At 45.6% G+C, this 72,089-nt stretch overlaps 1 protein-coding gene across 3 annotated transcripts; it reads right to left on the bottom strand.

The window, feature by feature from the left end:
- Positions 1–27,183: 27,183 nt before the first annotated feature.
- On the bottom strand, positions 27,184–62,764 carry LOC126542600 (arylsulfatase B-like). 3 transcript variants are annotated; one of them, XM_055077127.2, is made up of 11 exons: positions 62,693–62,764; positions 61,831–62,007; positions 52,706–52,865; positions 51,118–51,230; positions 46,852–46,962; positions 46,084–46,206; positions 42,942–43,068; positions 38,130–38,423; positions 36,898–37,147; positions 34,924–35,110; positions 27,184–27,677 (listed from the first exon to the last, which is right to left on the bottom strand). In XM_055077127.2, exons 2-11 carry the CDS (start codon positions 61,978–61,980, stop codon positions 27,549–27,551), a joined length of 1,644 nt encoding a protein of 547 aa, XP_054933102.1. In that variant the 5' UTR covers positions 61,981–62,007; positions 62,693–62,764; the 3' UTR covers positions 27,184–27,548. The 3 variants fall into 3 exon arrangements, with proteins under 3 accessions (XP_054933102.1, XP_054933103.1, XP_054933101.1); XM_055077128.2 differs by lacking the exon at positions 62,693–62,764 and having other exon boundaries at positions 51,136–51,230; positions 61,831–62,571; XM_055077126.2 differs by lacking the exon at positions 62,693–62,764 and having other exon boundaries at positions 61,831–62,570.
- Positions 62,765–72,089: the final 9,325 nt, after the last annotated feature.

Below are 72,089 nucleotides of genomic sequence, written 5' to 3'. Positions count from 1 at the left end.
GCGCTGCCGTCCTCTTTCTAAGAAGGCGAACGTCCGTCGTCCGCCCATGCCTAAGGACTTTCCCCCTTGACGGCAGAAAAAAAAAAGAGAAAAGGATAAGGGAGAGAGGGATCGACCAGTCGATTGTCCCCGCCCTTTGTTACGCCAGTAACAGGAGGGAGTGCTGCCGCAACGCGCCCTTTCGTTTGTCTCGTTAATGAGTAGGTAGTAGGAAGGAGATGAGCGGTTGACCTTAAGGGGTGCGCCCGACTTGGCGTCTAAATTGAGGAACAGAACTAGCGTAGGCTGCCGCGTTCGCGCCTTCCGCACGCACCTTGGCGTTGGCGAGTGTAACTAGGCGTTGCCAGCATCGTTAGTGAAACGTCCACTAGGCAAAGGTTGTGTAATGGGTGCGAACTCTGTATGCTGGTCGTCACGTTGTTCTCTTTTCACTCGCTAATATTTTATTGTAAATTATTGTGTGCACCAGATGAACATCCCTCAAATCGTTTCACGCAACTGCGCAAAGAACGAGCGAGCTTCACGCGATGCATGCAGGGTGTTTCACGTAGCTTGAACCGAGGATATTAAAGAAATGGTTAACCGCAGCCGAATGCAACCAATGATATATAGTTTGCCGTCCTCTGGCTCTCCGTAGAGTTATATTTTATTGCGATTAATTAGTTAATAAGATAATTATGCAAAAGTTTTAATATACACTTGTGCGTTTCATATCACGTGCGTTTTTGTTACGTTGTGGAGGGCATTCAGGAGCGACCGATAAATTTTTTTTGTGTGTGCAACGTGCTGCGCGGTGATTTTTTTTCGGCGTTTGAATAAAGACCGTAAGATATGGAATAAAACCACGTGACTACGCTCATGCTGTACCATATTGCAGCGCTCTCAACGGTGCTTCGAGCGAAAGAACTGTGCGCGCAGACCATGGTGAAGTGAACGGCCGCAGCTCTAGGCATCGGCTCCACAGTGCGTCAGCATTTCTGACGGTGGCACACGGAAAGGAAGTGCCGTAGTCCCCCCATAAGCGATAGACTCGAAGCACGGTTGAGAGCACTGCAACACGAGAGCGCTTGAGCGCAGTCACGTGATAATATTTCATACTTTACGAGTTTTCTGTAAAAGCCCCCCTCCCCCCCCCTTGCCCCCCCCCAAAAAAATATCACCACGCAGCATGTACGTTCCCCCCCCCCCCCCCCAAAAAAAAAATAAGATGAATCGGTCGTTTCTGAACGCCCTCTACAACGCAAGGAAACGCACTTGCCCTAAAGTGAAACTAATAATTTTAATGATTGATCTCAGTTAATTAACTAATTAAGATGAATATAAAATATATTTTGAGGAGTGCCACATGGCGGGAAACCATGTGTGGTTGGTCTCATCCAGCTGCGGCTAATCACTGTTTCTTTAAATCCTTGGTTCAAGTTACTTGAAACACCCTGTACAAATATATCGTCAGTCATTATGTACTTACAAAGACATGCATGTCAATGGGTAATCATCCGCAATTCTCAAGTATTGCTTAACTTTCCTAAAATAAAAGAAGAACAATGTCAGCTTGTTCTTGCGAATAATGCCCCTCTTAATGTACGGGATACAAAAAACCTACGCCATACCAAAAAGACGGGTTCATTATATGATGCTCTGGAGGGTCCCAAGTCGTTGTAGAATTTCCCGACTGATGTACATCGCTGGAGCCGGCCTGGATTTGCATATATAATTATGTATGCCGTTGTGGCAATCTTGCAAAAAGAAATTATGATGCCACAGCTAGCAGGACACATACAGAAAAAGAACAGAAAGAAAAAAAGGTTAGATGTCGTTCCCACTTCTTTCAAGAAAGACGCCCAACCTAAGTCTACTGCTATGCTAAGCAGTTCCACTGCAATTACTGATCACATTCATGAGCGCTAATGAGGCATATATACATACTTATAGATTAGGACTTGGTACAGCGTGCCGAAAGCGCTTTGTATACATATTAGCAAAAGCTAATCGCCCTGTTTGCTCCTATGAGAAATCCGCTGAATAGATAAGACATTTGATACTACACTGGAATAAATCTCTTGCCTTTCGCATCTGTGCAGGGTAGCAAACAGGATACTCCTATCTGGTTCATCTCCCTGTCTTTCTCTTCATTCTCTCATTCTTGCATTTCGCGAAAGCCTGGTGCGAAAGCTGGAGATACCTTAAAGAAGACTGTTGTCTTTGGTCATAAGCACAGGAAGTAGAAGCACTCATACAGTTTCTTAAACTAGAATACAGAAAAATTATTAGAGATTTATGAATAATTTTGACTATGTTGGTCTGGCTCTTCATTTCTTTCTAAAACTTGCTTTATCATGCGCATTTATGTATTGCTGCACTTATAATAAGCTCAACTAGCTCGTCGTCGCAGAGATCTCGTGCATGTTCATAGTGTGGTGCGTGCCATGTAAGGAGTGCCAATGTTCCTTTACATACATTTCATAACTATAATAATGAAGTACATATGCATTGAATGGTGACGTTAATCCCTCGCATACAGAAAAGGAAGGCTGAAGTAGTGTTTCTATCATTAAAGTCGATTGGGTATTTGGGCGTGTCCGCAGACGACGTGTAGTCGTGTGGGAATCCTCAATTTACCTTCCATATAAGAACGCTTCTCCAATGTCAAGTTTGCGAGTCCGATCAAAGTTGGAAAAGTGCGTGGCTTTGTAGCAATCATGTGGTAATCTTTCGAGCTTAACAAGGAATATGCAGTGCTCTGCACAGGTCCTCTTGATCTTGGCGGCTACGAAACAAAGTAATCTGTGAGTGGTTTCCAGTAATCGCTTTTTTTTGCAAGCATCATTTTGGTTAAATGCAGCACATGTGTGCGGCTAGCTCTATGGTATCTATGTTTTGTAAATGTAACCCAGAAAGTTTCAGTTTCAGTTTCAGTTGATGTCTTTGATAAGTGGATGCATGCTTACATAAGTATACAGAAGGAGGTCCCAGAGCATGTGGCTGAGAGGGGACCTCCTGTCAGAAAATATACATATTGGAGCAAATATACAGCATAAAACAGCAATATAGTAGTCACTAAGTGGAAGATTATACAAAGTAAATGTAGTATAAGCTGCAAATAATGTAAAGTCAATAACTAATCGTAGAATTAAAACAGCCGTTAAGGCATTCGCAACAGAACAAACTAAAAATATTTATATAGGCTGCAAATGAAAAAAAAAAAAACGAACAACAAATGAGCAGGAGTGAAATGAACAGCTTAGATATGTGGATTATCTTGTATATCTAGTAGAAAAGTGAAAAATGTTTTCTTGAAACCTAAAGACGAAGTTCAAATGTCTTTTAACATGAACAAAAATGAGAAGAACTTGTTCGGTTTTATTTCTGGCCATGAATAGTACATTGGCATAAGAATGAAAAAAATAATTAAATGTTCTCGAGTAAAAAAAATGTGTTACCATAATAAGTAATTGGTGAGCCACTGGTGAAGCACCCACAACTGAGAACTTGCACCAACATAAATCGTTGAAAAAAAAAAGTATAAAAAGCAAAGCTAGTATGGGATTTGTGTCAGCGCTTCAATCAAAGTGTGGAGATATCACGTTGACCGTATGAAAAATGATACGTTGGTCTATGGCGGGATAATCATGAACTCCTGAAAGCAATGCCTTTCCTTCGTTCTTAGTCAGGAAATACACTCAGACAAACGAGGTTGTGTAGCTTGCCCATGAAACGCTGAAATGGGCTTCTTTGTATGTGACGTATAGATGGAAAGTTGGCTGTGTCTGTCCTTCCACTCATGGCTAAACTTATCAGTGTTCCAAAATTTTTGCCGACAAGCATGTTTCTTGGAAAAAAATAGTAAGAAAGCGAGGCCGCTGTTATGTGACCTAAATTTGGTGAATCTCAATCACGTGTAGTATCTTTAGAAGGCAGGTGGAATTCAGTAGGAAACACATTAACGTTATCGGAGTCAGTGAGCACGCTAAATTAAGTCTCTCAATTTCCACCAGTACGCGCGTAGACGTGGTTTGGTGAGAGCACCGCCTCGTTTACCTTTCCTTCGCAACTGCATTCTCTTCCGAAAGGGCTTTCAGTTGGCGTGCAAAGGCTAGAAGTATACTAGTGTGACGAGTCTATACGGATAGGAACAGCGTGGAGTTGGCGTCCTTGCATAGTGCGGACATTTCGGCCTTGTCCTGGCGCGTGATCGCTAAGTTGCGTGCTATGCTTGGTCGTGCTCAAAATCAAAGTCGGCAGGAAAGTGTACGTACGCCCGAATCGCTTTCTCTGTGACAGGGAAGATAAAACAAGAGAAAAGCTTGGAGCGCGTGAGGCACTAATTGTGAACGAGGCTTCGTGATCGCTTAGCAGCATACGAAGGAATTGGCAATGCTAAACTTGTGAGCGGAAAATTTGTAGGTCTGGTAATTGGTTCTTTCGTGCGAGATTAAGCAGCTGCGACAGTTAAACTCGTACCAATTTAATATAGAGACGCCGAACTCCAAATTTTTCTCTTTCGATGACGTAGCGTTTGGTTCGTTACCACAAGATGAACGCGAGTGGATCTGATGGAATGTCATATACAGAATTCCGAGGCTGGGCAGCAACTCAGAATGGCGAGCAATGTAACGGTAACAGAAGAGCTCGAAGTTTTCTTTGCGAAAGAAACTACGTCACAGACCTCTTACCAAAGAATGCTTCAGTAACTTGGAACACACGAACGTTTCAAAGCAACCGGCTGCGCCACCTAGACTCTTCTCTCCGCCTTCGCATCGCAGCTCGACTCTGCCGACGCGAAGCTACCTTGCTTTGTCGAATATGGCTAGGAGTTGCCTTTACGAAGTCTTTCGCTTTCCGAATCGGATGGGCCGACGGCGCCTCGTGGGATGACTGTGGTAGCGAGGAGACATTTCCGCACCTTCTCTGTGACTGTGCTCGCTACAATTTACAGAGATGATCGCTCGCAATCGCGACAGCGCGTTTGGACCAAATACCTTTAACAGAGGAACCATTTTAGAATGCTGATATCACAAGCATTCGTAGTGGAGGGCGACGAGGGCTCTATTGCAGTTTTTAAGGACAACAGACATGGACAAGCGGCTGTAGCCTGAACTGATGTATACAGTGCTACAAGTGCTACTGTGCAGTGCGATAATTGTATGCCGGGACAGTGACACACTGTGATTGTGTATCTGTGCTCCCTTTCTTTCTCTATCTCTACGTTACTCTCACTTTAACTCCCCCACCCCTCTCTCACCGGTGTAGGGTAGCAAACCGAATTTTGCCCTCTGATTAATCTCCTGGTTTTCCCCCTTTCTTCTCTCTCTCTCTCTGTCCCTCTATGTTGGCTGCCGAGCAGTGTACTTAATATAAGAAAACATAAAAGCCAACCATATTCTGGCTCCTGTTTTCTAACAGTGAATGTTTTCTTGGCTTTGTAGAATACGGCTAAAGATTGACGCAATTTATCAGTTGGGAATTCAGATAAAACCATTGCGAAAGCATTGCACCTCCAAGTAGAACATGCCCTCATATATTTAGGAATGGCTCGGCTCCTTACGCTACCTTACCACTGACTCATCGATCCAGATTCGCTTTAACGAACCGAACACTCAAGTATGCACGCACGGACACAAACATGTAGACCGCGGGAGGGAGTTGTTCTGATAGCATTTCCACTACTACAAACCTTCGCTTGTTTGCGTATTGCTTACCGCATAAGTGGGACATCACCGTTAACGACTTCCAATGGACAGTGAGCCAGTTAACGGAGAAAAACGTGGCAGTGCACGTTTCTCTGTTCTTGACGAACCAATCAGAGCTTGCAAACATGGAGTACCACGCCATGAGTGTCGGCCGAGCGCGCAGCGTGTCTCGAGCACGCTCCATTTCTCATCGCAGCAGCGCCCCGCAGTGCTCGGCGGAAAGTGCAGCGACGATCGCACGATTCGATGGGCGCGCAAATTGTTTTCTCGGATGCCAAGGTCGCGATCGTATCCGACCCACCGTCGGCTTGCCGGGGAGAGATAACGCCCTCCTTCCAGCTAACTGCAGCGCGCTGCTTAACTGCGCCCGGCCACCTTGCCCCCGATCCGAATTTATTTCACTCGCCCGATTATAGCGTCAAGTCAGTGTTTCCCTCTTCTTAAAGTCTTAAAGAATAATCGGCTGCTGCTGCGGTCGTCGCTCAAAATCAACGCGTGTGACCTGTAAACTAACATTATCAGGCCATATTCCGTTCTATGTGTTGGTGTTGTTGGTTACATTCGACGTAAACAAAGATGCGAAACTTTCGCTTTCGTTGGTGTTATCCTTCAAAGCGTCTCTGTGAAGAATAAATCATACTCTGCGAGAATCTATAGCTAGTGTGTGAGCGTAAGTCCCTTCGTGTCACACAGTGTCATACGCCTGACTCCACTTTGAGAGACATTTTTAAAGACATTTGCATTTTAGAACAGTTGCCTTCACATAGCATATGGATACAACATTGCAACTGCTGTAGCATGGTTTTAAACGTAACTAGAAGGCTCGATGTGACGTGAATAAAGAGGTAGCGCTAACTGAAGTGACGATGCATGCAATATGCTGGGGTCAGCCATATCTGATAGTAGTCGGTTTCATTTGCCATTACTATTTTCTGATCGAATGCCGCGGGGAGTGACCGAGGCCAGTGTGAGCGGCGACGTGGGGGCGACCAAGTCAAGGACGAAGGGCGAAAACAAAGCAAAATGAGATGGATGGCCTGGACTGCGGCGTCTAAAGTCTATAAAGTGCATTCATCTGTGGGGAAGTAGACATTATTTGGCAGGGGTTATCTCGGAAAAGCGTTGTCGCGTTTTACCTGTATTTCAATAGGCCGCGTCGGAGTTGGGCTCAAGCTAAAGCTTCCTCTTAAAGGCCTGCAGTCTGTGTGTCCCAAAGCTGTCCGAAGGGCACTCCACTCATCTTAATATACGGGTGGTCATACAGGAGATGTTTGGTCATTTATTTGACACCACATGTTCAGCAATGGCACTGTCCGCCATTCCGATTAGGAATGGGTAGCCATTTGTGAATGAAGTGCCTATTCGTACTGCGCTACGGAGGGCGGAAAATTCACATCCGGTCGATTTTCTGACGTGACTGATCGTGAACTTGCAAACTGACGTTGACGGAATGACTACCGCACCAGTAAAAATGTTGTGAGCAGCCAATTTCACGTAGAATATATATATATATATATATAGTCATATTATAAGCCAACAGACACTGACACCAAGGACAACATAGGGGCAATTACTTGTGCTTAATAAATGAAATAAAGAACCGATAAGTTAATGGAAATGAAAGTGGATGAAAAAACTAGTTGCCGCAGGTGGGAAACGATCCCACAACCTTCGCGAAATGCGAAGGTTGTGGGATCTTCTTCTCCTTTCTTCCCCTTCTTCTTGTTCATTACATAACGAGGGTCTCGAATCCGGCATGTGTGGCTTTATTGACCGGTGATTTCCCCTATGTTATCCTTGGTGTCAGCGTCTGTTGGTTTCTTATGATATGACTAGTAAAAAATGCACGCACGCATTTATATATATAGCGATACTTCTAGATGCTTTTCCATAGCAAAAATATACGTAAGCGTTGTATTACCAATAGCGCGTGCGCTAACTCGATGTGTCTCGTTCGCGTAAAAGGACTTATCCGTGACCACACTCGCGATAAATGCCAGTGACTCCGCGGCCGATTTGTCCAGTGGTACACACAAAATATAATATTAAAAATTTCGAAGACTTTTTTTTTCCATTATTCTTAGTAGTGTACTAGCGGAAAGCTCGCTTTCGCATTTCAGCATTGGATTTGTCTGTGCGCGTTTGTTATTCGTGGCTACGCATTCAGCTGTGTAGGGTCTCTCGGCGATGCAGTGACGCAGTTACCAAGAAGTAAACGTCAAAAGTTGGAATGGGTTTAATTTATTCTAATGAAATGAAATCTACGTCCTGTTCTGTATGTTCAAGGCAAAACATGCATATATAGAGCATGTGGTGGACGGAACAATGGGGCACGGAATATTCAAGAAGTTTTCAGACGTCTAAATGATGCCTATTAAATGTGCAAACAAATCTTGTCATTGCAGAGTATTGGGAAAGTGTCAAATGCCCATTGCAAAGGAGGAGGAGGTAGAGAGAAGACGTGCATTGCAGATGGCGATATAACTCTACACTATAACTATACGCGTGGTCACTTTATTTCATCAGTAAACAGAAGTGGTTGGCCAGTTGCCAATGCTCAGTTCGTCGTCCATGTCACCAACCAATATATATAGGTTCTCCTACATAAAAAAGAAATAAAACCGTATGAGCAGACGACACAAGCTTATAGCTGCTGATGAAAGTGCTGCAGGAACACCTACACTGAAAAACAAAGCGCTGATACTAGTGAAACTCTTCAAGACTCGAGTTCCGAAGAAGATATTTGTTTCCATGGCTGAGTCCTAGAATTTCGTTGACGTTGTATGCCGGCTCTCTGTTGTGTTTTAAAGATTAACTTCCTCACGACTTACCTCCCATTAGCGGTAACAAGAATAGCTGCTTCTTGGTTGCGCGTAGTCTGTGTGGCCGAGAAGCAAACAAGTACAAGTGAAATAGCGAAATAAATTCGGGAAATAATGAATGCGATGAACCGCACTACAAGAGGCACGTACAGAAGAAAAAAAAAAACAATACCCATCACGTACAACTCAAGCCTCAGGTTCACTTCATAAGCTCGGCGTGTATGTATTCATGAGTCAGCGTCCTTGTTAACGAATGAAGGACAACGCCGATAGGAATGCGTTTTTCGAGGTCAGGTAGGTGGCGATCTCGTCTAGAGCTGGACTTACTGTTCCTGGCATCCTTTGGATATCTTGTCATAAGGTAAATTAGGGCACTGTGTTATGTCTGGTGGTCTGTGCTACAATATTTTTATTTCAGGCGAAAGTGGGGCAAACTAGCTGAAGAATGTCTTGGACTGTTTCGCGGGGAACTCCTGATTTAGATGCGCTGGTCATTTGCCAACGTGTTTATATTGCGGTAAAAGATTGCTACCCCAACATTAGCGCTGCCTTCAATTAATGTATTCCGGCCTACAAGCAAGGTTGCGATAATAGCTGGTTACATTTCCTTGATCTTTTTTTTTTCTTGGCCTTCGTAATCTTTCCATTTTTCTGTATCTGTGCATAGTAGGTTCGGTTCGGATGTGGAGGCGATCTGCGAGTGAATCAGCGGGCTATAAGCTCAATACTGTATACATGAGCAGAAAGAGTAATGCCGGTATTTTCTTGGACAATAGCGCGAGTGGCTATAAAGTCACCGCGGCGTTGCCTAGGGGAGACTGGACTATACAAAAAATTGTGAGTGTGCATCACTATGAACTGTGCGACGTTGTATTAGTCATATCTGACACTGGCGTGTACGACACTGTAAAAAACATATAGGACGCAGTTCGTGACAATGTAACGCCTTAATAGATTGTGTGACAGGCCCACACATTCTTCTATTGTTGGTCCGTACCTTCTGTACTTTCTGTAGCTCAGGTCGACCTCTCTGTCTTTCCTATCGATAAATTTTATTCATTCTCTTCTCTCATCTGTCATCTCCCCTTTTCCATTTCCCAGTACAGGGTAGCCGACAGGAGATGTCATCTGGAGATATAAACTGTCTGTCCCTTGTTTTTATCACTCGCTCTCCTCATGGTATTAACTTGATATAAAAAGGTATATTTATATTACTGATACGAAACCGAGTTTTGAAAATTTTTTAAAACACGAGATGCTGCTACACAGAAGGAATGCGGGTCGCGATTCGAGTGGCGCGGGAAGAAAAAGAAACCGTAACAGTATGGTATTTAGAGTTACCGCACGGCAATGTCATTGAAGTAATTGGCACATAAATATCCAAAGCTTTAGGTACTATTCCAACTCCTAAACTAAAGATTTAGAGACTTATTAGTAATATTTGATAACAATTTCAGCTCATTCTTCTATACATAAAACATACTACCACGGTAACTGATTGATAGGTTTCGACGTTGTAAATCTACATCACAACCAATGAAAACCCTCGATAACATATGACAAACTTGTTTCCTTTGCCAGCGCCAAATTCTCAACATAAAAATGAATCTTCATTCCTCTTCCATCGTAATGTTGCTTTCGACACGTGAAAGCAAATATTTTGACCAGTCGAAAGGCAGCCATAATAGCGATAGGTGGCTCTAGGTTTCAATTCAGTTTAAAATAGGAAAGAAGGAATCAGACAATCAGGGGTAGGCTGTTACGTTGGTGTGCTTTATAAAAAACGGCAACGATTGACCATTTCTTTAATGCATTAGCATTCTTTGGGTACTTCAGGCACTTTTCGTTGGTTATCTGTCTATGTTTCTTTGTATGTTTGCATTTAACCGTTTTCCCATCTGCCTGGGTCGTTAGGCAGCCAGTGATCGAATGGGTAACGCATTGCGTTGATGAGCTAACAGGGTTCGAAACCAATCACCGGACCAGCTTGGCTCACTGAGTTTGTGGCAATGTGAACATACGTGCCACTCTTCAACGAACCTCTTTCTGGTCGACATGCATGGGTCACTGCAGACGCGGGACTGGGTAAATGCTGCTGTTCGAAGAAGCTTTTTGACGCCGACATCGAGTAGTGGGTATGTGTCACTCGGTCTATGCTGGTCTCCAAAGAAGCCCTTTGATGCCGACTTTGGTCAATGGGTATGTGCCAGCAGGTGTGTGACGGTCTTCAATAAACGTCCTTACGCCCACTTGGGTGACTATATGTGCCACTGGGAATGTGCCGCTCCATAATGACGAAAGATATCCCTTAAATTTCTCCGATGCTGAGTGGAAACAAGCCGACGCCATAAGGGCTCCTCAGCGACAGCAACCCGACGCATTAGCAGGCGGCACCACAAATGCAATGGGCATGTGCCGCTTTCCAATGAACCTTTCGCTAATTTGGGTCGCTGAGTATGCGTCACTATATTCAAATGCCCCGTAGCTGGACGGTACCAAGGTAATGTTTGCCGTCGCTTGGAGATACTGAGATACCTTTTTTTTAATTCCACCTAACTATATTACAATTAGCCTTAATTAATTAATAATCTTTTCAAATATTATATTTAGATGAAAAGTGTCAATGAGAAAATTATAGAGCAACATAAAAAACTTCCGATACAGCTTTTTGTTGCTCAATACGCGCTACATAAAACTCTTTTTCCGAGCGTGAAAGAGCCCGCAAATACACGCCAAATTGGCGCACGACTGGCCGCTCGAGGCACTTTGCGTGTATTCGCGGGCTTCTTTCACGCAAGGAAAAACACTTTTATATAGCGCGTGTCGAGCAACCGAAAGCTGTATTGGAAGTTTTTCATGTTGCTCTACAATTTTCTCCTTAACACTTTTCATATAACTATAATTTTTGAGAAGTTGTATAATTAATTAAGATTATCTATGCAATTAGGCGTAATGAAAAAAATAGTCAGAGTGTCTCCAAGCGACGGCAAACAACATTACCTTGGTTCTGTCTAGCTACGTGGCATATGCATGTTTATAATGTTGGGCTCAAGTTACGTGGGACACCCTGTATATGGCATAAGACACTCCCGAACTTTAAATTGCAGGCGCTAGCGCTCAAGTCATGCTGTTTCGTATTTATCACACCTCTCTGTCTCTCCACTCGCTCTTCCAAGCGAACGCAGCAGATGAAATATTTCTATTTAGCTGTTCTACTTGCCATGTGTGCTCTTTCATCCATGACGCTATAATCGAGGGTGACAGAACTGTTTTTGAGCGTGCGCGTTGCCGTTTTCCCACTCGTATTAGGATGAAGCATGTTTCATAATTAGAGACTCAGGTCGCGCACGGTTCATATAGCTACACTGCGAGTTCAGCGAATTCCATAATTATTGCTTGTGGGACCACACACCGACCATATTTAGTCTGTTATTGAGGAAGGTGCCGCTTACAGATTGTTAATGTATTCGTATTCTTACTTTCTGTGCTTTCTACAGCGAAGCTGTTAGCCTCTCAGTGGTGGGCATTAGCCGCTGCGCCGCGGAGCTCAGCTTACTGCGCGCTAAGGCTAAGCGTGCTCCGGTCGCTATACGTGCGCTGCAGTTACGGCTGCGCGTCGACTTTCCTCAAGCCGCCATGGAATTACAAGTTGAAGGCACTGATATCTCACTCACCGAGATTTCCGAAGAAGCAGGTTGGTGCACCATTGGCTCTCGGGAACGACTTTCTCCTGGGGGCAAACACGCTAACCCTAACCTTGCATCAGCCTTCCAAGCCGGCATTGGAGGCACGAACAAGGCGCAGTGAGGCCCGCGCGCACAGAAGCAGCAAGTTTTGAGGGCAGGGAATTGATGCCCACGCTTCCGCGTGATCCCCACAAAGTTGTTATCAGGCCACGGGTTGGCTTGAACGCTGCAACAGTCGGGGTCGACCTCCTAGCTTCGGCCCTATATAGGGCCGCAAGCGTATGTCCACCGTATGCCACGAAAGACATTGTCTGCCTAAATATGCAGCAGAATATCATCGTTGGGAGTACCCCTCACTCTTATAATGCAGAACCATACCGCCGACTCGCCAGCTTTGAGCTCGACGGGTACCAGTTCGAGATTCGGGCTCATGAAACTGCGCCCTACTATACAGTCATTCCCCTCGAGGAAGACGCCAAGGCCATTCACCTAAATATTTTTAACAAGAGGAACCCGAACACTTTAGTGGCCAAAAGACCCAGCAAGACCACATCAATCATCATCACCTTCAATGGTGACCGGGTCCCAACTTGTGTGTGCTATGGAGGTGCAATGTTCAGGTGCACCTTGTACAGAAAGCAGATTGACAAGACCTGCGGACAAGACCTGCAAGGCTCAATTCAAGATCCCATGTCTCGTTAAGAAACGACGCTGCGACCGACATGGGGCATCAAAGGAGGCCGCCATCGAACTAGTGCAGCCCGACTAAGACGAACAGTTCCCACCTGCTCCTTGCTCCCGCTCTCGAGGCCGGGCGCGGTCTCGCTCGGCAGCGGGGCCTCGATCCCGCCAGCAGAGCCGGTCCCGGAGCCGCGCGCATAGCAGAACCCGCGGACCAAGTAGTGGCCGTTAGAGTTCGCGGCGTCCGAAGCCAGCCGGCCGCCAGGGCACGGACTACCTGATAATGTGAGCTGGGCAGAAGTGGTTAAGGGCTCGCTGAAACGCAGGGCTCAGGGATCTATCTATACTGCCTCAGAGCCTAGCAATAAGAGGAACCTAGAGAAAGAGAATTAGAAGCAGAATAGCGCGAAAACGCGCAGTTAAGCATGGTCGTGCAGCAGTTAACCTAAGAAATCTGCGGGTCGATGGCATAGCCATCTATACCTAAGCCTACTCCCGTCACGAACGGTAACGACAGTGTAGCGTCGCCCGCAACGAAACGCGTGACAGTCAGCTCCGAGTCTCAACAACTCGACAGGTTCAAACCCGCAGTAAGCACGTGATTGGCGCAAAGCACATGTCCCGATAAATGACTGCCAGAAAGCATAAGAAGAAACGAGGAAGTTGCTCTCTGAAATTCAAACCGCGATCCGCAATACCGGTGTTGTGGTGAATAACCTCACCGCTCGCACAGATAGGGTTAAAAGCCATATAGACAGAATCGAGACTCCCACAGGCCTTCATCCAGGCACGCCAATGATGGCGACTATGTGCCCTACAGTGACTGACAATAGCCCTACCTCAAGTAACGCATACGTACAGCGCCACGATGACCAGCCCCACTAACCAGCTCGTAGTATGGCGGTGGAACTGTCGGGGCTTCACTAACAAGCTGCAACAATGCGTCCTAGAAACGAAACCCAAGCCAGACGTCATAATGATACAGGAAACAGTATGCACTGTACCAAAAGCTTCCACGATACACTGCACACACCTCGTCGAGTCTCGTTGATCGTGGACTCGCAGTCTTAATTCAGAAAAGGATCGTAGTGCAAGAACACACTGTACGCGGCACACATGCGGAACACATCTTTGGAGAGCTCCTTCCCAATAGGCACGCAAGCAAGTGTATTTCTCCTCAACGTATATAGTAATCCGGCTCACTCGCGCCGTCGTTTCGTCTGTTTCGGGGGGCGCTTGCCTTGGCGGGTGCACAACCGTTCCTAGGGGGGGGGGGGGGGGGGGGGGGGACTTGAACGCCCCGAACGAGGCGTAGGGCTATGGCTACACTACAGCCAAAGGCCGACGCCTGTGGCAGGACCTGTGTGATGCAGAATTAACTCTTATTACTGATCCCACGGTGCCGACCCTCACGGGCATGTCAACGGCACGGGACACGAGGCCGAACCTGACGGTGGTTTGAAACATCTCTCAAGCAGCGTGGTGCAATACCTTTGAATATCTCAGTAGGGACCACATGATCACAGAAACATAAATACCTAAGGCGAGTACACCCCCCCCCCCCTCCCCTCCGGGTGTACTCGCCTGGATGGACTGGGACAAGTTCCGAAAGCAGAGAGTCGAACAGGCAAGTGAGGAGACAATCGAGGACATCGAGGCATCGATGGAGACGCGCAATGGCGACATGAACAGGGGGACCCGAAGTCCTGGTTAACAAGATTGACAGCCAACTAGCGCACCTCTGGGAAGCCAAGACGTACCAATGCGCAAGATGGAAGAAGCAACGGCACAACTGAAAGATTCGTAAGAAGATCGCACAGATCACTCGCCAGCTAGAAGAACATTGCCAGACCTTAAGCCGCCAACAGTTGTACGACATCTGCAACGCAGTCGACTGGCAGCTGCACAATGGCAGCACGTGGCGTCTGCTTAGTCACCTCTTGGGGGTGAACACAGAACAAGTCTGCTCAGCGTACCGACATGTAGCGCCTTTTGCACAAGTAACAGGCTACCACGAGCGATTAACAGAGCATGATACGCCTGCTAAACAAGTACTTCCCTCGACAATCCGATGTTCGACACGGTGATTACACCGGCGACGAAAATGCGACGCTCGATGAAGAATTTCATGAGTCAGAGATCCGCGCAGCTCTCCAAGACCTTAATGGCAAATCAGTACCTGGTCCCCACAAGGTTACGAAGAAGACTCTACAAAACCTCGATGGTGCCTCGATCAGCGCTCTTAGGCATACGTAAACGAATGGTTTCGGGCGAGTCGCATCCCAGAGGCGTGGAAACGCTCTAAGGCAGTTCTGATACCGAAGTCAGGCAAGCCGTCCAGCCTCGATCACTTGCGGCCCATTTCCCTTACATCCTGCTTTGGCAGGGTGATAGAGCGCGCGTTCCTCATCCTTAAACCGCCATCTCGAAGACACTGGAGCCTACCCACCCACTATGGTCGGCTTCCGACCACACCTATCCACTCAAGACGTCATGCTCCAGCTCTACCACGAGATTATAAACGACCCAACTAGCGGCAACCGGGCCATTCTCGGCCTAGATCTGGAAAAAGCATTCCACAATGTAGCAGATGCAGCAATTCTGAGCCGAATTAACAAGCTCAACATGGGCGAGAGAATCTACAACTACATCAGAGACTTCTTGTCTCGCCGCACAGTCACTCTCGCGGTCGGTAGCATATTCGACGAACATGCACTAGCAAGCGCCGGCACACCTCAAGGGTCAGTCATATCGACACTCCCTTTCAACCTCGTGATGCTGGGTCTCCCGGCGTACCTCGACGAGATTGACAGCCTCCATCAAGCCTTATATGCAGACGACATCACCCTGTCTGTGGGTCGACAAGGGCAGTCACGGTCAGATAAAAGACACCTTACAAGCAGCGGTCTCTGCAGTAGAAGCCTACCTCAAAGTCACGGGTCTCCGACTATCGTCACTCAAATCGGAGCTGCTCTTCTACGACCCGCGCCGCTGCCCCAAGCCTACCGGGGAATCCCGCCAATGTGAGGAAACACTCCTGTATACGCAAACCGGCTCCTGTACTCCCCGAGTCCCGAAGATACGCATCTTCGGGATGCATATAGCAGTCAACGGCTCAAACGAAGACGCTATCCGCACGATCTAAGGCAAGGTTACAGTGGCTACTCGCCTGATAAAACGCATTACAAACAAGAACACGGGCATAAAGGAGGACAGCGTCTTCGAGTTCCGACCTCCTGGTGCGAAACACGCGAGAACGCTTAGTGAGATACAACGACATCACCAAGCACTACTAGTCAGGTAGGGGGATATTGCCCCGACCTCACTCCAAACTGGAACGTCGCCAAGCAGTCGTCTGGCGGGAACTGCAGACACACACCTTCCCGAGTCCGGTGTGATGGCGGCTCACTTTTTGAGCGTAATCACTCGAGTGCTCTTTGCAAGTTATGTCAGGCAACTAGAGAGACGCTCTCGCGCATGTTGTGGGAGTGTACTGTTATAGCAGCTAAAGTGGCAGTAGCTCCGGAGGGTCATGCGTAGAAGTCGACCGCCACTCTGCGCAGCTCAAACCACAAAAGTGGGCACAAGAGTATACAGTCCAGCGGCCTCGAGAGCCGGCGACGAGGCAAGGCCTTGAAGTCCCCTCATGGGAGACGTGAGCCCGGGTCGTTAAACTTTGCCGGCTTCTCTATAAAGTTGTTTCCCTCCATCTATTCTTTGTGTCCGTCCCTTTATAAAAATTATCATCACCAGCAATGACTCATACCCTTCCTAATACAGATGCTACAAGCACTCAGCAAAGGGACGCGAACAGTGTATACATTCATTGGAATCACTCATGCAACGTAAAGAACAGCGTACGTTTCAATAAAGAACAAGCTCAAAACAAGCGTCTGTCATCAACAGCAATGGATCATATCCCCGTAAGCAAGCAAAAATGCAATAGCTCATACCCATGTAAACAAGCAAAAAATGTAATGGCTCATAGTCCCGTAAGGTAGAGGCTACAAGCGCTCAGCAAATTCAAGCAAACAGTGCATACTTTCGTTGAAGTAACCCATACAACACACAGAACAGCATGTGTTACAATAAAGAACAAGCTCAAAACAAGCGTCCAAACTACCAATAAAGCATTGCATACCCCCCTGAATATTTGTAGGGGTGGTTTTGCAACAGCTTCACTGGACATCAACTTTCGCAGGGCCGGGATGGCGAGCCAACTTCTCTTTTTTTTTTTTTCGGCAGTAAGCGATTTTTCTTCCTTGTTCTTGGAAGCGGACAAGCGGCGGGTTTGGCTCTGGCATAACATTTCTATGTAAGCACAATGAACCTAATAATATAGCATACCTGCAATGAGCCAATGTAGGGGCGTATTGTGTATGCAGTTTCCCTTGGAATAATTTTGCGCCCAGTAATGGATGGAATAGGCAACGTAAAGGAGAAAAAAAAAGAAAGGATAGAAAAGACAGAATCAGGAGCTGACAGCAAGATCGTGGTGCGGTAGCATTGCGTGATCGCGTGAGATTGCATACTGCAAAGAGGATTGACCTTGTCGCGCACAGGCGAACGTTGCGATCGCTACCGTGTTATCAAGCCTTTCGGATGGAAGTGAAGAACAGACAGGAGCCTACTAACGAAAACACAAAGAAAGAACGTAAGCAAGAAGTCGCTGCAAAGCTGGCCATGCATATAGTTGCAACAAACAACCGTACGAAGCACCACGCGTGCGCCAGCGGCAAGAGTGAGAAAAAGAAACACACACATTAAGCTTGGTGCTTTTTTACAATAGTCTTTGTTTTCCTTCACAGTCTCCTCTTTTCTTTAACACGACCGTATTTTTGTCAAGAAGGGAGCAGGCGTCGGGCGAGACGCACCCGTCTAAATATGCCAGGTGTTTTTCCAAGGCCGCAGTTGGTGATGCCTCGGTGCATCCGAGGTCGCGTTGAAAAAAGAATGGGGCCCGCTAAACAAAAATAACGGCAATGACTGAAACTTTAGCCATTGTGAAAACGTTCAGCAGGAATGGGCGGAAGGTTTTAGAAGTGCCAGGCCTAGCGGTTTCAGAACGAGCTCCGCATATAAAGAGGGGAAAATAATGTAAAAAAAGAGATTAGGGCAGATAGAAAAAGTGGCGATAGGTGTCTGAAAGACAGACTAATGAAAAAAAAAATGAAAAAAGGTGCGAGACTCGCGTGCATCATTAAAAGAACGAATTGATTCTTTCTGTGTGTCGTGGTTTGCTGAATTGTGAAAAAAAAAAGCTACGGGCACCTTGGTATCACGCATAGATAACTCTATGTAAAGCATAACCCATGAAAGTGGAAATATGGGGGTGCACTTTCTAAGAAGTTTAAAAACGCCGTGTTCATATCTTCCTAGTTCATTCGCTCTCTGCTTCTATCGTAGATCTTGAACGATGGTTACAGATGGATGCTCTCTGTTTACGAAGGAAGAACACGGTAAGCAAGCACCTATATCCCCCCCCCCCAAAAAAAAAAAAAAAAATTAAATTATGGGGTTTTACGTGCCAAAACCACTTTCTGATTATGAGGCACGCAGTAGTGGAGGACTCCGGAAATTTGGACCACCTGGGGTTCTTTAACGTGCACCTAAATCTAAGTACACGGATGTTTTCGCATTTCGCCCCCATCGAAATGCGGCCGCCGTGGCCGGGATTCGATCCCGCGACCCACCTATATCCCAGTAGAAGACCAAGTTGTAATGACATATTATAAGGGAAAAGAATATAACTACGACTTGAGAATTTATTCTTGCAATGTTAGCGGATCCACCTCGGGGTAGCTTAGGGGCTATGCCATTGCACTGTTGCACTCAAGGTCGCGGGCTCCATACATGCCGCGGCAGCACTCGTTAAAGAACCCCAGCTGATCAAAAATAATCCCGGATTTCTCACTGCGGCTTGCCTCATAAGCAGATTATGTAAAGAAACTATATATATATATATATATATATATATATATATATATATATATATATATATATATATATATATATATATATATATATATATATATATATATATATATATATATATATGGTCTGCTCTGGGCTATCGTCTCCTCCGTTCCAATTCGCTCCTCAAATTGGCAGGCCGTGTGTTGACTGAGTTCATGAGCCACATTTCGCAATGTTGCGAACGAGGTTTAGATCATGAATCCGGGAGCCCAGAGAGGCGCGACGTAATGCTAACGCATTTCTCTCCCATTTTACCGCTAAATCGTCACAGAATTTTCTTTTAAATATAGATGCGGACCTCTATACTATAGCTGACTGCCTTTATGAGCTCTACTTCAACCAATATTCTCTCCTTCTTCCTGGTTTCACTACCGTGAACGTTTATTTCGATGTGTCAATAATCTTTTAAAGCCCTAATAGGCCCTAACTTTCCCGTAGTATCGTAGGCATTGCGTTGTCTTTGTTTCGTTCTCTACACAAATCCGCACGGCTAGTTAACGTCGTACAGACCAAACGAAGCTTTAGACGGATCTCAACAAAGATAATGAAAGGCCAACGCGAGCGCTGTGTCCATGAGTGATCTATATTGCATCGAAAGAGAGGCATTCGTAATCCCAAGAACACGACTTTATAGGCAGCGTCCAAAGAGACCTCGCGCTATAGCTTCACGATAGCTCCAGCCCTCAAGCGTGTGCATTAAAAGAGTCTTAAATGCAACCTGCTGTGCGCGAAAGATTCAAAAAAAAAAGAAAGGAAAGGATGTGGTTCCGGCTGTTAACGACCTTGCTAAGCAACGGAGACCTAATTGCGTCCTTCGCTGAAGGCCATCGGGCTGACCAGCATCGTGGCGCGTTCGAAACTGAATGCGTGGAAAACGGCAACGGAGCGCAAGCGCAAGTGAAAGATTTAAGATTACTATTCAGCGAGGCGAAGCGTGCCGCTCGCTGGCAGTGACAACCGTGGCGGAAGTATGCACTGCACGGTCCACCGCATAGGAGGCTGTGCAGCACAGCTCGCTTCTATGTCGTTAGACGTATGCCGTAAGGATAAGTGCTATTTCGGCTGCTTAAAGATAAAGAGGCTACAAAGGATGATTAAGAAATGAGAGGAGGAAGAAGAAAGGAAGAAAAAGCAGACAGGTCAATCAGGACGTGGGTGCGGTTTGCTACCCTACACAGAGGGAAGGGGTTAAGGGATTGAATAAAAGGGAAGAGTGCAAGAAAAAAGTACTATCTGTGCAAACAAGTGCGGTTGACGGCGGCCCACCACGCCTGCAATCGCTCACTGACGCGAGTCGATTTCCTAAATTGGAGTAATGCCCGCTACGCTCTGTAAGCCTTGCGGCGCGTGGGGCCGTAATACAAAAATTTGTGCTTCTCATGATGGTCTATAATCTAGCCAGCTTAACGCTCTCCAAAAAAAACGTGGCGTTCGACATTCTAACAATTCCAGACACAACGCGTGTTCGACTGCCTCTTCAAGGATTCACTGTCAGAATCGGTGGCATCTGACATTCTAATTAGGAATGTCTATAGGCTTTCCTAAGAGCCATAATCAGAGGCGGCGGAGTAACGTTGCATCACTTGAAGACATGAGGAAAGAAAATACGCGAGCAAACGGGAACCCAATTAGCTGTCGTGCATACTTTACATTTCCCGGCCTTTTAAATTAACCGAACGCACTCCGAAGCGTAATTTGAATTCTCCGGCGTATCAGCCTCCATTATCTCGACAGCCACTCATGAATTCAATAACAACAGAAAGACACTGGATGTCCTTCATGGTAGCGGTTATTATAAACGAAGTGTCTAAAGTTGTGGACGTACACGCGTGAACAAACCAGCTTCTCGCCCTAAATGTATTTCATAATGGCGGATACATAAGAAGAACGCCATTCCGCAACCGCATCCCGCGATGCTTCCGACTACCTTAAGGATACCGTGCTTAAAATGCATACAGAGTTGCTTCTCATGCAGGCATACCTTCCCGTCATCCCACGTGATAGCTAGGAAACTTCACAAACAAGTGGAAGGAGTACATGTCGTATTGCATTTCGACAGCGATCAATGCTGGCGCTGTGGAGCGCTGGCTATTCTAACCAAGGAGGCGATTTGAAGCAGCTCTATAGGCGTTGAATGAGTTATAGGACAAGCGGTTAGAGTTTTGCGCTTTACCTACGTTTTGCTCTAACTTTTATTTTTTAAGGTACTTAACAGTAACAGCCACTGCATGTTCCGTTAGAAAAGCGAGCACTCAGCTGCGTTGACACTGATTACCATCGCACTGAGCGACCTTTGGTGTATTCTCGATCCAGTTTGTGCAGAGTCCCATTTATACAGCATTCAATACATTAAGTAGACGAAGAAGCATTAAAGTATAAGGGCGTTTATTCTTCTGACACGGTCGAAAATGCTTTTAAATGTATCCAGAACCACGACGTCTTATACGACGCGGTAACTCGCTGTACTAATTTTTGCTTTTATTAGTGGTCTGCCCAGCGGTATGATTAAAGCAGTCTGCCAAACGAGCGTCAAGAAAGAACTGCTTTGAGCGACAAAGCAAATGTGACAACAAGGTTTAATCACGCCTCTTCGCGAAAAAAACTGAAGGCGACATCAACAGCTGTCAGCTGAGATAACTGTACGGAGAAGGGTTGGGCTTCTCTGCCTTCGTTAGTAAACGATGCTGTCAATTTCCGTATCGCCCGTTCGACTTCGACAACTCCGTAATTGTGAAATGCTGCAACACGAACAGATTTTCATCAATCAGTGAATCGGTTGCGAAGCGTAGTTGCAGCGTTGCTCTATTTGCGATACGCGTAGCATCGCGTCGGGGCGCACCGAATGGAGTGCGTTTTTTTTTTTTTTTACTGTGAACGCACGACAGTTACAGCTATCAGGAGCACACCTACCAGGAGCACACCTACCAGGAGCACACCTATCAGGAGCACACCTACTGCGTCAAAACAGCCATGCTGTACCAAAACACACACAGAAAAAGCGCTGACGCGAGAGAAACATATATTTATCTGTCCAGCCGGCTTATGACCGACGTATCCAACTTGAAACATGGGAAAACTAGGAAGAAACATTGACGTGCTTCCACGGAAACACTCCCGGATCCGTCTAACGTATCTGCAAAGAAAGTTGGAGGGAGACGTCGGTTGTACCTTCAGCCGCAGCCTATTAAAAGTAGCTGGGTCTGCATTATATAGCAAAAGTATCGAGATAGCGGAAGAAACTTAAAGAATCCCCTCATTCAATGGCAGCTGACACTCATCGCATCAAATAACAATTCGACTATTCACTCGTCGTCTGCTGGTTAAAGTGAGGTTCGGTACCCTATTTAAATAGGGTACCGAACTATTTAAACCATCGTGCTCCATTGCTTTTCTTTAGGGAAGCAGCTATGTAACTGGCAATTATATATTGGCACCTGAATATCAGCCTCAGCGAAAGTACAATCACGCCTTTGGTGGGAGTCAACGCACTTGAAGATATAAGCAAACCAGCGATGTCTTCAACTTCGATGCTGTTTGACATCGTGAAGGTCGAAAGGCGAACCCGCGACTTTTGGTGGGAGTCGAACCCTCAATCTTGGGCGGGAGTCGAACCCATGACATTTGGTTTTAATTAAGGCGAAAAATGAATGTCTCGTGAGCACGTGGGCTTTTACATTTACATTTTACATCATCTACAAATTCGCAACTCCTGAAATAAATAATTCTATAGATATTACAGAGGGCCTATTGGTTTATATTCGTCTAACGCAGACAAAATTGGCATTAAATTATAGCACGGCGTTTTAGATTATACCGCTATCGGGTAGACAGGATTTTCATAGAACTAGCACTACGACAAAATAGTGCGCAATTTTCTTAAATGCTGCATTTTATCGGTTGCAATTTGCATAACTGGGAACTGTGTCGTTATTTTAATGCGATTAGACCTATTTGTAAACACCCAGTTTCTGGTCTGTCTGTCTGTCTGTCTGTCTGTCTGTCTGTCTGTCTGTCTGTCTGTCTGTCTGTCGGTCCGTCCGTCCTTCAGCACCTAACCTATTTCATGCCAACTTGTGTGAATGGATAGTCCATGGAAAAATGGGTAGAGCATCGAGGTGCTGAGGCAACGGTGTTCGAAATCAACCACGAGACCCACATGGGTTACTGGTATAGGGACACTCAGTACGTGCTGCTCTTGATTAACCTCTTTCATGCCAATTTGGGTCACTTGGTATGTCTGAATATATTGGGCATCGCCGCGGGCGCCCTTCGTGGCCGCGGCGCTAGATGGCGCAGCGTGTTCAGAGGGAAAACATTTAGAGCATACGGGTGGGAAAAAAAATTGATCTCCAAACTGCGCTGTGAAGGTGGTTGCACAGCGAAGTTGTAAACGACAATTAGAACTATTACCCATTGCGACGTAACTTGAAATTATTCACATACCAACATTCACGTGCACTTTACCTAATTATTCTCCTAAGACGTTTCAACTCCTTGTGACTTGGCTTGCGCCGCTACTTCGTGCGCCTATGAAGAGTGGACCAGAGAGAACAGAAAGGCACTTAACTCCACTTTCGCCGAGCTTCGTATACAGGCTGCTTTTCAGGAGTCCTCACTGCGCGTGGCCTTCCCATAGCACTGTCACAACACAAATAATTTGCTTGGCGGGTTCTTCTTTTACGCACGAATGTGTAGTTACGCCACTCCCTGCTTCATATGCTAAAGTTGCCGCTTCCCGGCAACTGCAGCTTATACAACCGTAACCTTTACCGGGAAACACTTGCGGCGACCGCTATGTGCGAAGGCTAGCTTTCTGGGTTTTTTCTTGCCCCCGCACGGCCGGCACCACCATTGCCGTGGATGGATGGATGGATGGATGGATGGATGGGTGGATGGGTGGATGGATGTTATGAGCGTCCCCTTTGGAACGGGGTGGTGGGTTGCGCCACCACGCTCTTGCTATTATGCTGCCTAATGTCCTACCTAGGTTAAACAATAAAAAAAGAAAATAAAAACACTATGAACTACCACACCCAAATTTTCTGATCCCCTATTGCGAACTGTGCTTTTGTACGTATCTGTCTTTTTTCGTTTCCCTACTTTTCTTCCACCAATCCTCCAATCGCCTCTTACTAATGCCTATTGCAGACATGTCTACTTTACCACTGCTCCCGCTGAACACAAGGGCTTCAAGGAGGCCAGTGGTGCCTAAATCGACCGCTGGGTAGACGTCTTCACATTCTAATAAAACATGTGTAACGAAGAAGAGTAGCCTGCCTGTGCCACAGCACCATCGCTACCGGCATGAGCTCGTGGTTGCTGTCTTTCGCCGAACGCTTGTGACGGCTACCCGTTCGCGCCCGTTGCTAATAAATCTCTTAGCACATGCTCCATGCTCCAAGCACATGCTTTACCGCAGCAAGCACATGCTTCTTCTTCCTTCTTATATCTCGCTTTATAGGTGCGTGTTCTAATAGGTGCGTGTTCGATCTCGCTTCGAAAAGTAATGAGCTTCCCTTTGAGTTAGCATAAATGGTTTCTTTCCTGATTTCGTTTTTTCCTCTTAAGTAGTTACTCATGCAGCTTTGTTTTCCATCGCCGCCAACCATGAGATTATTTCAGCCTCCCTGACTTTCCGCTTGACCTTCGTGGATTCGCGGAGGCAAACGCCATCTGGCGGTGCTGCAAGGAACCCAGTGGCGCACGCAGCGCGTCCCTCCCGACCTTTTTGCCTACGAACACGACATACCTGTTAGTAGGTGAAGCTATACAGCTTCACTGTAGAACAGGGAAGATATTGATACGACCGGATCCGTTTCAAGCACAGGTAGCATTGCAAGGTAGATAAATAAATTTTCTGTAAGATAAAAAAGATTAAGGAGATGTATGCGAGAATGCGACAATGAAAAGCATAAATAGCACACCCGATTAACTCAAGCATGCACGCTAGGTGACTATTTGTCACCGCCGGCCCGTTTCAACAGGAAACAAATAAATCATCATCATCATAACCGTCGAAGCGGACCTCGTGCCCATGGCCAGGACTGATGGAGTACTCCACCACTTATTCGTCCGCGGAGTCTTTGAAGTTCTGGAATACGCCACTTGCTTCTTTGTCCATTGCCCTCTCTTCTCCTCCATGACTAACGAACGAGAGACTCTACTGCGCGTGACAATGTCCTGCCTTCGACCAGTGCTGGTGGTAGTGGACCAATGGACACTTCCTCCTAAAGTGTATCTAGATGTGTATCCATGCTCCTCTGGTGCGGCGTTACAATATAAATGTTATGAATAGAGAAAATGAACACATCGAGCTGTTTAAAGTAACGCTCTGAACGTGGACGTGTCACAACTCGTTCTCTGTCTCATTGTATCATAATAATCATATATAGTCATCAGACCATATAAAACCTATCATACGCAATTACACAACCTTCATAGGAAAGATTGGTAATCGCATTAACATCCCCAATCATCTTAAAATGATGAAAGCACCACAATTATCTTGCACGTTAAAGAATTGTGAAATTGATGGTTCACAAAATTTTAGGACTTAACTAGAAAGTCACCTTCCAGTACTCGCAAGAATTCACATCAAAATGGATCGCTTTTGTTGGAGTTGGCTCACAGATTGCCTAATGAGAACGTTACGCACATCGCATGCATTTGGATACAAACGCTTAGAGCTTGAGTTGTTCTTGATGTCGCTTCGCTTGTGTGTCTTAACAGGCGTTCTTTTGAATTGTCAGAGCATGACCACTGAAACAGGGGTTACGAAATGACCATATTGTCAGTGCTAAACCCCTATGGCCAAAGTATCTCAGTTACTATTCCTGTTTTACCAATGTAGCTTAGATGCACTACAGGTAACAACACAATATATCACGCTTTAGTCGAGCAGAATACGACCGTGTGGCTTTTCTAAATGACGCCGTAACTATTCAGTCACAGAGTCGAGCTTAGTTTCCCTGTATTTTTCAGGTTATCTGATTTAATTTTTCTTGTACAAAACACGCTTTGCATGCGTATTTAAAAGAAACTCCTTCTGATGACGCAGTATGACAAACAGCAAATAAGAAATAATACCATCGGCGTATTCTTGCGCCTGGAACGCTGTCGACTTTTTTGCCCAACGCGAGAGTGATTAAGTATGTTTGCAAATTATATGACGCATGTCGAACTACTCAAGGCCACGCAGAAAAAAAAAAAGGAGTGCTTTAAATATCAAAAGACGGCTGCTAAATAAGCTTTGTTTTTGAAACTGTGAGTTCTTTATAACCGGTGGGTGTAACCAGCAGTGGTGATATACACATAAATGCTTTTCTAGCGTCTATGAGCTAAGAAATTACCGGACGTCTTCTGAGGCTAGACGCGCGCGCGCGCGACTTCCTTATTGTTCTGGACGCCGAATCAATTTTTGTTGAGAATTTGCACTTTGCCGTATGTTTTATCTGAACATTACACAAATACCAGTAAGCAATGCTAACCAGCTGCCAGAGGTCAACTATGACGGCCGGCCAACCACCAGACTAATGAAAAAGTCTGAACGGAACATTTTTTTGAGCACAATACACACAACATATTCTTGATGTCAGCAAGACTAGAGAGAAGGCACCAATGCCCATAGAATTACTAATATCACCCAAAGGTGTACACAAATTCCGTCAGTGTACTTGGTGCTGGCATTGCTGCCTCGCTATCATTGTAGTCGAGTCCCGAAGGTTTCATTTCACTGGCTGATGCCAAGCAATGTTACATTGACTGTAATATATGCATCCCTTAGTTGTGACTTACTCTTATGAAGTACGCAGTTTAGAATTTGTTCTCGCTCTTTGTTTATTTTCAGATCGAAACCTAATAATAGCCCTACATGGCTGTTTCTTTTCTAGGCAAATGAACAAATAGTCAGTCCCATTGGACAAATATGCTTCTTCGAATCTTATTCGGTAGTATTGTTTCCTTTACGTGTTTACACGAAATGAAGTGGCAAGGCAACCACGACATGCCAAGATTTCATGCGACAGCCGAATCTTTGTACTCCTGCACCGGTGGCAGCATCAAAATTCCATTAGTCTTTCTTTCTCTCTTTTATTCTTTCTTTCTTTCTTTCTTGCTCTCTATTTTTCTCTAATGTTCTATTTTCCCATTCGTTTTTTTATATATTCGTAGCTTTGCTGATGTTAGGGTTCTGAAGCCTAATTTTATCTTATAAGAGCCAAAGTTAGTTTCCAGTAACTATAGCCAAAAGTACTTTCGAGAAAATCACTTGTGCTGGCATAGAGTAGGGAGCGACAATATCGCAAATAAATAAACAAATATATAAATAAATACGGAGAGGGGACAGCTTTATTGCGAAAAAATATAAACTTTTGTCATGAACTGAAATACTCAGGCAGACAGAATGGAAGGTGAGTTGGTGTTGCATACCTCTGAAATGCAGCACGACACGTGGAAGAGACAGTGTCAAAGATGGCTGAAGGAACACGTCAGCACACGTGCAACTTTACAGGGGTGTTTGAGCTTATCGCCAGTGTTCTCGCCTTGACTAGTCTTCGTTCCTGGTGCGGGCGGCGGTATTTCATGAGTATAGCAGGTTATTGTAAAGAAAAAAAAAGCACGTGTCACGCTACGGATCTCCCGGGTATGTCGTCGCGTGGGAAATCTCGAATCGTTGCGCATAGTTGACCGAGTTTCTAATCAAGCCAGGGAGACCAGACACCACCGAAGTTCTCCGGATACGAACGTGGGTCCACCGGTTGTGTCCGCGGAGGTACCATTTGCTGCATGTAGGCGCTCAGCTTCTTGTAGAGAGAGCGCAGCACCTGACAGGAGAAAAGAGAATGAAAAGTTACCGTAGAATTTACACGACGTGATATGAGAGCCATGTTTCCATGCTTCATTCTACAGGCAATATGGCCTGAACGTGGGAAAATCCCAGGCGCAGACGTTTCCTGAGAGTTTATTGTTTGTCTGTTTACGTTCTTGAAAACTTAAACGTAACTGTTTGTGTGAAACCTCTTCCAGGGAGCACACCTCTAAAAAGCCTGAAGCAACTTATACCCGTCATATCAATTAGTCGGTGGCTGGTGGCGTGGCTCGAACCACGTACGTCCCGCAGCTGAGCAGGGGGCCCTATATCCCACTGGGCCACGGCTGTCGCCCTGTAGGCAGCCGCCAGCCTTAAACGCTGTCAGTCTGTCCGTTTGTCCGTTGTAAACAAAATCAAGAAAGGCCGTTGCGCTGCAACTTCAGCAATTCTGGAGGCTGTCTTCGTCTCACCCGAATAAAATTTTCCCATCATGTCACATGACCGCAATAGAAGAACAACATTTGTTCTTTAGCCTAGTGCGGCACGTGGCAGCGATTCCTGTAAAATAGAAAATTAGGTTCATTATTGCCAGGTGCTTTTGTCGCAACTCGGAAATTCATACTAGGAATGATATAATAATAGGCGCCTTCGCAGATGTTTCCAGGAGATGCTGGACCGTCAGAATATAAAAGAAAGCGAATATTACTGGATGAACTGGAAACACGAGCACCAAGCAGTGGGTTGAGCTCAAAACAGGAAAAAACAGGAACCCTCGTTTTCTCATATATCCACGTGAAAGAAGCTGCATTGAAAATAGTGCTGTAGGCACAGGTAGCAAGAGGAACCATGGATTCCCGCACTTCTAGCGACTGATGTAATAATATACAACAGGCGCAGTTTTGCTTTTGTCAGTGGCAAGAACGAAGCGCTGACTCGCTACAGGCGAGTGCAGCGGCAATGTCGGGAGCTGTACGCCACGGCCGTGAAGTGGTGGCTTCAAAGGGTTTAAGAGATCGGGCTAGACATGATTTTCGGCATGTATGCGAGAAATAAATCAATGCGCGCGGCGGTTGTGCCTGCGTGTAATGTAAGTGTTTCTTTTGTGATGAAGAGTGCATCGGACATTTCTCTTCGGACACTGGCTAATTATTACAACGGGAGACTTTTAGCCGGCAGCACGTGAAGAGGAGGTTACAACGAAGGCCACTCCTTGGGACAGACTATGGTAAAGTTGTATACCTCGCATCAGATGAATGTCTAGGACAGCCAGATCTCCTACATCGTGAGAGAGAAAGGAAAAGAAAAAAATAGGAAGAGCACACTCTAAAGTGCACCACTGAAGCCGAGTATACAGATGTTCATCTATATTTGCTGTTTCTCTCTGGAATACGCGGATCCGGAGAATTTTTTTTTACTGCAGTTTATTTTTTTCGTCACAAGAATGCGACGTTTCTTCTCACTTCTTGTGCGGCCACATAGCAAAGCGGTGGTGGCTTTCTTTCGCACTGAGCATAATTGAGCTCTTCAGAGTGCTGCAGTTCTTCAGCGAAAATTTGTGAATCAAGCATCGAAATCAATCACGGCGGTACTGGCATGGGCATGCGAGTTCGCGGGATCGAATTCCGGCCAAGGCGGCCGCATATCGACGGGGGTGAAATGCGAAAACACCCGTGTATTTATATTTCCGTGCACGTTAAAGAGCCCTAGGTGGCCGAAATTTCCGGAGTACTCCACTACGGGGTGCCTCATAGTCAGAAAGTTGTTTTGGCACGTGAAACCCCATAACGTAATTTTAACTGGCATGGACATGTGGCGATCAACTATTACGCGCTGTATACTCGTGCCTTTCTCTCGAAGCATCCAAACTTTGCAGTTCTTGACAGAACAAATTTTTAACGACTTAGTCGGCTCTTGCGAACACATTGAGGGGTGAGTGAACTTTCTCTCTATTATCCCGTGCTCCATGTGAGATAGCGAGCGTAATGTCTACACCTTATACTTTACTCTGGAAGTAATCTCGTCATAGACTGAGTGCATGGAGTCATATAGATAGAATATGTATTTGTGATTAGCTAATGGAGGAGGAGGAAATGACTTTGTTGCGTGTCCTGCGACCTGATGGGGAGGGCCAAAGGCCCCGCCGAGGTGACGGCCGGGAGTTCGTGGGTCCTGGTGGCATCCTCGGCCCGCTGGATGGCCCATAGTTGATCCTCGAGGGTGGGGCTGAGCAGCGTGGCTTCCCAGTGCGTGCGAAGGCTGTTGCTAGGGGCCGCGTTGCCGTTATTGTTATGTATCCCTAGGCATTCCCATAACATATGCTCCAGAGTGGCTCTGGATTCACATGTGTTGCATTTGTCTGTTTGATATATATCCGGATATATGATGTGCAAGAGCGCAGGATTCGGATACGTCCTAGTTTGTAACTGCCGCCATGCGACAGACTGCTTTTTGTCAATTTTGGGTGAGGTCGCGGGAATATGCCCCTCTGTAACCTATAGTGTTTCGTGATGCCATTATATGTTGTCATTCTATCCTCCCACTCCCATTCATTTACTGCACCGTCACGTCCGGGGTGTGTCGGGGCGTCACTTGCGACTGCGGCTCGATCCGTAAGCCCTCAAGCCGCGTCGTGTGCCGCCTCGTTGTTGCCGTCCTCCGTGAGGGTGTGAGTGGGTGTCCATGTGATGTACACCTTTATTTTGCAATTTTGACATCCTGAAAGAAGAATGCGTAGTGCCTCGGGGAAGATTCGGCCGTTGGCAAAGTTTCTTATTGCCGTCTGAGAGTCGCTGACTATCACGGTTGCGTTAGTCTGAGCTACTGCGAGCGCTATGGCTACTTCTTCCGCTGTCTCGTTACTTGTAGTGCGCATCGTCGCGCACGTCTTACACTGTTTCTCGCTATTGGTTACGGCTGCCGTAAACCCCCGTCTGCGACTGTATCGAGCTGCGTCTACGAAGACTGCGTCATTGTCGCTGCCGAATATCTGCTATATCTGCTTCGCTCTGTTCTCTCGTCTGTTCTTATTGTGTTCTGGGTGCCCGTTCTTTGGTATTGTGGGTATTACCATTGTTTCCTTCGTCTCTCTCGCGATGTCCACCTTGACACTGTGCTGTGTATGGTAACCTATGTCTAGTCTCTCTAGGATGTGTCTGCCTGCTCTAGTCCTATAGAGGCGTTCATATTGTGCCATACATTGCGCTTCAATCAGCTCGTCAATCATGTTGTGGAGGCCTAGTCAGAGCAACTTGTCCGTGCTGGTGCTGATCGGTAGACTTATGGCTAGTTTGTATATTTTCCGAATGAGGCATTCTAGTTTGATCTTTTACGCGACCTGCCATTTCAAGTACGGCGCTACGTATACTATACTACTAATTACGAAGGCCTGTATTAACCTGATCGTGTTTTTATCTCTCATGCCACTATGTTTGTTTGCTATCCTTCTGATTAGCCTCATGATTTGCGCTACAGTTCCCTCCAGTCTTCTGAGCGTTTCTCCGTTGTTGCCCTTGGCTTCTTTGAGGAGCCCCAATACCCTGATCCTGTCGACCTTGGGTATGGGTTTCCCATCTCCCGTCTTTAATTGTATCTCGTCTCTATGGGCGAGATCTTCCCTGTAGTTGCCTGGTTTGCGACATCTGCGAGTCGGTGTGTACAGTAAGAGCTCCGATTTCTCTGCCGAGCAGGTTAGCCCTGTCCCCTCTAGATATCGTTCGATTGTTTTGACCGCTGCTTGAAGCGTTTGTTCTATTTGCCCGTCACTTCCGTTTCTCACCCATAGGGTGATATCATCAGCGTATAAGGTATGATTGAGTCCTTCGATTTCTTGTAGCTTGGCTGGCAGCCCGATTAGCGCCAGATTGAATAGCATCGGTGATAAGACCGAGCCCTGTGACGTACCTGCGCTGCCTATCTCGATCTCCCCCGAAACTAGGTCCCCTATCGTGATGTTTGCCTTTCTGCCCGTTAGGAAATTGCGTACATAATCGTACGTCCGTTTTTCCCAGTCCTAGTTCTCCTACTCTATCTAGTATCGTTGCATGTGTTACGTTATCGAAGGCCTTTTTAGGTCCAAGCCGAGAATTGCTTGTGTCGATCTTCCAGAATCTTCTATAACCTGGTGTTTTAGTTGTTTTTAGATGTTTTAGTGCTGAGAGATTTCTCCTGAGCCCTATCATCGTGGTAGGGAGCACTTCCCAGTTCTCGAGGTAGGTGGTTATCCTCGCTAGGACCACGTGCTCCATGAGTTTTCCCACGCAAGAAGTGAGTGATATGGGTCTCAAGTTCTCAATCTGCAGTCGATTGCCCGGTTTAGGTATTAACACGATTTGTGCCGTCTTCACACTAGACGTACATCACTTGTTCTGGCCGTGGGTTACGCAAACAAGTGTCAAGACTCTGCCAGGCTACAAGAAGCGTTACGCAGCACGGGCCAGGTGGAGCAGCTCTGGGCGGTGCAGCGAGCCCACGATGCGGCCAGGGAGTTACAACTCCCGGTCTCAACGTGGGAGTAGCCCGCTCTATGGGACCTTGCGCCCCGTAGCTCGCAGGATCTTTTATTAAAGTTATTCTATCTATCCATCCATCCATTGCTGCGGAATCTGCCCTGCCTCCCAGCATTCGTTAATATATTCTGTTAACTTAATTGTAGACTCATTGTCCAAGTTCCTTAACGTTTTATTCGTTACCCCGTCTAGTCTGGGTGCCGACTTGGTATTGAGTTTCTGTAGGGCTGCGTTGACCTCTGGATCGCCGATTTTGATAATTCGTCATTTACGTGCCCTGTGTAGTCAGGATGTATGACGGGCATCGCTTGCGAGATGTATCTTTTCTCGATTTCCTTGAGGAAGTCCGGCTCTGTCCCAGGGTACGCTTGTATTAGCTGATTTATATTTTGTCTATGTGCCGACTTGGTCCCGTCCGGGTCTAACAAATATCGAAGGATGTTCCAAGTTTTTGCCATTCCTATTTGACGGTCCATGTCGTTGAATTTTTCTTCCCATTGTTGTCTGCATAGCTGCTGGGCGTAGTGTTCTATGCCCCTGTTCAATTTGGCTCTCTTTCTACGAAGAGTCCGGTTGTGTTTTTGTTTTTTCCGTCTCTGTTGCAACCCTGCTTTAGCTTCCCACATGTGTAGAAGCTTATTGTTTACGTTATTAAATGCGACTCTGCCGGGACCGTTTTCGTAGCTGCCGCCACATCTCCTTTCAGTTTTTCGGTCCATTCCTCAATACCTTGTGTCTTGTTGTCGGCCTCCTCCCTTATTTTTCTGAATTTGTCCCAGTCGACAATCTTAAGTTGTCTGCCCTTTGTCTTGCGCGGTCGTGCACTTACTGTTATTTCTAGTCTATTGTGATCACTCCCAAAGTTGTGTTGCGTATTTGTCCACTGCGTGTCCCGTATATTCTTGGTGAACGTTAAATCTGGCGTAGCATCCGCGCAAACGCTGGTACCTATTCTAGAGGGAACCAATGGGTCAGTCACGAGGGTCAGGCCTTCCTGTTGCGCGTCTAGCCAGAGGTTCCTGCCTTTTTGAGTTTCGATTTTGTATCCCCATGCCACGTGTTCGGCGTTAAAATCGCCGCCGATCACTACCGCTCGGTTGCACGCTACGGCTAGGGTTTTTTTTTTACATTTAGAGCGTTCGAAATTTATGGTGTCTGCATTTTCGACTGCTCTAAATATTTAATACAAAGAGACTGTCCTTCGTTTTCAGAATGGGTATGAGTTCTAGAAGAATGTGATCTATTGACTTAACCTCCGTGTCGTGTTGCACGACCGAGTGATTTCGCTTTACCAACGTCGTTAGCGCCTTCGTCTCCACTTTGGCAGTACCAATGGACTTGTATCGGTACCATTTTGCCAGCCCGTGTGTTTCCTGCATCATTATAACATCCGGGTTCTTTGTCTTTAAGGTGTTGCAGAATGTATCGTTTTCGATTGTATCCTCTACAATTCCATTGCCAAATCGTGTATGTATTTCGTCTGTCCATGGCGGCGTTACAGGTTTTGCAATTCCTCAATCCCTCAATTTTATTTAAGTAGTTGTCGCGAGGTCGAAGCTTCTTCAGTCAGAAACTGTCGCGTGTGCTCGTTTCTACAATCTACAGGTGATGAATAGACATTTGCAGCCCGCGCAGGGTCTGTGCACAAGGTGTCACGAATTTTGAAGAGACTGCTGAAAAACGTAATAACGTGCACATTTTTTATGACAACCTGATAAATTTGCAGTTAAACTATCGACGCATTGCGGTATTAGCTCATGTAAACGCTCACGAGAACGTCCACAGCATACGGGGTGAGCACGTGAGATCTCTTTAGCGCGGAGAAAATATGCCATGGAGGACAAACTTGACAAAGGTCGCAGACCGACAGCGGCATTTCCAAACAAATGTGTGTGAAAATTTTTAAACCTGAGTAGGAAAGTTGAGCGATTTGATGCTTTCACCAAGGCCTGAATACCTTCGCCGAGGCTGGGCGAGACAGCCCCGGAAATGTATAACACGTGGAACTGTCCACGCTCACTGAAGTCCCTGCCAGCTAGAGACGGCCTTTTCATTCTGTCGTGATGTTACAGCGACTGACCTGGGCATGCTCGCTTGAGGCAGGTGTGCCGCCACATAGCTGCCAAGGCAAAACTGATTGTAGCAGAAGCACAAAGAACTCAATGACAGACGCAGAGACTAAGACGTTCCAGAGGTAAATGTAACCAAATAGTTATTCTTGCTAGCATATGACTTTTTGTCGGACGGGCGACGTCTTTACTCGAAAGGGACGGTGACAGGGTGCTTACTCGCGGGTTTCATTATTTGCAAGCCAAATACTCTTGTGTCTTGAGAAAATAAGAACAACGAGCATATAAACTTCCAGCGATGTTCAGCCTTCTAGGAATGTCAGAAATGGTGGTACAAGAGGGCTTACCGAAACATTTACTGACTTACACCTGCGGCTGTTGGCCAAATTGGCAACCTCAACAGCTTTACCGGAAGATAAACACGCATGATTTTCGTGAACCACACGTTGAATCTTGTCAGTGCTTGCTCGTTAGTTTATGGCGTGTACGGTATAATTTCTTCACTAAATGGCTAAATTTTTATCTGAAAAGGCCCAGGCAGGTCTCTTTAGAAGTGGGTGCAGATGGTCCCGGGTTTGGACTGCCTAAACACACGCTTCTGAGCCGTAGTAAGCTTGCGGAAACATTTTATTTTTTGCTTTCCCGCTTGGTTGCGCTCAAAAACACCTTGTCATAAAGAACTCACCCTTTTGTGCGATGTGGCCAGGTTGCGCGTCTCGCAGGGGTCCCGCTCAATGTCCAACAGGTAGGGAGACTTCCCCGGTGGTGTCATGCCGGCAGCAGGCCCGCAGTCCACTGTCGCCTCCCGCGTCCAGTTCTTGTCAGTTTCGTGGCGGAGGGGACCGTACAGTGGCCTTAACACCTTTGCAGCCCTGCGGTTGGGCCCATAAAGCGGTGAAGGCATTTTTGTGCTTCTTGAGGACGACGGGCTTGCGTGAACGTCTGTGACTATTAGTACAATTACCACACGCGTCAGCGAACTCACCGCTAATTTCCTTCTTGTTTTCCCCTTTCCCATTCTCCCGGTGTAGGGTAGCCTACCGGACGTTATTCAGGTTAACCTCCCTGCCTATTGCTTTTCTCTTTCCTTCCGTCTTTGTATTGGTAGTGAACGATTGCAGCTTCATTGCGTCTGCTCTTAAAGGCCAACATTTATTGGTCTCATGTTTAACCCATATGGCAAAACTAGTAAAGCTATAAAAGTCGGGCGGCAAAAAAAAAAAAAAAAAAAAACGAAGTGACATAAAGCATTCACTGTGCCAACTAAAGTTATGCCACCTCGTGCTCGCGCACTCATATATCTGTATTCAATGACCAGCGAGGCTTGGAGAACTGACCTATCTTAACAATACTTTTTTTATCGATAACAATGAGAAAAAGAATAGACACTCTTGAAGAAAACTGTTGGCATCATATAAATTTTCGTCCGCAGGCTGTCTTTCTTTGATTTTAGATTTCATTCCATTATTTGAGACCTGGAGCAGAAAATGTTGGCTTATGGCAGCAATAAAAACTGTAAATACGTCTAATAGCATGTGCTTCCTTTCTTCATACAAATGACGCCTGATTACGCTATTCCCGTACTCGCGTTGCATATTTATGTGAGCACCGCTGTGAAGATGATGCGAAAGGTGGTGCGGAAGTGTTGCACGAGATAATTAGTGACGATCACAGCGCTCACAGACGACGCCCCGACACTAGTCATGTGCATTGTCACGATGATGATTTGTTCCAGCTGTCCTGATCTATCTGAAATCAACCGGACATTTTACTTGTTTTAAGCTTATTTAGTACTACCAGAAAGAAGAAAACACATTGTGAGGAAAATAAGAAAAATACGTCCAATCATACAGATCTTTCAGCACGATACTAGCAAGTTGTATAATAAGTCTGACGTACCCAATAAAATGACAGTCTTGCGTTTTGTATTTTGGTGAGCAATTAGATTATTAGGCATATCAAGGTTAAGAACCGAGAAGCGGTGGTAGTACACCCCTTCAACATCCTCTTCACTGGATATCAGTGCCAAAAGAAAATTGCAGGTTATATGTTATACAGAAACATATGCACAGTGTTAAACAAACCTTTAGTATTGCATTTTTCACTTTTTGAGTGTTCCTTAGAAGAGTAAAGTTGCGACGTCAGCCCCCCCCCCCCCCCCCCCCCCCGGATGACAGTCTTCGGCATTGTAGACCAACCTGCTGAGGCGACAGCCGTAGATATCACATAAATTTCTTCGGATTTCTTGAAATCATATTTTATCTCGTCAGATCTTTGATAATTATTTTCAATTGCTAGGCATTTGGTGAGCGTATGGTAAAGATTTTCGGAACTAGTTATTTTTAATTTTCATGAGAGAAGCACAGCTAATAAGAAGCACATTTATGAATATCTCAAATTTCTCAAACTAGAAACCTTCTAAAATAAAGGACGACGTCGTCACGTATAGAAAAAAAAAGGTGCTTCACTTCGCGGGAATGACAAAAGCCAGCTTTGTCGCCCTGATATCACAAAGTGAATTAATGAGCATTAGCTGCAATTGAAGGGAGTAATCCATGAAACAAGTTTTATTTGTAATCAGGTAAAGCACTGCGTACATGTGCTTTGCTTAACGGTTAAATGCATTACCGTTCTAATGGTAAAAGTAAACAAAGCGTACCTTGAACCGGCGCGTAGCTGCACCAAGTCGTCCAGTGGTAGATCCGCACCTTTTGCCGGGTTGCGGTTGTCCTTGCTGTTGTTTCTGGGTGTCTGAACCAATAGCTTGTAGCTGCCCACTCTCAGCGCCATGGCAACAGACTGCGGGTCGATGTTGTGCAGTATTTCCTTGCGTGGCCAGGCGGTGGCTTCCGACAGCGCATGCCACATGTCGACGCCATCCGTTGGGCCCAGGTGCGAGACGCTTCCACCTGGAAGCGCGACCACAAAAGACACGTTTCGTTACATTTCGCATGAGTTCACGCTCATCACACCTCAAGCAGATAACCACGCTGAATCGTGAAGACCCTACAACGAAAATCAAGCTTATGATAGGCGCACGATGCAGTGATTCCTTTGCAGCGTCTGTTACCCGGTGCGTGCGAGGCCTATGTTGCAGGTTCAGGCATTACAGTTAGCTATATATATGAGCCCTAAGAATAAATTAATTTAGAGGCGGTCTTCTTTCCCACCATTTTCTTGTCACAGAATTATGTTATTATGCGTTTTCCTTTTCTGAGGTGTGCTAGTTCGTGAGCAGCCTTGTTTGTGCAGTCATTTTTGCACCGCTTGCCTACGTTAATGCTGGCAACTAAGCACTTCAGGTGGTGCATTTCTTCGTGGCCATCGACCAACGTAGTGTTACTGTGTTCCTGGCGCACAATTTCGCTACTTGCGACTTGTTTTGGACGGGGAGAAATACACGGAACAACTATGGTTGCTTCCCCCTCATATTGCAACTTGTGCTTCAAAGGAAGTGTTTATCAGCGTTTTTTTTTTGTTATTGTTATTTTGTTGCTCAAGCGCATACCCTTTATTCTCCATTCTAATGCATACAAAGTCCGTAATGAATAAACTCCTGCTCCGCAAGAGCAGTTCTTCACAGGCTGGCGCTTGGCGCGTAGAATTCCTTATATAGAGCGCCTTGTTAATGAAACCATCGCCGTGGTCATGGCCACTCATAAGTGTTTTGTGAATACCGATCGCGATGATCATCATGGCAAAAGTGCCACTTGGTTTGAGGATAGCGGGAAGAAATAGTCAAATAAGTGCGGCACACGTCACCATCGCCTTGCTATGGATTTAATATTAACATAGCGGGCTCTCTTCAAGCCAACACTCCACGCGGAAGGGTCGACGAGCCTTGAAAATTCTATCGCCTCACGTGTTATGCATGGTCGGCAGAGCGCTCACCGGCAGCTGAGTAGAGTGTGGGCAACCAGTCGACGATGTGCATCATTTGACGAGAAGCCCGACGCCGCTTCTTGAGTCGCGTGCTCCAGATAAATGCCGGGGCGCGTATCCCGCCTTCCCAGAGAGTGCCTTTGTATCCACGGAGTGGCCAGCTGCTGCTACCGCTTAAGTCTTCGCCAAAGGGGGCTGCACCGTTGTCCGAGCTGAACACGAAGATGGTGTCATTCAGCATGCCGGCCCTATAGAGGGCGTCCAACACGGCGCCGACCGATTCGTCCAGTGCGTCTACCATGCCTGAATGAAAGAAACACAAAAGTCCCTCATCGACACACATGCACACATACACACACAAAAAATAAATAAATAAAACTGAGAACATTTCGGGGGCTGAGTCAGGGACGCAGCCGTAGTGCCCAGAGAGGGTTTATGGGCACTAGGACAAACCGTTCTCGGAAGCTAAGGTGCTGGCACCCTGGCCGAAGGCCTCTAGTATGCGCAAGCTAGGCCACCAAAGTGCTAGTGGGCTTTTTGAAGACACAGGACAAGATGAGCGCTTGAGAGTGAACATTCATCACGAGCGAACATATACGTGAGTGAACTTTCATCTGTGAGTACGAGCGCAATGACTCTGTATCTCTTTCTCTTCTTAATTTTTATTTTTCTTTCCCCTTCCCCACGTATAGGGTAGCTAACCGGGTGAAGTTTTCGTGAACCCTTGTTACCATGTCCTCTTTGTCTCTCTATTTCTAGTGCGGGTTTCATGGTCTAATTTCGCAATCATGCTCGCTTCCTATTCGTAGTGCGCACATTTGTTTTGCAGGGAGTGTTTGGGCACTAGGGTAAAGAAATGACCCTTATACTGTTGGCACCCGAGGCTGCCCTGCGCCGGTCTAGCCAGACACTCGTAAGCTCCTGTGCTTGCGTCAATTTCATGCGTTTGCGTCAATTCCCTGCGCTTGCGCTCTCCGTGGAGCCGAACACGTTCCGCATTGATCAAAAGATTTAAATATCCCTCTGTCTTGCTGCCCGCGTTTCTTCACGCCATTTTCGCACCCTGCGTGTCAAACGCGGGGGCCCCGTAATATTTTACAAGAAAGTGTAAAAAAAAATTACGCATCTATAGGCTCCAGATATAACTTTTGATGAGTATAGGTTTGAGTTTGATTGGATATGCCTGCTATGACTGAGTGAGCTCCCTCAAAAGCGACCACTCCAGCTCGGGTCGACAAACGTACTGCCGAGCTATGCCTCTCTAAACGCCTAGCGCGATGATAAATCCAGCTTATATTGCGTCGTGCGCGACACGAAAACGGCACTATTTGTGCACGCTACACAGCCATGACCAAGTAATGGCGTCTTTTCTCTTCACAACAATACCAAAGTAAGGAACATGGGTATTACGGTTGGAATGATATAAACAATAATACTATAACATGTTTTCCTACATGTTTTCTTTACATGCGGTTTTAGCAAGTGGGCCCCTCTGACCGATCTTACAGACGTTTCACTTCAAAAGCAATGAGAAAACACTTCGTGAGTTTCCGCTGCATTGCAAAGGGGACGTACAGCCGATGGCGGCTTTTTCTATAGTTTATTCGCAGTGTTTAAACCAGGTGGTAGCATTTATAAATGGGCTCATCATCATGAACGTAATTAGCTTCATTAGAATAAACATTACGGAAGTGTACGTCGAATTTGCCGACTAAATTATGCAGGTTTACCTGTATGCACTACTTTAAGATCTGCTGAGCCGAACTTGTGCGTAGCACGACAAGTCGTGCCAAGTCACCGCTAACGCTTCTGGTGTCACACTTGAGTGGCCGCCGTCAGGCGGTGCTAGAAAGCACAACTTTCGCGATGCACGTTTACACCGTGGTGTCGCACGAGACCTTCTTTCTCGTGTTTGCCCGAGCGTTGTGCTCATGCGTGAGATGCGCGAGACAAATCCGGGAAATTTTACTTCTCAATATCTGTCTTTCCCTAGCTACTACAGCACAACGGAGGGTGGTTCGCTTTGCTTCGTTTGTCCTTAGCCGAGCTGCGCTACGCGACAGCGAATAAATACTCCTCAGTAAGCCTGCTTTCCGGTCCCCTCACGTGGCGCCGCGCTATAGCATTGCGCTTGTAACCTGGAGGTCCTCTACTCGTATCACGTGTTCACTAAAGCTTTTTTAGCTTTCTTTAACGCTTTTGCACTATTGATTCATTTCTCCGTTTGAATTCTGCGGCAGATGTTCTCTTTTTCTATGCTTCACCAGCAGTTCTAATCATGGTGAGTTCTTACAAATGGGAGCGAGGCGACCCTGCGCGAAACTTAAGCGGGGGAGAGGGTGGTTTTAGGACTAATCATATTGACACGTTGTTACTGCGCATTTGTTTTACTGTTAAATATTCATTATAATGAAGTTCTTGTTTATGGCTGGGCGGCGTATACGCAGAGCCTACCCATGTGGTACGTACTGCTCCCATTGACGACGGTGATGCCATTGGCAGAGTGCTGAAGACGCGCTGCGAAGCGGTGAGCCTCATGTTACGTGCTCCCCCAGTGACACGAGCCAACCAGTGATGACAAAGAAACTGACATTTAGCTATTACAGACTCTGTCGTGCCCGCTATGATTCAGTTTGGACGGAAACTTAAGCGGCAGTTAAATGGGGACAAAGCGCGTCGTCCTCCGTTGTAGCTTGACAAAGGCGCATTTAGACGCGAGATTTCTCAGCAAGATGTTCCGAAATTTCTCCCTGAGGTCTTTTTTGGTCGAGCAAACGTGAGAAAGAAGTTCTCGAACAAGAAGTTTCTGGATATTATCACGTTGCAGTGACGATAAAGAATGACTCAGTGTCAAAACTGAGTAGGGAATTCAACTCTTTATTGGGCAAACTTGTGTGCCGCAAACCAGGTAACACTCAAGCACAATCTAATCGGTGAACAAAGGCGACCATCGTCGAGAATCTGCCGTGCGGGTCAAGCACGTCGGCTTCTATACATGACTCGCCGAAAGTTCCAGCGTAATCGCTGGTGCCCACGTGCTTTCCAGGAAGTACTACACAATTCGCATCTCGCATACAATCAGATTGCACAAGGTTCGGTAACAATAGACAGCGGATAGAACCAGCGATAACATTCGAGAAACTTCAGATACAGAAAGGCGCGTCCTGCAGTGGTCGATAGCCATCAATAACTTTGAACATTCATTAGCCGGTGAAAGACGGTCACCGGGAGAAGTAATAAGTACACGTGTCATTATGATACTTGCTGGCGGGATGCATGCATCATGGGCACTGAGCGCAATCCGACGGCACGCCTTCACCTGGACTCATCATACATACTGAAGTGACGGCATTTTACCGATTGCTTATGCGCGCAGTCTTCGCCACATTTTTATAGATTTATAATACCTGTGAACTTCTGCTGCGCCAATTGTGAATAAGGCTCCTTTGTGGGAGCTTAAACGTCTCTGGTTCTGTCTTTTAAGTTTCTTATGTTTTTTATGCGGTCGGTGTCCGTGTTTTTACCTAATGGTGCCTTGTGCATAATGTGTATTTGCTATTTCTTGGGCTGGAAAATCCAAAAGGCAATGTGCATGAATATGCACTAACTGTTAGATACTACAGCTTGGTCTATAGTGCTGACCCCTTTGTCTTACTTCTAATGACTTCCTTCGTTCTCCTTTTGGGAGCCTTACTATGGAAGTTGTTAAATTTCTCTTGAATGAAGGTATTGATCGAAGGCACTCACTATATATATGGCATCAATGAACCGCAGCAGAAATGAGAGAAGAAAACGAACCTATGACAAGGCAAATTGCCATGACGCCAAATAATACGATGATGGAAGAGACACGATCAATGACTATTAGATAAAGTCACGCTACCTATACATTAGATATTAGCGAAACAGAATTACAACATGGTACGTTCTACGTTCTACCCACATATCGAGTACAGGGATCAATTATTCAGTTACAACGAGCTCACTAAGCACTTCTATTTAGGCGGACGAGAGTTCTCCCTCACGCATAAGAAACTAACGCGCAGCCATTCGGTCACGTTACGCTTGCTCCAAACGAACTCATACCCCAACCCTTGGCGCATGAAGCACATCGACTCAGACTACGCCGGAAAACGTGTGTGAACAGTGCAGTGAACGTGTAAACTTAAACCATATGCTGTGTGGTTGTGCATTGAGTGACACTTACACCAAGAACAAGGAACATTGGGACAAAGTGCTAAAAAGTGCTTCACTACACGACCAACTTCGGGCTGTCTAGGAGGCCCACGCGGTGGAGGAGAGCTTCGGGCTCTCTGTGCCGACGTGGGAGGTGGTGCCCTCTACACCTGGCGCCTAGCCGAGTTTGTTAATTCGGGTTTAATGGCGCAAAAGCGACTAAGGCCATGCTTACTAAGGCCTCTACTTTGACTGACGAAGGCCTCTACTTTGGCAAATAAAGTTTCACCGCCACCACCACCACCACGTAGGTCTCGCAATAGCCCCGCGATATACGTAAAGCTAATGTTACTGAAGGACGCCCGAAAGACACTTTGCTTTCTTGCAACACCAGAGGACTGCCACGGGGGCCACAGCGTCTGTTACAGCGTCATTTTCACAGTTTTGCAATGGATTTAAGGCTTTCAGTATCATTCATAAAAATTTATTGTTCTCTAAACATAGATAAGTTTAACTGCTGATATTCTGAGTTCTGGTAAGTGTTTTTAAGCTAAAAGTCCTCCTTTGCTTCTTTCTTGCTGGGACTTATAACAATAATATATACAGGCTATTTGAACTTGAGCATTATTTTTCTTCCTCACTTACCTGCATAGCGGCTCCTGTCTTTGTCACCTATGTAAGAAAATTTTCTCACATTCTCTTCAGGCGCTTGAAAAGGGTCCATATTTTTGCCCAGGTGTGGGGCCATGTGGCTCAAGTAGCCAAAAAATGGCTGGAAGATATAAAATGACATAAAGTTGTTAGTAAGCATTCGGAGCCGCCACACTGACTGGTCCTATTGCTTTCAAAAGAAGTCGCCCTAGGAATCGCAAACACTTACACAAATGCTTCCGATCTTCATTACTTCATTTCAAAACACCACATTGTTTAATTAAAGAGCTCTGCTTGTGCTATCTATTTTGGAGATTTCTGGTGCAAAAAACATCGTCTCTGATATGACTGGAGCTACAACATATACCAAAAAATACCCTCACTGCAAATTAAGGAGCAGACTTATGTTATCCTGTCCGCTGTAGTATAAGTAGCCGTGGTACATGGGAAAGCTGCAGAAGAGACTCTTGAATAAAGAATGTAAGGGACGTGCGAATTTTTTATATATCTCGCCATTCGATTTAAGACTTTCATAGTATAACGCATCTCTTGCTTTTTAACCGATACGCTATGCCTTGCTTCAGCCTTTGTCCAAAAGGACGAAGCCATCAGGTATATTCGCTAAGTATGTTTGTTTATTTATTTAGAAATACTGCCATTTTGCGAAGCCAGACAGAGCTGTACTCGGTACAGATTCAAATAAAACACAGTGCAAAAATATAGTCTAAACAAGAAAACATACCCGCACTCGAATATGAATAGGCGTTTGGTTAACAAACTCATTAAAAAATAAGTCATGCATAAAGGCTTCAAGATTATTCCAGTGCTCAGCAGGTAGAGATGACGTGAGGCTAACGTTGTTTAAGGGGTGTGACCGTCGAGGATGCTGCGCACAGCGAGTGACAAAACTATAGCAGCTTGTACAGATGTAGTACGTTCCACGAACAATGAGCCTGCTTCATGTCGCACCCACAAAACTCTGGCGTAAGAATTCTTTGGAAGGCGAAGACGAGAGGTAGCCTACATTCTCGAAAGAGTCGCCCTGTGCAGATACAACAGAAGGCCGCTAGGGCATCCTGGTGTTAATTTCGGTCTTGCGAACAGTTCTTTCCTTTCTTCTGACACAAGTTGTACGTACGATCGCTACGGCTTTCGAAACTGCATTGGAAAGGTGCGATGCTTTAGTTGCCGGTCCACTGACATCTGACAAGCCATGAAAATGACACTCTTATAGATATTTCGTCCTCTGACAGACTGCAGTAGATAATTTTGATGGCGCGCACCGCGTCTGCAGAAAGAGGTCGATCAGTGGGCCGGTCACAAAACTACACAGTTTTATTTCGCAAAAGCACCCTTAAACAACACTTAATGGCAACCACCCGTAAAAGCCAAATACAAGTATTTCTATCAAAGAAAACATGCACAAAGGAACGGTGCCCACCATCACCATGCCGCTAGATAACTAACTGCTTATCCTCCTCCAGCAAAATATCCAAACACCCTCCCGTAGTTGTTGGTGTGTCACGCTTACGACATGGCTTTTCAGTCAACAGCTATTCCGGAGTACCAGCACGCAATCCTGGCAATAGGAGCATATGAATTAGAGAGCAAACATGTCCTCAGCCAGTTTCGAGAAAACTTTCCAATATCTTGAAGCAAATGAAAGAAGTTTGGAGGACCCTTATTTTAAACAAAATAGCGTAGTTGCGAAACTCACATTTAGGTTTTAGGAGTCAGCATTATGGTGGTGGCCCATAATTGGTCATGACGTGTGTGTGTGTGTGTGTGTGTGTGTGCGTGTGTGCGTGTGTGCGCGTGTGCCCGTGTGCGCGTGTGTGCGTGTGTGCGTGTGTGCGTGCGTGTGTGTGTGCGTGTGTGTGTGTGCGTGTGTGTGTGCGTGTGCGTGCGTGTGTGTGTGTGTGTGTGCGTGTGCGTGTGCGTGCGTGTGTGTGTGTGTGTGTGTGCGTGTGTGCGTGTGTGTGTGTGTGTGTGTGTGTGTGTGTGTGTGTGTGTGTGTGTGTGTGTGTGTGTGTGTGTGTGTGTGTGTGTGTGTGTGTGTGTGTGTGTGTGTGTGTGTGTGTGTGTGTGTGTGTGTGTGTGTGTGTCTGGCGAGATACCGACTGGTCCGGTCTCCGCAGCCACGCCAAGCCGGGGGGGTTAGGTAAAGAAAGCTTGGAACATGCCTTTCGGTTAAAGGAGTCGATAGGGTCGTTGAATACTTGGGCCTCCTCATTTCCTCTTGAACCTCGTCACCCGTGTGTTTCTCTTTAGGAGGTAGAGGCAGCTGCCCACTACAGACATATATCTAAGCCGGCAGCTGTTTTTATGAACACCTTCCCAAATTGATTCCCTTGTTTTCTTCTCACGCTTCAAGGGACTGGAGCGAGATAGTGCGTATTGCAGATTAGCGGTGTTCTACGCACTCATTCTTAATACGAAGGTAATAGCCTATCGGCTGGCCACTTTCGTTCCAACTTTCACGCAAGAATAAGCTGTTAAACCTAATTAGGAGTCCCTCTCGTACATCATACATTTAGTAATCGTGCACTTAGGCGATCGCTTTCACAAAACTATCCTCGCATTTCTCCTTAGGATGGCGGTCGAGAACCCACCCTATTCGCTAACAAAGGGCGCGATAACGAGACAGCCTTCTCGCGAATGTCTAATGGCGGACGAAGTTTACGTAAGACGGGTTTTGCGAATATGGGCTCTGGTAACCTTGTTGCCCGAATGAAGACTGAAATAAATTATCCATCCTTGTCCGTTCATTTGCGCTGGCTGAATGATCGGAGATTAATTGAACGGATTGCATGGTTCATAGGATGACAGAAGGATCTCCCATGATGGACTGATTCAACAATAATTATAAGCAAATATCACTAATTTCATTATTTTTACATAATAACTATAGAAAATTGCGAATGTGTGCGGGCAGTACAATAGACGGCTATTTAAAACCAGTGTTGAATGTGCCAAAAGGCAACAAGAAGTGGAATGAGCGCATAACAGCAGTAAAGCAGTTATGGGTACTACAAACTAAGTCGAATAACCCAACGATCAATCAGTCAGCGAACCTCTATGCGTTGCATAATCAGTATATCACGAGCAGGCCCGTACCCACGATTGACATGCTTACCTTAGATTTGTCGTGTTTCTCAATTAGCGAAATAAACTTCTCAGTAAACAAGTGAGTAGTGTAAGTCCCGTTTTCTCCCCAGTCCGGTGTCTCGTTGTCCCTTAGGTCGAGACCGACGTGTTCCTGCGATACAAAGTGCAATACGCCATGTACTCGTTGTCGTTTATGTGAATGGCTGCTTCTGCATTAAACTCTGATGCAGCTTTTGCTCGCATGTGCCGCAGACCACTCAACAAAGTAGTTCTGCATTAAAAAAAAAATCCTCTTATGGTATTTTAGGTTTCGCTGCATTTGGTCAGTATGCATACGTATGGCAAAAGCACGCACAAAAAAGAAAGAAAGAAAGAAGGAGCTGACAAGCAAGTAGCATTCTGATGTTCAGCGACGCAAACGATGAAGTTGTGACCGCAACCGTACCTCTTCATTTGCATTGCAAATAACATGCAGTCACTTTTACAACCCTCTCCATGGCCATGCCTGAAGTTCCGAGAATCGGCTTCCGGCGCTGCGTTGTAACAGGCTACGCCCTTCTACCTTTTATTTCATAAGCTTTTGCTGGCTTCTCCAGCTTTTGTTTTTTGTTTTCAGACGTATAAAATATTTTGTGCTTTACTGGCGCTAATTATTTTTTGCCTTGAAGACGTAGGATGCACTTACTACAGAAATTGCCTGATAAGAGCAGTATCGCTGCGTATTCAACACCTGAGCTTTGGAAGAAAGCTTTTTATGATTCTGCGTTTTGGGAAGTACGGTGTCGTCTATACTCACCGAGCCAGACGTATGGTCGTAGTAGTCCGCTTTACCGGTGTAATAACCGTAGAAACTGTCAAATCCACGTCTCAAAGGCGTATAGTCTGTTTTAAAGAAACCAACGTGCCACTGGAAGATACAGAAAAAAGCTAAATGAGATTGCGTAGAGAGGGCTGGGCAGTTACGCATAACAGGTATGTGACGTAGTTTTTAGCGAAATAACAGCAAGAACAAACACAATCTGAAGCATCGCGTTATCTTATATTGAACTCATCCACTTGTGAAATGAGCCTACATATATTTGTTTCTGTGAAGCCATTTAGGAATCCTTGAAGCTCAGGTGCGGCAGGTAGCACAATTCTAGTCCTTGGGCTGGATTACTCAAAGACAGAGATTTTTTTTAACCAGAAATCAAAATGCACAATTGAGTAATTACTAAAATTCACCAATTAAGTTATTAAATGATCACTTTATGCACATATTGCTTTTCACAATTTATAGCCGGGGGGGAGGGGTTCGCAAAGCGGATCCACTTGGAACGAATTATTTGAATGGTACGGGTTTTGAGATAATAATCGCCACACTTTGCGAAGAAATACATTGGCGGTCGAGTTATCTTTTGTGCTTCAATGCAGAAAACGACGTTCTGTTAAAAAAATAAGTGAAATGACAGCATTTTTACCACAAATTTGCTGCGCATATACAAAAATGGTGTCGCCCACATTATTATTTTCCAGTAGATACGCCTTGTACAATCACTGGTTATAACTTGTGAAGTGCAAAATTGGCCGTAAGGTAATTAGTTAAAAACTCACTGAGTAAATTGCAGTAGTTAATCAATCATGTATTTTGATTTCTCGTGGAAATAATGTCTGCCCCTTTGAGTAATTCAGCTCAAAAGCTAGAATTGTGTTATCTGCCACATGCGATATTCAAAAATTGCAGATAGAATTCTCAGAAACACCCAGCATAGTAAGTATAGAGAGAATTTCGTAGCCAAAGGTTAACACGTTAGAGCCAGAGGTTAAAGTGGGCTCTGTGTCTCATATCTTGTAGGGATGTACGTGACTACTAGCCACCTAATAATTTGCGCCCCATTTACACAAAACAGCTCTTGCGCTAGAACTACTAGTAAGAGCAGCTGCCAGCCGATCACCATGGTGGAAATATTAGAGAACTTTAGAATAGGGGCCCCAAAGAAATAGCGTTGAAGCCACTGCGCATGCTCCAGACCCAAGCTACGTTTGGGTATTGCGTCGGGCCCGCTATTTCACTAGAGAGTTTTAGAATAGGTGCCCCAAAAGTTTGAGGCCCCAAAAATATTTGCGGGTGTTAGCGTTGGGGCACGCAGGGGTGAAGAATCTTAGAATAGGGCTTTGCGTTTGCTGATAGCATCTTGCGCTGACAGCGCCACTGCGGCGTCAAGGAAAGGCTATTAGAAATAATTAAATAAGGTATAACATTTTATGATAAGTGTAATAATTTTGACTTTCGTGTTTGCGCGTTTAGTTACAATTTAGAAGCTATTCTATTAGCATCAAGGAATTAGTTGCGCATAGTTTTGAGTAACCAACTTTATGTGTCTTCACCAGCCAAGCTAAGCTGTGTTAGGCCAACGAGCCATAAAATCCATAATCGAATTCGGAATGAGCGGCGTCTAATGAATCAATCTTCATAACACAGTTGAGAGAAAGCGATAACCGCACTCACTTCTCCTAGCTTGCGAACTTCACGCGCTACCACGAATCGAACCCAGTGTGGTGCTAGGTTAGAGCCATCGCTTCGATGGGCGCCACCATCTTTGTTGACGAAAATCTTTCGGGGCAGCTTTTGGGGTTCCCCCTAAATCAGTGAAATAGCGTGCACGACGCAAAACCCAACGCAGTTAGTGTCTCGCGCAGGCGCAGTTGCTTCGACGCTATTTCTTTTGGGCCCCAAACGTTTGGGGCTCCTATCCTAAATCTCTCTACTGATTTAGCGGGTGCCCCAAACGCTGCCCCAAAAGCTTGGCGTGAAGAAACATGGCAGCACCCATCAAAGCGACGGCTCTAACCTCGCACCAAACTGGACTCGATTCGTGGTAACACGTGAAGTTCGCAAGTTAGGTGAAGTGGCTGTGATTGTCGCTTTCTCTCAACAAGCGTGCGTTATGAAGATTGATCCAATAGACAATGCTGATTCCGAATTCGATTGTCGATTTCATGGCTCGTAGGCCTAACGCGGTTTAACTTGGATGGTGCAGGCAGCTCAATTTGGTTACGCAAAACTAAACGCAACTAATTGCTTGCTCCTAATAGAATAACCTGTAAATCATAATTAAACGGGAAAACATGAATGTCAATATTACTCTTATCGTAAAATGGTATGTAGTATTTTGATATTTATAATAGCTTTTGTTTGACGCCGTTGTGGCGCTGCAAGCGCAAGACGCTATCGGCAAACGCGAAGCCCTATTCTAAAACTCTTCACTCTTGCATGCCCAAACGTTACCATCCCGAAAGCTCTTTGGGGCCCCAAACCTTTGGGGCACCTATTTTAAAATTCTCTACTAGCAAAAGCAGGCGGCCAATGGTAAAGAGCGCTTACGAACGAAAAGCTTTCCGCATCCGGCCCCTGCTTTTTGTGGCGATGACGTCAGCAGAGATTTCAGTGTTGTTTTCTTCAATGTACGTTCGTAGAACACAAATAAAATGGCATAACCGAGTTGTTTGATTGGCGTTAGGCTCCTTCACGGGAAACCATCTGTAGAACAGTGGCCGCATTTAGGGCATACAAGTGGACTGGCATAATGTAACAATTTCTTTCACTCAATTCTATTTTTTTCTTACCATCTACTGTTCACTGCTCCTCGATGCCGTTCACAACCTGCGCGGAGCGCGGCTCCGACGAAGCGCGAAGGGGAACAGCAATCGGAATAGATTCGCTATGTTATTCCGGACCTGTTCTCACACTTCTTTTCCTTCTTAAACCAGTGGCACGCCGCGAAACAAAGAAGTGACCATTCTTTCCTGACACCTTCGGGTGGGGTTGTTGGAGAATAATATTGTACATATGCCTCGTAGAGGATGTGCGAACGACAAGAAATGACTCTCAAATGGCAACTTGCGTCTGTGTGCCGCCTTAATTTTCAATGTACAATGCTATTTTTAACAAACGTGTCTCCTATACAATGGTCGCGGAGGGCATATCTGCCTTATAATGCAACCTACATAAACACAGATGACTTAATTAGAGCAGATTTGATTTATGCAATTAACCTGATTGGCCTTGGTTATTTCACTTTCTGCTTTTGTTTTTATTTTCCCGGGACTACATATAATGTTCTTGAAAGCCAAGGTTATTTCGGGCCTTTTGTGTTTGTCTCGTGGTTGAAGGTGCTGAACTCGCTTCAATAAATGTAGTATCTTAAAACACCGGCTAATCGAACACTGTAAGAGGTGGAGCTGTACGCAAAACTTAAAGAAAGGGAGTGCGCGCCAAATGCATGACAATACTGCAAAGACAGACGCTGGGTCAGGAAAGCTTCAGGAAACTTTCTCAGGGGAATGTGGACGTTGGCGCGAAGGCGTACTTGTCAGTGACAAAAATAATGTGAACGAAAAGCACTTGAGCGTACAGTCGATATACATGTACAAAACCTAAATTGCTTCTTGAGGTGATCGGTGCTTGTATCACCCCTACTATGTGATTGTTGTGATTTATATATTACGTGGGAGCTAGCTAGGTTGATTAATTTATTCAGTTTAAAGTCCTTAAGCAACGCACGGACTATTGGAGATGCCCAGTGCAGAACTCTGGATTATTTTGACCATCTGCATTTCTTTAACATGCCCCAGAAGCACGATACACGAGCTTTCGTATATACATTCCACATCCGTTGGAAAGCAGCGGCTGTAGCCTGGGATTGAACCCTCAACCTTGTGGTCAGCAGATGAACGCCATATTCACTACGCCACCCCGGTATATCGTGCTTCAGAAACGGCTTCTTGGGTTGTTAAACTATAAATTACATATATATGTCACAGAAGCTCCTGTGTGTTTTGCAACCAGGTTGTTCAACGAAACCACAACAAAACTTCTCAACCTTAGCTCATAGCCTTTGCAATTTGCTTTGCGTTCTTTCATTATTTGCTGAAAATGTAGCCCCACAAGTCTCTCAGATAAGACGTGTTTATTATGGTATCCACAAATTTAGCGCATAAACAGACAAAAAGGAAACATGTGCCACTATTTTCTTTTTACCGTCAATTATGCTACTCAGACCAATTTGCTGAATGATCTTACTTTACCGATCATATGTACTTTGTAGCCCAAGTCTTTGAAATGGGCAGGGAAAAGCTTCAAGTTGAGTGGAAGTCCCCACGGCTCAGAGTTTCCGATGATGCCCGATTGCATTCCTGCGAGAAATAAAAATAATCTCGTGAAGAAAGGGCCTGTTTTATACATACAATAATGGTAAACATTCGAACTAATGGAAAGTTATTTTTTTGGTTGAACGCAGTTGCAGTCACAATTTATAATTCAGATGGCAACACATATTCCTTTATTTTTAAACAAAGAATAGCAAGCTCGTTTGATGTGAATTGTCTCCAGTTTTGTACCATCAGAAAATACAGCAAAGTAACACTATCAGCCGATTTAAACATCGTGGTGTGTTGTCAAAAAGCAAAAAAAAAAGTGGAAGCAAATTTTCTGTAACACTGGCAAAATATGGTCCACGCGGCGTTCTAAACTTGGCCTTTGAATCCTGGGACTCAGCGTCTGTAAACCTGCTAACAGCGTACTCAGAATGACTTAGACTTCTCACGACAGGCTATAACAATGAAAAACTGCCGCAATCGCCGATACAACGCTTCCACTGAAACACTCCGTGAAAACTATGTGCTTCCTCGTTACCGAAGCCTCGACGTCCTTCGCAGACAAGCGTGACGTTTCAGGTACCACGGCTCTAGTGCATTACGGCCTCGTGGTGCTGTTGACCTTACAATGCAATTAAGTTTGACCGCAATGTCAAGCTTGGTTGGGTAGCATTGCTTGAGCGGGCCCGACAACTCTCCACGTGCCCAGAGATCCTCCATGCAGGTTTCAGCTAGAAGCAAGAGAAGACGCGCGGTGTCGCATACGTACAGAGCTGTAGTTAATCCCCGAGCTTCATCAATACTTACGTTATGCGTGAAGAATGGGTGGTATTCCTTTCTTGCTTTATTTGAACGTGCTGTATTCTTCCTAATCCCGCCTTTTTGTTTGTGCCGTGTCTATAAGCTTGCTAAAACCTATCAAAAGGTCGCCGCTATATGGCTTATTCACTGCCTATTTTTGTACAGGTGCAATGTTGGCATTTCAATTTGTTTTGTTCGCTGCGCTGATAAAAAAAGGTTTCACTTAAGTGCCAAATAAGAGGCACACCAGTTGTTCTCGTCGCAGGAATAACGTTGAACCACCGCCAATGAATCAGACCCAATTGACATTATGGAACACACAATTTAAATGACTACCAAAATAAACTTACGGTTTTGAACCCGTCTGCTTGTGCTCAACGTCTATCAGTGCATTATGCGATAAATGGGGAGACTGTGTCGTGCTCCACGAGAGCAAAGCAGTACGGCAACATTTTGCTCCCATGACACTGTGATGTTTCGTGATAGAGGCTTTCGTTTCATGTTTCTTGTGTTGTCGTAATCGAACTCTTTGGTACTCTCACTATAGGGCCAATAAATGACCTTAGTATAACATATCAATTACGCTGTTATGTGTCTACTGCTCTACCGTAACCAAACACAGCCACAGTTAACCTTCATCTACAAAAACTGCACATCTACTAGCGGTGAGTTCCCTGAAATGCGAGTTGAATTAAATAATCACGGGTTCTCACCTGTCCTGATTGGATACAATCCAGAAAGCAGCGCAGCCCTTGAAGGTGTGCAGAGTTGCATGGTGTAATAGTTGTCAAGAATAATTCCCTCTGAAGCAAGAACGTCGAGGTTGGGCGTTGGAATTTGGTTTGATCCATGGAAGCTAACGTCATTCCAGCCCTGCGTGGTGTTACAATGGCAATCTATCAACACTGACGTATTCAACAAGAACATTTATTTTCAACTGTGGACGCATTGCATGGAACGCTTCATTAGAAGTCCGGAAATGCTCAACTCTAAGGACCTACAGAACAGACAAACCATGATAGAAAGCAGTGCCCACTGCAACGAATAGCACGGAAGCAGTGAGGGGGCTACTTTCAGATTCAACAGCGCTCAATTCACCCTCTGGTACAACAGAGAGTCAACGATAGAGTGCAACGCATTGCTCAGCCGCTATTTTGGGTATCAGCTTATTTTTCTGCGAAGATATTCCAATAAAATGTGCGTATGTGCCAATGCATAACCAAGTGTGACTGCTGAACGCGAGGCACCGATTAAATTCGTCTACAAAGCACGTTATTTCATTTGTATTAAAGACAAGATGTCAAACCCAAGCCCCCTATTCCAGGCAGTTTTGCGGTTAGACTCTACCTTTTGTACATTCCTGCTGCACAGTAGTCAATACTTGAGCATAAAATGAAAACAAAGAGAGAAAATTTGATAGGAGAAAGGTGAAGTCGGCCTGAGCGACACGACTGACCTGCTACTCTGCACAGGGTTGGGGTAATGGACAGAGACAGGGTTTGAAGACGAAGGTGTCATATCGAAGATGATGATGGTAGCTTCACCACATCTCTACTGCTTTTGTGCAATGCGCACGTGCATATTTTCTGGCACATCCAATTTGGCGGGGAAAAGTCGAGGCTATGGGAGCGTAGCCAGGCGACCGTCCACAGCTGCTCTCGCCCAAGGTGCATTAGAGCGAGGCAGCCACTGTAGATTAAGGGTATACATATTAAATTGTGCATGCTATGTTCGGGGAAACGCACGACAGATCTTTTTCACAGAGCTGGCGCTTAGAGCGTGCAACTTCATGCGATGGTGTGCAGTTGTTGAGCGAGCAGATTCCCTTGTTGGGCAGAATGATGAAGCGAGTGCCAGTACTTCAGGAAAAAAATGTCAAGAACTCATGTTTAAGAAATTTAGCAATCCTACACTGCGTAACTTCATGTCAAAGCGTGGATTTGGAAGCGTTTCTTGGCAAAAGCACTTTATCGCTGTTTTTATTTCGTGAGATTTCTAAACCTTTGTCACATGTAACGCAAAACCAAGCAGCCGCAACCTGCCTTTACTTGAAAAAATTATTCCGGAGGAGATAAGGAAAAAAGTTTAGTGCGCTCAAGATGGCACTCAATCAAGTTAAGTTATCTCATTTTCGGTCTTGTTTCCGAACTTCATTCGGAACATTACCACTTTCGGTGCTTTATTGTTCTATGTCGTCTAAACGAGGTCTGACTCCCTTGCTCTCTATCTTCGAATGTGAAGCACTTTGTCTCTCAGCCCACCTTACATATAGTATAATGAATATATAGGATGAGAAGACACAGATGTCGCTTTCTTTATGTGTATTCACTGTAAAACGACGTCTGCCGGCACCACTTGAAATACCTTGGCGCAATTTCAAGGCCCCTGCGCCCTATTACTGATTATTTTTAGCAGTTCAGCTGTTATTTCGTAAGACGCAGTTCTTACGTTGTCAACTGCACGACAGAGCTGGTCAGTTGCTAGCCGTTTCACTTGGCCACGTTCAAGGGAGCGTGGGCACGCTTCCAAAGCCATTAGCATGGGAGTGGTTCGCAGCGTTATATGTCAATCTACAAGCTGTACTCCCTGGTAAGAACTAGGACCAGGTAGACATTTAGAATGAGCGCAATCTTTGCAGCCACAGATTTCTTCTATTTCAATATGTACGCATATATAAGTTAGCGAAAGATTGCAGTTAGGCCTTGGTGACGAAGCAGAAGCATTTTTACATTGCTGAAGTAAAAAAAAATTGGAGGAAGCTTAAGGTTCACCTTTAAGAGGGGAACGCGATAGCATTCAAAGATCCCTGTCTGCTTCTCGCACTTCCCTGCAACTGAAGCGTATCTAACCGTAATGTTTACCGGGAAACACTCACGGCAAACGCTATGCACGCAGGCAGGCTTTCTGGCAGAAACACGGCCTCTTGCGTGTGCCGTGATGAAAGGATGGATGGATGTATGGATGGATGTTATGAGCGTCCCCTTTGGAACGGAGTGGTGGGTTGCTCCACCAAGCGGTTGTTATTTTATTTCCTAATGTCATACGTATGTTAAAAAAGAAAAAAAAATAAGCCCGAAGAAATATTCCCATAACCAATGTTTCTAAACCCCTGTTAAGAACATTGTTTTTGTACGCCTCCGTTATTTGTATTTCCCCTACTTTTCTTCCACCAATCTATTATTTTTTTCCTCTTCTTCTTCTTTCTCCTTTTATTCCCTTTACCCCTTTCCCCAGCACAGGGTAGCCAGCCGGTACCTACACTGGCTAACCTCCCTGTCTTTCCTCTCCTTTGTCTCCTCCTCCTCCTTCCAATCGCTTCTTACGAATCTCTATTGCAGACATGTTTACTTTCTCCCTGCTCTCACTGAACCCAAGGGCTTCAAGGAGGCCAGTGAACCGCTGGGGAGGTATTTTCACATTCGAATAAAACATGCTCCATCGTTTCCCTAGCTTTATCTCGCTTTATAAGTGCGTGTTCTAAGGCATCCTGATCTCGCTTCGAAAAGTAGTGAGCTTCCCTTTGAGTTATCATAAATTGTTTCTTTCCTGGGGCCTTATAACGTAAAACTATTCCAATATGTTTTTATTCCCATCTCCTGATGCCAACCTTGCGTAACCGCCGACTCAAGCATCGGGCGTTCACCCGCAGGGTTGTCTGAAGAGACCGATCAGACGCTATCCTCGTTCACAGGAGACTACTGTTGTTTGCTTGAAAAGAAAATACCATTGCCTGCACTGAGCGGCTTGTCTTATCTAATTGGCTCCCAAGTCGTGAGGAGCACGCTAAAGTGGAGAGGAATTCGATGGCGCCGAGCCAGTGCAGTGAATATCGATAAACGGATGATGAGGGTGGTGCCGGCGTCTGCGATTGGTCCACTTTCCTTCACTTAGCTTGCGGTGGCTGGTCGAAAATCGCAGCGGCATGCAGCGGAAGCTTAAGAATGACGCTAAAACGGATCATCAATAAAGAAGAGTTGGTAGAACGAGGCAGTAAACGTGCCGAAAGTGCTCGAAAACGTTACACGGCCACGCAAAAAGTTTTATTGTACGCAATTAAACCCATGATCTCCGGCAGGTGCGAGTAGCCAGTACCTAGATCGGCGGCAGCCATCTTTTATTCCTTTCGGAACGGGGCAGCCTGCCGCTATTCAGAAGAAAATTCAGTTTTATTCGGTATAATAATATATCTTTAACGCGTACACGTCACTTCGACGCGGTGAGTTTTTGCAATTTTGTGACGCCGGGTGACAGGCAGGTGAAGTGGGTACAGCCCGAAATGTTTTGACCAATAGCCAAAGGCTAATGGCGAAAAGGCGTCGAATCAGAAATAACTAGTTTGCTTTTGCTCGGTCAAATGATGCATAATCCGTGTGTACAGGTTATATCAGATGGGGAGCTATCGCGGTTTCTGTGACGTCACGTGACAGACAGGCGGAGTGGGGGTGGTCCAAAAAGTATTTGACGAATCGCGGAGGGCTGATTGCAGAATTGGAATAAAAAAGTTTGGAATAGTTTTACGTTATAGCGCCCCTGATTTCCTTTTTTCCTGTTAAGTAGTTACTCATAGCAGGCTTATTTCCGTTGCCGCCACTCATGAGATTATCTCAGCCTCTCTGACTTTTCACTTGACGTTCTTTGTTGCTGTATTGCTCACCATATAGGCCCCATATTTGCTGGTAAGCTTCCTAGTTCTTTTACTCCACAGTGAATCAATGTCATTTCTGTACAAATGCCTGAACGCTCTACCTGCCCGTTTGCCTCAGTCGTTCTTCATAATTCATTTTACTGTGAGCTTTCCTCATTTCAAAACTTGTCCAGCCCATATCACCCTGCGCAGCTTCATTTGTAGTTTTCCCGTGAGCGCCCAATGCGAGGCGTCTCACTGACCTTGGGCTGCCAGCAAGTTCTGATTGTATCCTTGATTGTATCCCTGATTTCAAGCAAACGACCGCATTTCCAAATCTAAGTCCTGGAACCATTACACCTTTCCACATAACCCGGAGCACCTCGTACCTATTGTATCCCGATATCGCTGTGTGTTTCATTATGGCCGCATTTCTCTTCCCCTTTACTGTTATTGTTTATTTCTTGTGCTTCCATATATCTATTGCCTTCGTTTGTTCACATACCAAGGTACTTATATTGTTTTACGCGAGGTATTTCCTGCCTTGTATTGTCAATGTCTGTTCGCTGTTTTTCATTCAATACCTTACGACCTGATTTTTTAATGCTAAATTTCATACCTAACTTAGCACCTTCCTGTCAACAGATATGAGCCAAACGTTGCATATCACTTTGCTTGTTAGCTAGCAACACAATTTCGTCCGTATAAAACAAATCAGTAAGCTGCTGCTCTACTACTGTATTACCCTGTTTGTATGAGAGATTAAACTCGGTATTATTTCTTTCTAGCGCCCTCTCCATCCTCACCACGTACATCATAAACAGCAGTGGGGATAAAGGGCACCCCTGCCTCAGTCCCTTGTTGATACCAACGTTCTCCTCGCTCCTCAACCCTTCTCATTCAACGCAAACGGCATGTTCGAGGTAAACCTCTCTCAAAAGCTGTAGACAATCGTCGCCAAAGCCTTCCCCTTCCAGAATATCCCACAAGATGTAGCGGTCTACGTCGTCATACGCTCCTGTAATGTCTAAAAAGGCAACATATAACAATCTTCTTCCTACTCTACAAATAAGGTAGTATCCAAACGCCTACCTACGCTGAAGCCATTGTGAAGTTCTCGCAAAATGCCATTATTCTCTGCCCATGCTTGCAGATTTAACTCAATTGCCTGCATTGCTAACCTGTATATTACCGATGTAATATACAGGTCTATACGTTCTACATGAGTGATTTCTATCTTTCTCCCCCTCACCTTTGTAAATTAAATTGATTCTACATTGTCGTGAAATGTCTGGTATTCGTCTATCTTTTAAAGTTTTTTCCACTGCTTTCACCAGAGCTTCCTTACTTTTTGGTCCTAGATCATTAATCAGCCTAACGGGAACTTCGTCTAGCCCTGTGGCTGTGCGCTTAGGAATTTTCTCTTCGGCTTTCTTTCAGTAGAAATTTGTCAGCTCCAGCTCCTTTTACACTCCGGTCTCTTTCGTGCTCTTTTTTTCTTCAAACACAACCTGGTCATTGCGTTGGAAATATTCGGCTGTTATTTTTCGGATGTAATTTAATGCCGCGACCCCCTCCAGTTTGTTTCCATCTTCGTCTAGGATAAGTTGTATTGTTCCAGACTTCCTGCCTAATAATTTTATGTGGTTCCAAAATATTCGAGGTGCGGCCTTCTTCTTATCACGCTCGTCTGACAAGCAACGTTCACTTTCCTCTTTTATCTTTGCTTGCACCAGTATTCCAAACATAGATTTTTTCTCCCGGTATATTTCCTCTTTTCTCGCTACTTCATCATGTGGCAAGTGCGCTTTTTTGCCTGCCTTTTCTCTCGTAATGCTGTCGTGCGGCGATCGCTTGTCGTACCTCCCTCTTCCACCAGCTTTACGGTTTCTTCCCAACGAACATGTTGCTTCTTTTCCGTATTTCTGTCGTTGTTATAATTAGAAGCTTACTACATTGCAGCTCTTTGCTTGGCCATTTGCCAAGTTCTTCCTCGACTCTTGTGAATATATTGGTTAGTTGTTCAGTGTTCAAATTTGGACTGGCCGTTTTGCACTCCTTGCTCTCCTTCCCAACTGGATGTCCCATCTTCAACATAATGCGTTTATGGTCACTCCCTATGCTGCTGTACGCTTCCTCGTCAATGACTATTTCGCTCAACTTTTCATCAATTCTTTCTATCATCAGACAGTAGTCAATTGTCGATTGTCGGTTTCCTACTTCCCACGTGCTCTGCCCGTCACACTTGGGCTCTGTATTCACGATAACGAGGCTATGTTGTTCACAAAGATCAATCATCACTGACTTCCGTTGTGTCGGTATAGCTATCTAGATCCTCTATGTGGACATTCATGCCACCTAATAGGATAATATCGGCATCATTCTAGAAACTCCTAATATCAGCATTTAGGCATTCCACTAACTCTTGATTCTTTTCTGTGCAGTTATTTACGGTCCACAAATACGTTGTGGTGGTGGTGGTGGTGTTGTTGCAGCAGGCGGGGTTAGCATGGCATACACAGCCGGCAACTGTTCCGCCTCAGCCTCCTGTGAGTCTCATCATGTGCGTCACCAGGCGTCGAAGAGCATCCAGCTTTTTATGCGAAGCATACTAGCCGCACAACCACGCTCTTCCTTGCTGCGCCGCGCGCGGCCGCGTAGCTACCATATGACGTCATAACAGCTGCAAAAGCGGAGGCTCAACTCGCGCGCTCGCTTGCGGCCGCGTAGCTACATAGCCGGGTCTCAGCTCGTGCGCTCGCCTGCATGAGTTGTTTCTTCGTCTAGCCGAACCAAATATAGCCAAGCAACAGCAGTTCACCAGGCTAAACAGTGGTTCAACAACTAAAATAAAGGCTAGTATGCTTCGCATCCTGGGCTTAACCTTAGCTAAGCCACAGCCAGTTTTTTCACCTATGTTTCTCTCATTCTTTTTGATAACTCCTGATTGCAATTTCTATGTATGCATATATGTTTATATACTATATATGCAATTTCAAAGCCCTGTACTTGGATGCCAACTTTTTTGAACTCTTCATCCATTCTGTGTCTGCGATATTGAGGTACAGATATTTGAGCACTTCCACCACCGATTTATTTTCATTCATGTTTTGAGTTTTTCTTGATAAACTACCTTTGCTCAGAGTTTCCCCACTTCAAAAGAAGCCCAACCCAAGTCATCCTTCATTGCCTCATTTCTGGTTTTAGTTCAAGCCCTAAATGCCAATCAGCCCACCCAGTTCTAGTTAACGTCGAACTACGAAAAGATCTCTGATTTTTTGCACAGAATGGCATTTGCGAACATTGCCGCTGGCATCACTACCATTCGCCGAATTCTTTCGCACCACCTCATATTTATTGTAGCACCAAAACGCTGTTTCATTATAGCTGCAATCCACTTCATCCTTAAATTTTCTTGGTGGATGTGCGTGCATGTACTGTTCCTGTTTTGTGTATCCTGGCAGGTGCTTATAATGCCTAACTATGTGCATGACTTGCTGTTGAACTGATATCACGTTACTACACGTCTCTTCAATAAGCATAATATTTTCCAATTCCCCCGCGCTAAAGTTGAGGTCTAGATATGTCATTTCATTGCGGAATGCATATGCAAGTACCCGTGAATCCCCTGCATTGCCTATTGGTATGTCACACGCATACATCAGCCCATGGGTACTCTCTTCCACCACTGTCCGTTACGGTTGTAAGATAAATAAAAACTTCACGTACCATTTTTGAGTGGTGCTCCTATTCTCCTAACGCAAATTTTCAACAGCAACAAAGGCAGAGGGTATAGTAGCGTCAATTATCGTTGAATTGCAAATAGTTTTCCTCATTTCTCGTCTTCCCAAGTGATTTATACTCGGTTGTATAACGCTGACACCATAATCTTCTCGTTCGTTATTCATCTATTTCGACTCAATTAAATTTTTATACGCTTCAAGATATCATCCTCTAAATGTACGCCTGGAGTGAATTCATTCTATAGACCCTTGAACATATCATTTTTATTCACCCACTTTACCAGCTCTAATTTTCTCGATTACATTGCTTTTCTGTAAACTGACACGTTGCAGTGGCGGTGAAGGACCACAGTAGTGCACCATAAGTAACGAAATCAACTGTTTATCGAGCCGACCGGGGCCCATTAAAACAAGTAACAGTCAGAACAATGATAAGGGCGAGCACATTCGCCGCTCGTTGAACTCGGATCTGCGGGTCAGACGCAACGGATATTTATACCTGACACATGGAAATTTCCAGCGGAATCGCTGGTTCGCGCACAAGTCCTCGTATGCACAACACTATCCGTGTCACACATGCAATCTGATTACAAAAGGTACGGCAAAAACACAGAAAAGGTGGAATCGGCCAGAAGAATAGAGAATGTTCTGATATATGCAGGTGCGGCCTGCACCGACTGATGATGTTTCACAGTCGTTAGCCGGTGAAAAGCGGTCACCGGAGAAAGATAAAGAAGTACATGGCAATATCACCGATTCGGCTCTAAGTGGTCTTTAAGAGCGCGTATTATTGTTTTTGCGCTTATAGATTAGAATCATCCGGCTTTCATGGCGCCCAATGGAAATCTTTATTTTAACCACTTGGTCTTTGGTACTATAGTAAGCTGTGCAACGTTCTTTAGACGCACCTGTTTGATCTGCTGTATTGGCATTTCTTCGTTTCCTACTATCGTTTTCTTACAGACTTTTCTTGTACTTTCTTTTGAAATGTTAGAAGTTTCCTGGATCTGTCGGATGCTGGAGCTTTATTTTCTTTCAAATTTATCACAAATAACCTCTCACATTCTAGCCACTATTTTCGGTGTCCCTCGCTTTAGCCACGCCATGGCCGCTACGCCACCACAGCGACTTTTTCAGTTACCTTCCCAGTTCTCTTTCTTTTAACAACGGTAAGTCATTCGCACAAGTCATAACATGAACGGGAGAGGGACTATACGTACTCGTTAGTGACTTATTCTCCAAATTAGATTTTTGAAGGACCGAGAAGCGGGCGAGTTGGAACCTATGTATTTTAGGGCGGCGCACTTAAAACCGAAACACGAGAAGAATACAGGACAAGTGCTTTGTGTCCTGTATTCAGCGCTTGTCCCGTGTTCTTTCTCGTTTTTATGTGCGCTGTCTATGACTGGTATAGTTTGTTTCTCCAGAAACTGCTAGAACACGAGATGCGTATTGCAAATCAGATACTTGCCATGTCGTCCGCCAAAACGAAGACGATATGTGGCCGAGAAGAGCAGACCGCAGGCAAGAACTCCCCACATAACAATGCGAGGGCGAGTACTGTAGAAAACGTTCTCCGGATCGCAGTGTGATGGTAAGGCTGTGGCTCTTGCAGGAACATTATCCTACGTTAGCTTGTATGTAATTACTAATAAAGCAAACAAAAAAGACGGGGTTTTAAGAAGTTCCAGATATTTGGGGCAGAAAAGTTGTTAGACCAGTTGTCGTGATTCGTTAAGTTCACAAGCTCAATCCTTAGCAGTCTCTGCGCTCACCCGTGCCAGCAGCCTGAGTATACGTGCCTCACTCAGCTATCTAATCGCTTGTGCCCCACAATAGGTCTGTAGTTGTGAACGGCTTCTTTTTCTATTTTACTCTTTGCATCTGTGCTGCGCCGCTATCGTACGGTGACACTTGGAAGATCGGACATGTAAACCCGATTTGCTTGAGTTCTTCTCGTCCCATTTGCAGTTAGGCATGCGCCGTAGTGGCGGCGGTTAGCAATTCCAGGGATGCACACGGTTATATTTTTCAGCCTTGAAAGCCACATTCGTGCAGAAGCTGTTTGGAAGCGTTCGGCAAAAGCGAAAATCCAATGTAGGTGCATTAGGTGTCAGGCACGTTTCAACCCACGCTGAAGAGCTATTAGTTTCATCATATATCTTTGATTTTATCGCGATAAAAAAATGAACCGATGTTACTTGTCTATTACACCTGGTAAAATAGTGCAGAGCTTATTCCGAACAGCAAATGGTTATCTTAAGTAATTAGCACCCATAAAAATCAATTATATTCAATGTGTTTACACGTGCAGTTTTCAGCAAGAAACTTACCCCTGAGAAGAGTCTTGCATTTTTCTGCCACGGTTCACAGTCAACTGCTCGTGTTCTTTAACCTTCATGCAGAAAGCCTCTTCAAGACGCGGTGCTTGTGTATCTAATCACAAAAGCACGTGGACGAGGTCTAGCAGGGACGTTATCGCAACCAATAAAGAAACACTTCAGAAGTACGGGAGATACCAAGCGCACATGGTAAACAGAATAGGATAGACAAGCGCTGATTAAAAGATGGCCGGTTTAAAGACAGAATAAGCCAGTGGTCTGTGCAATCTTTCCATTCGAGGTTCACATGTTTTCAGTAAACCGAGTTTAGAGACAAGCAACTGGTTATTAAATGTGGGGAACGGAGGTGGAGATGAAAAAACAAGAATGATATCTTCAAGCCTGGATAGCTGCAACATGTGCTTCACAATTGCCCTGCCTACGTGCAGGAGCCGCACATTGTTACGTTTTCGTTGGTAAGCACAGGCAGACACACGTTATCGAGGGGTACAGTTATGGATTCATGGCGTGACAGAACGGCGGCAATAACAGCTACAAGGTCTGCCTTTCACCATTTGCACAGCACTGGGCTGGGCTCGATGTTTTCAGGAAACCCCTGCCTTGTGTTTTCATTGCACATATCTTTCCGGTCGCTATCGTGTTTCAGAATTTTTTTCCTCATGTTTCCTTCTTCATCTTAACACAGCGATAAAGCGCACTAGCTCAGGCCCCGTCTTCTGTGAAAGAGGGTGGCGACAAATAGCCACCTAGCGTTCTCGGACTAATCAGACTTTACATTTATTGAAGTCGTGCACTTTGAGTACCTCAACTTTGGATTATTTATCGTCATTACAAGCTCTAGCTCTATACTGGGATAAAGAAAGGGAGAAACAAGGAAAGGCAGGGAGGTTACCGAGACACACGTCTGGTTCCATATTGTGAAGCTACCTATGCCTGTGACGAGCCTAGCTCCATCTCTTCCCTGCTTTTTTCCAGCAATGCTCCAAAATTATCTCGCTTTTCTCGATCGCTGACAAATTAATGCTTACATCAGCTTTGAATTCCAGCGCTCCTGTAAGGGGGACGAAAACCCAGTGGAGGGTTTCCCATGAAGATCAGTTAAAAGATGCATACTGCTAGGGACGAGGTGAATGCAAGTTGGGGCCCGGTGGATAAACACGCCTTGTTGGCGCGTGAGATCGGGATGCAACTTTGGGAGGATGCGGGTGCTAAGGGTAGATTTGGTGTCGTGACAGGGAAAATGTTTGTCTGGTCAATGGATATCCGAAGCCTGGTTTATTGCAGGAGCGCACTTTAAGCCTCATTCACATTCTGCCTCGCAGCTACGCTCATTAGCCTGTTAATTTCTTGATATTTTCGAAGGATCAGCAACCCAGACAACCTCTACAGGATGACAAAAATTCTGTGAAAAGCGTTTTCTAATGTGTGCGGCTATGCACGACCTTTCGTGGAATTTTCTTTGCGCGTGATCTTGTGGTTCGTGAATATGATATAGGTGTGTGCAGGTGTGTGGGGAAAGCACTGAGCCGCTGCATCGGTTCCCTGCAGCTCGGCTATGATGCGATTAGTCGTAGGTGCGATCACTGTATACTTTGCGGATGGGGTGGTAAAATACGGCGATGTCCCATTCTTTCTCCTTGACACTCCTATGCACGTGTCTCCTATGCACTAGTCTGTTTAAGCTTTGTAGTACTTTGGTCAGAGAGTCGTGTCTCATCTTTTGCAGAGTTTAATATCATTCTATGAAGTGATGCTTTTGCCCTAGATCTAGGGAACGATCGCATGTGACTAGACAAAAACAAGCGCTTGTGTCTGTCACGTCTCTTGTCACCGTTCTCCTTACTTTGTGCGCAAATCCTATTGTCATAAAAGGCTATGGACTCGCCCAACTCAGTGTCACACTCATTTAAAGTACAGTACTGTCATAAAACATTTCGTTAATGCATACTGTACAAAACGTTTCTTTCTTGCCTTCATCGTGCACGTAGCTGGGAAAAAGGTGTCTTGCTAAGCATAGTTGTCGGCTGCGAACTATGGACCCCTGTGGGTTGTTGCGATCGATGCCTGTTTCTCGAAGCTCGACCGGCGTTACTATTGGGTAGCATGGCCTTGTCGGCGGGCTGAAGGCGTCCGGTAGATCATGGCGACCGGGCAAGGACGAGACAATTTCTAGTGCGAAACTTGCACTGTTTATTCAATGGTTGGTGAAGGCTAAGAAGAAGAGAATGAACGAAGTGAAAAAGTACATTGCGGGGCCCGTTAAATAGGCCCACTAAAATCGTAGGCGGGATCTTGCTCACGTCAACGTCACGAGTCCCTTCGGTGCTTGGCGGCTCCTCCCACTTTCCCAGCTGAGTTTGCTTTGCGGCTGCGCCCACTTTCCCAGGTTACTTTTCATGAGCTTGCCTCCGCTGGTGGCAACCCGCGGCTGATGCTTTCTTCTAGGCGACGTTGGTTCGCGGAAAGCGTTCTCCCCTAGAGTTGGAGAGTTCGTGGAAAGAGTTGTCCCCTTGGTCGCACGCACAAAGAGGCCTGTCATCACTGCGGGGCGCCTCCCAGACCGGCAACCACACGAGACAACCATAGCAAATTAGGAATCCATCTTCTGTTTCGGTTGAGCAGGGTCTTTTGAGCATCCTCTTTGCCTGGGGTGCTACATGTCAACCGTAACAGGGTGCGTTATGCATGACTTCTGACATAGCGACATAGATGACTTAAATACATGCATGGGATTCACGCGCCAGAAAGGGTCGAATTTACGTTTCTATTATTTTCGCGATCTTTGCTTTTTTATTTTTCATTAGGTTTTGGGTTCTAGGATGCTCTCGCTATCTTGCTTGACTATTTCTTTTAAAGTGTAAAGCTCTGCATAGACGATCGCTGCGCAAACTCTCTTTTCCTTGTTCATCTACCATGATTTGGTCTAGTCGTTCATCAACTGTTCCTGAGACTAGGGCATAGTCGATACATGACTGCCTATTTCTTCTTCGACACGTTAGCGTTCAACGGCATTTGCTCCCTCTGATTACTGAAGCAAAAGTTTTCGTCGCACAGATCCAGAACTAGAGAAACGTTGTAATCGGTATGTTTGCCTAGGTCTTCCATGTGCGCATTCATGTCTACTGCTATTATCACGTGACATGATTTCATTAACTTAGTTAGATGACTTCTTACACAGTCAATCACTATCTTTTTTTTGCTTTCTGGCATCGCTACGTGAACGTAGATGAGCTGCTACCAGCCGCGTCTATTTTTCTTCTCGTGTGCAGCTAAACCAGAATTGCTCCTTACGTCTTTCTTTTACCGTCTGCCACTTCGTGCTTCGCCTATAGTGAGCCTGTCTACGCCTCCACATTTCCTCCTCACAGTCACCTCGTTGCACCCTTTTTATCTAAAATTGCCAATAACAGCAGGCTGTTCCACATCTCGTGGATGCCTTTCAGCAAAGGCCTACAGTTGCGTTTAAATTTTTAGCCACTGATCTCGCTGACCGTCCCGCTGGCCATCACCCTGCATGTCTATGTAAGAAATCGTATTCCATGTGTACTTATAGTTGCCTCGTTGTTTCTTAAATCCTTTCGCATTAATTTTACTGGTTACTGGTGCGTCACTAAACTGCCTTGAGTTCCTGGAGCCCGCCTAAGGAAGCTACCGCCCGTGCCACGAATTAATGTCCAACTACGGTGCAGTTACGTACAAGTTCGCCAAAATGTATCCGCTCACGCGCAAAGCCCTGTTGCGGCCTGCTCGGTGCACTTCCTGGTTGATATCAATCAGCTTAAATTTCATGACTTTACTTAACGTCCAAGCTTCCTTGTTGATGCAAACAGCGCACTTTCAATTAGACACGTCTTTTCTTCCACCTCTGGCATCGCGCCAACCGCGCTGTGCACGTTCTCGGAAGCCTGCGCGAGTTCGCTAACCTCTCTCGCTGTTTGCTTCGCAATTCCTTCTCGCCTTGCCTGCAAGAAAGTAGATGGCAGCGCCAGACCTCAAATGAACCGGTCACATTGCTTCCAAGGTCGACCCAAATAGGTCGCGAAGCTTCGGGCAAAAAGCAGTTCAGAACAAATTGCCACCGACATGAGCAAAGGTGTTTATGGGAGCAGCGATTGAAGCTCGAGTATGTGAGGAGGGAACAAACACTGGGAAAGAAAAAAAGCATTGTTTAATGAAAACGAGACGCAGTTCGATTCATTTAACGAAAATAATATTCCTAATCGGTATTATATACGCGTGGCGAGAAAAGAAAAAGGCAACTATGTTTTACTCTAAACGTATTATTAAAGACATTTTTACAGCGCCCACAACAACCGGGGGGTGGGGCGTTGACGCCGCTATCATTTCCTATGCAGTGCAGCTCTTGCTGTTTGCAGAAAGGCGCGCTCGTAAGGTTCACCTGTTATACGCGCCATCACCGATTATGTTGTTTTGCTTGTCAACGATTATCTGAATTCTGATTGCGCGGGTGATTTCATCGTTTCTCAAAGAAGCCATGAACCGCTTATCGAATTGTAGAAATGCATTCGAAGTTAAATAAGGCTATTTCGGAAATACTTTGCCGCAGGAGGTACTTCAATCCGTTCAGCAGAAGCGGACCTATTGGCAATCAAAGACACCCTTCGCGGTCCTTCGGATCCTTCTCGAATGCCTTGCACTGCGAAGGCAATGGCGGGGGATGCCCACAATGCCCCGCCTACATAACATCACCGTGGCGCACAGTTCAAATTTGATTTTGGATGTTCACGTAGACGGCACTAGTAATCAATAACTCAACAGTAATAATAATAAACCCAATAATTTTTTTCCGTTCCCATTTGATGTCGTGTGACGCTCGTCATCATGGCTGAAATTTGGATATTGTGAACAGATTGCGATCTGAAGTACTAGCAATGCAATGATTATTATTGGTATTTAGGCTCCAGTTCGCGAATATCCGTCGGCATGCACCGAAAGATAGTACCAAAAAATGGCCGATGACGCAAAGAGTATAAACATGTAAAAAATTGCCCGGATTGACGTGTAGTTTCGCAGGATTTACGTGCAGTTTCCTGTAAAAAATAAATTCATGGCAGTAAAAATGAAACTCAGTAAATTTCGGTCTAGGTGGAAATCGAACCTGGGCCCCCGAGGTGCGAGACGAACACGCTTCCCTAACGCCGCGGCATTTTTTTTTCTCTTTAATGCATGGAATTATGAGTCGTGTCATTCGAAAATTGTTACACTACATTTGGACAAACATGCGAAACAAATGAACGCATGCTACGGAATAGAGTGAATGTTCAAAATGCGGTCAAAAAAACACAAGCGTCCAGACGGGAAATCCATTCAGGAACGTGATCAAGGGTAGCAGCCACACAACGCACTTGCGCAGCCTCTTCTCGAAAGACGGACCTTGTCGATTGAGGTGGCTCGGCATGTCTGTCGATCATTCGGCTTCTCCACAATGAATAAAGTGTTAATAACATAAATAATTTGTATGGTGTATTAGTGGTTGTCTATTTGAAAGGAAGGAGCCGGATGCTATCATATGTGAGAGGAAGGTCTTTTTTGATAGGTCTTTGTAAAGTGTCCCAAAAGTGAAATCCTTCACGACAAAGAATAAAGCAGTGTTCATTTCTCTCGGGTGGATTGCAAAATCTACCATTAGTATTCCAGGGTACATATAACCACTTTTCCTGAAGCCACGTTTTAACTGGCAGGGCGTAAGTGTGCAGCTTAAAGAAAAATGTTTTCGCTGGTGGCGTAATACACATTCTACGGACGCGGCAAAGAACACCTTGACCAAATAGAGACAAACACGGCTTTCAATACATAGTTTCAGGGAAAAGGTTATGTATAATTTCTATGTGTAACGACGCTCGATCAACGCTAAACAAATATTTTAGAGATAATATGACTTTTAAAGATGAAGTAGTGTCGACAAGCTCGTTTAGGTAGCCTCTTAATGGCAGTTCTTGAGCAAAGTTTGTAGTCACAAAAAGGAAAGGGAAGTGTGAAGCAAGACGTGTTCGATTAACTTCGAGAAGGAATGGATGACATACGTTATTAAGGTAATATAATCTCATTACCAATTTTCGCTCAAACAAATGCGCAAGACTCAGGCCTTCCTTCTCAAGCCGAAGCAAAAGGTTGTCCCTGCTCATGACTTCCCATCATGAACGCCAAACAAAACCTGCCAATATTCCATTAAATACCTGAACATGGATACGTGAGCACTGCAAGACCTGCAGAACATAAAGAAGCTTAGAAGCAAGGAATAGATTGCGTGCCTTAGCTCTCGCAAAAATGAAGAGGTCACGTCCCTGCTAGGTTGTCATGTTTCGACGGATAGCGGTTATCGTGGACGTTAAATGAGGTCCACTACTACGGAAGTTATCGAGAGGTACATCAAGATATCGCCGCGGAGACTGATTACAATGAATATTTGCTAATATTCATTCGCATATTCAGCGCTCGCATGCCTAGCCACAAACACCTACTTTTATCCAAATGTACACTCTCTACTGTAATTTTACAGAAACGCAGCATAATGTTTATTGTCTAGGTAATACTGGGATTGCCAACGCAGAAGGAAATGTCATTCGCATAAGCTAGCACTTTAGTTTCCTCATCTGTGTACCTGTATCCTTTAATGCTTGAGTCATAAAACACGCATAAGCAAAGCGGTTTCAAGTATGTAGCGAAGGCTAAAGGCGAGAGCGGACAACCCTGACGATTGGACGACTGTACCTGTATAATATTTGCGAGGGTAAGGTTGACAACTAACGTTGTAACGCAATGCTTATAACAAAGGGTTATTCAATCGTATAATTAATACATCACCTAACTGAAGATTTTGCAGTAGTGGGAACAAAAAATTGTGCTGAACCTTATCAAAGGCTTTGGCGAGGTCAATCTGAAGAAGAGCTACTTCATCCATACTACCCTCTATGCACTCAGACTACGCCACGGCGAATCCACGGTTTTGGCTGACCAAAGTGTACCTATGCGTGCGTCATTGCACACGTCACGTCGCATCCATGCGGCTGACTAAAGGTGTGGCCTAGTGCGTATGTAATTGGGCACGTCACAGCACAGCCAATGGGGAGGAGGTGGCGCCACGTCATGAGTATATAACACGAGCATGTTCATGGCGTTCCGAGGTCTACAAATGGTATAATGCTTTCGCATTCCCACACGTAAGCAGTCCTAAAAGGGCATTGAAGGCAAATACTAAGTGGACGTGGACTGTTTAAATGCCATACCAGAAACAGCGACGTTTGTTTCGGACCAAGAAAAGACAGTTCACGAGAAAATTGCACCTGAAGGGTTCGAATACCTTTTTCGCAATTCAAATCTCCCGCCACCCTATCGGGGGAGTGGTGACGCTTTGCTGCCGTCGGTGAATGAAACGGAGTCCGACAGAGGGCGGTAGCGAGCCAAGACAGAACTATTGTGGTTGTAGCCACCACAACAGAGCGGTGGATGCGCCGCTGCAGCTGCTTTTTCATCAAGTTGAGTGGCACGTTCGGGCGTTCGCGACATCACATGGAACCTCAATTCTCTGCTACTTTCAATTTGTGCGAGTTTCGCGAGCCAGCAAAACCAGCGCAGCATCACGCGACCACTACTGAAACGCGAAAACGTGGGCTGCGCAGAGTCAAGCGAAAACGAAACCTTTCGACCACCCGCGTCGTACTCAAAGGTAATTTCATTCAGTTCTTTATTACAGCGAAGCAGTTTATGCGGACCCTGCGCCGTCGTTGTCGGAGTTCGCTGAAACTATCATCATCAGCAATTGCGCGAGCGTCGTCGTCTTCCACATCTAACTCATTGGCGCCCCTCGACACTGCCGCGCGAACGCGCTCGTGCCACTGCTCCCGCGTTCGTCGTCGTCGTCGTGTTCCAGAGATGGCTCCGTTGGCACTCCTGATCCCAGCGCAGAATTTATTACAGCGAAAGCTTTACTGGCCGCGAACTTGCGATTTCGCCGTGGCGGTGCTCCGAGGAGGCACATGACGTAACAACGCGCACCTCGCCGTGGATATATTTCTCTCTCTCTCGCTCCCTAGTCCCTACTGCGCATGTGCCACTGTAGCACCGAGCCACAGGTGTTCCGCCGCTGCGCAGCGCCGAGCCTTTCCGCAGCCGCCGGTTGGTATCACGTCACACCGTGTTCCTCGTCGATGCGCTCGCTTCCGCTCGCTTTGCCAGCTGCGTCGCATGCCTGACAACATGTCGGAGGATCGAAAAGAAGAGCTCGCGTGCGCCGCAACCACCGTTGAGGCGGCAGTATGGACGGCGACAATTCTGATAAGCAGGAGGAGGCCTGGAATCGACATCGGAACGAGATGAAGAGGAAACGAATCGCCCAGGAAACATACGAATAGCGCACCGATCGACTGGCAAAACGCCGCAACATCGCTAGACAACCAGACTAACCTGGACTTGCAATCAAAATTAACCAAGGCTAGCCATGCTATGCCTTAGCTTTCGCTACGTATATACTGGCATAGCCGAGGTAAGCCACTGCCAATTTTTTAGCTTATCTTCTGTCGTCTAAATGGGGAGGCCCCGTTTACGGGGGTATGAGGTATTGCTTAAGGGGGTATGAACCATTCATAATCTTACCTGACGGACAGATTTATATTTGAAGGAATTAAGGAATTTAATTTTGAAGAATCGCAAGCGGCAATGCCGCGCGGATGCAGCTCGAGCAAACTCGAGACATCGAATGCAAGCGACAGCGGCGGACTACGGGCATACACTCACTGACGTCGGTCTCTCCGTCGCAGCCGCATGTCTGTGTAATCTCATTAGGAAACCCACTGACGTCGACGTCAAACCAATACAACAAATCGTCAAAACAATTGCAGCACCCGTGTCTAAAGTGGTGGGCCTTGCGCCCAGTACACGGAGCTTTGCATTAGTGATGGTTCCCCAAATTACACACACACACACACACACACACACACACACACACACACACACACGCACACGCACACGCACACACACACACACACACACACACACACACACACACACACACTAGGAGAATCGCAAAAAAAAAAAGAAAAATATTCTTCTAGTCATGCTCACCACGCGAAGCATGCAAAAGCGTAAACGAGGTGAAAGAATGGTGAAACAAAAGATTCACAATATACATTGCTTGCGAAGTTTGACTTGCATGTTGTAACACTCGGTGTAACTAACACAGCTTCGCTGTTCGCTGATCTTCGCGGATTGGAAGAGACGGTCACAGCTTCGCTCTTCGCACATCTTCGCGGATGGGAAGAGACGGTAACAACTTCGCTGTTCGCCCAACTTCGCGGATTGGGAGAGACGGTCACAGCTTCGCTGTTCGCCAAACTTCGCGGATTGGAACAGACGGTCACAGCTTCATTGT

Source organism: Dermacentor andersoni, chromosome 2 (genome assembly GCF_023375885.2).
Source record: "Dermacentor andersoni chromosome 2, qqDerAnde1_hic_scaffold, whole genome shotgun sequence".
NCBI lineage: Eukaryota > Metazoa > Arthropoda > Arachnida > Ixodida > Ixodidae > Dermacentor > Dermacentor andersoni.
This window is presented reverse-complemented; position numbering and strand designations above follow the sequence as displayed.

Excerpts from the sequence above, each read along its gene's own strand:
- LOC126542600 (XM_055077127.2), bottom strand. The coding sequence starts at position 61,980 with ATGTTCCTGCAAGAGCCACAGCCTTACCATCACACTGCGATCCGGAGA. Across the intron at positions 38,424-42,941 it reads AGACAGGAGCCGCTATGCAG|GCATGGTAGACGCACTGGAC; the intron begins GTAAGTGAGGAA and ends TCTTTCATTCAG. Across the intron at positions 35,111-36,897 it reads CAGCTACGCGCCGGTTCAAG|GGCTGCAAAGGTGTTAAGGC; the intron begins GTACGCTTTGTT and ends GCCCAACCGCAG.